Genomic DNA, 72,089 nt, shown 5'->3' on the forward strand with positions numbered 1-72,089 from the left:
ACAGGGAGAGATACAGGGGTAGAGACAGGGACAGAGAGAGACAGGGAGAGAGATAGAGACAGGGAGAGATACAGGGGTAGAGACAGGGACAGAGACAGAGATACAGAGACAGGGATTGGGAGAGAAACGGACAGAGATAAAGACAGAGAGAGACAGGAAGAGAGATAGAGACAGGGAGAGAGATAGAGACAGAGAGAGACAGGGAGAGAGATAGAGACAGGGAGAGAGACAGAGACAGAGAGAGACAGGGAGAGAGATAGAGACAGGGAGAGAGACAGAGACAGAGATAGAGACACAGAGAGAGACAGGTAGAGAGATAGAGACAGGGATAGAGACAGGGAGAGAGACAGAAACAGGGACAGAGACAGGGAGAGAGATAGAGACAGAGACAGGGAGAGAGATAGAGACAGAGACAAGGATAGAGACCGGGAGAGAGACCGGGAGAGAGACAGAAACAGGGACAGAGACAGGGAGAGAGATAGAGACAGAGACAGGGAGAGAGACAAGGATAGAGACCGGGAGAGAGACCGGGAGAGAGACAGAAACAGGGACAGAGACAGGGAGAGAGATAGAGACAGAGACAGGGAGCGAGACAGGGACACAAACGTTTACAAAGACTGACAAAGGCAGAAACAGAGGTAGACTCAGTGTTCTCTCGGACTATTGGCTAATCACCTCTCTCAGGACTGCAGCCAACCCCTCAAGGTGCTTGCACAGGGGACACACGGCGACACACTTTTCACCTGACAATTGAACGGAAACTGTGTGGTAAGGTGAAATAAGGTGAGGCTAGCAACATTTGAAATCAAGCAGAGAACCAGGGAGGTGGAAATAATTGGGAGTTTTTCACCCCAGCGTGCATCGGACCACATACTGTAACACGATTAGCGCCATGAAGATCAATGAGCTCATTGTTTTTGCCTGCAACGAGACAGTCTTTGCTTCAAGCCCATTTTCCACAGCATGTGGCCTCCCTAATCCATAACCGATGAATCCATACTGGAACTTTAAAGCGTCTTTTGAAAGAATGAAGCACTGACCTCTATGAGATCAGCCCCTCCTGTTGGATCCTTTAAAAGGCAGCGGTGCCACGCCACCCAGCCTGGCCTGTTTGTTGTGCTTCCCCAGTGGCTGGATGCAGATGGCTCTGTCTGTGTGCTGCAGAACAAGGGGTCGGGCCAGGCAGGGTCAGCACTCTGTTTAGGGTTTTCTACCACTGGATTACTCTCTGAGACAGGCCAGTAATAGCTTCTATGGACAATGAGTAAGCCCTACGCCATGCTCCTAGGGTGGCCCTAATCAGCAGCACTGTGAGAGGGAGGGAGGGAGGGAGGGAGGGAGGGAGGGAGGGAGGGAGGGAGGGAGGGAGGGAGGGAGGGAGGGAGGGAGGGAGGGAGGGAGGGAGGGAGGGAGGGAGGGAGGGAGGGAGGGAGGGAGGGAGGGAGGGAGGGAGGGAGGGAGGGAGGGAGGGAGGGAGGGAGGGAGGACCTGTGAGAGCGACACAGGGAGAGGAGAGGCAGAAAGGGTGGAACAGTCAAATGACAGAGCATAAGAGTGTGTGATGCAGAGAAGAGAAAAGAGAAGAAGAAGAGAGAGATAGAAATGGAAGATACAGTATATAGAGAGACAAATACATATATATATATATATATATATACAGATATATATATATATATATATATATAAATATATATATATATACATATATATATATATATATATATGTATATATACATAGAGAGGGGAGGGAGAGAAAGAGAGACGGAGAGAGGCACAGGGAGGGAGACACAGAGAGAGAGAGAGAGAGAGAGAGAGAGAGAGAGAGAGAGAGAGAGAGAGAGAGAGAGAGAGAGAGAGAGAGAGAGAGAGAGAGAGAGAGAGAGAGAGAGAGAGAGAGAGAGAGAGAGAGAGAGAGAGAGAGAGAGAGAGAGAGAGAGAGAAAGCATGCTACTGCAGAGGGCAGAGATGTACTGTTCTGCAGCTCCTGTCGTGAGACCTGGATTAGGCCCTGGACACTGGCTGTTGCTGTTTTCAGATTGCTCTAAATTCCCAGAGATTAAGAGGAATGAATGAATGAATGGATGTATGAATGAACGACACAGCTTCTTTTAACAACACAACATCCTTATACAGCACCAGACACTGTTTGATGATAGTCTGTTATAAAGCACACAAACAAAAATAACCAATGAAAATGTCAAAAAATCCTGTTTTGTCTAATCTCAAATCTCACCCAAACCTTATCCCACACATACTGTGGCTGAGACTGTGCAGATGGGTGTGTCAATCGATGTCCTAATAGCAGCTGAATGTATTGCTAATCATATTCCCCTGTTCCCATCTCTGGAACAGGCTGTTATTGATGGAGGTTTTTAATGTGCGACTGGGGCAGAACGAGGGAGGAGAAGCTGTGCAACCCTGGATCTCAGGCACTGTGTGAACTGTCACTCTGCGGCGTGGAACACATGAGGACCTGGATGCTCCACTGCTCTCTCCAGGGGGATGTGTCATGTCACTTCAAAGGGTGGGATGGTGTCTGTCCGACAGATATCTCCGCGCCGCTCCCACCCTCGGGTCATGCTCATCCGCTGGGCATCATCTCCGATGTGGTCCCCGCAAGCGTGTTCCATCACGTCCGCTTTCCCTGTGAGCCCAACCCCAGCAAGGCTTCAACGTACTGGGATACGATTCTAATCAGGACTTCAGTGACCTGAAGCAATTAGAGATCTGGCTCTGCAGTCAGTGTCTGCAGGAGATCCTCAAGACAACACGAGCCGCCATCCTCTGTGAGTTCTGCAATCAGAGCACCACTGAGGTGGCGGCGGCCAGGGCGCTTTCTCCTGTGAGGGTTTGACACTCATGTAGATCCTATGTGAGATGAGAGCAGGCTGAAGCAGCTGGATAGTGCACACCCCGCGGCACCAACGCCTCCTTAGGAGGCTGTTTGCCTTGCATGAAGCTCTCAAATGAGGTCAGTAAATATCACCCCTCACCCACCCCACAACTCACGATTCCTTTCCCGCTCACCACAGATCTCTATGTAATTCAATCTGACTCGTCCGAGATGGCTTCATGCTAAATAATCATATCTATTTCAACAGACGCAGCATGTTGGCGTGTAGTAATAATAATGGACCGTGTGCACTCCACCAAATCCAACTGAATACTAAGTGGTTAATAGTACACACTTATGATTTTACATAGTATGGTTTTGTTATGGAGTAGGTGGATACTACATTTAGTGTGTGGTGATGGAGTTGTCCTTGCTGTGGGTGGGGGGCTCAGATGAAGAGGCAGTGCAGCCATTGGGTGAGAGTGTTGTTCCTGTAAACAACACCACCAACTAGGAACAACCAGTGGCACCAGATTGTGTATCAGCTATCATGCCAGCTGAATACAGGAATACACGCATCCTCACTCCCAGTCTTAAAATATACTTTGTCACATGCCAAATAAGTGAAGATGTGAGGGGGGATCTGTCTACACTACAGATTCACAGGGTTTTATATTTGCAGCAAAAATGGCGCTTTACCAACTACAGCATCATGGGTGTTTTTCTTTTACTGCCTTACTGGAGTGTTTGCAGCTAAATTAAGGCATATTTTTCGGCATATATTTTATTTATTTAGTGTTTTTATACTGTTCCTTGCACACATGCAGGATAAAGTTTCCAGAAAAGTGAACAAAAGCATTTAGTTGATCTGTAATGTGTTCTATTAGATTGTTTTGCCTTCATTCAGCCTGTTTTCTCAATGGACCAGATGGAGGGTGATCTCCAACTGAAATAAAGAGGCAGATGTTTCAGTACACTGAGAGGACCTCTTTGTATTATACAGACATTTGCATTTGACATGGCCGGACTGTGGGCTCCTGTCAGCCCATAGAGATTAGTAGCTGGACATTTCATTGGGCATTTACAGACCGTTTGAATGGATCCATTGAGTAAATGCGAATACCCATTCAGAAAACGTTTGGCTAAATTAGAACCATAAAAATGATAGTTTGACTGAAAATACATCAACAGGAAAATCCCTAGGCAACGGGTTACATCGTGACTGTAGTTTCAGCACCATGGACAGGGCTGACGTTGTGTAGCCAGAGGAAGCTATCTGTTCATGTTTCCTAGCATCTTCCAAATACGAGATAGAAAGTGTGTAAGTTAGACCGTATGGAATCCTCCAAACTGTTCAGGCTCATTTAAAACGTTTAATACGTGTATTCGCTTACAGGTGAAACTAAAACCCTTCAGCGTACGCGAGGAAAATACACCTTTTAGAGATTGCGTTTCCGATTACACTGTAGAGTGTCTCCACACAGGGAATGAACCTTACCCGTGGCGGTAGAGACTAAGCCCTTGGGGAGCAACGTCACTCCCCCTGGCATATCAACCTCCGTCCTCTATTCGCGTCCAACACAATGACACGGTGAGAACGTCAAGATCGCATCCATCTTCAACCAGAAATGGTTTGCGAACTAAATCTGACCTGTGCAATCCTCCCCGATTCCGTCCGTTTCGGCGAGGAGTCATTTAAATGCTCCGGTACGCATGCCGGGTGAAGAGCACTTCGCTGAAGCTCGAAAGGTCATTTCAAGTGGAGAGAGTGCGTGCACCGAGTATGATTTGTGACAAAGGAATTATCACCAAGAGGCTGGCACAGTAACTTCAAGGTTTCATAGCTGAGGCGTTCTCATACCAAGAGCGCGGGATATATTCAATCATGCCTGTTCGAAGAGGTCACGTTGCGCCACAAAACACATTTCTTGGAATAATAATACGGAAATTCGAGGGACAGAGTAAGTAGAAAGATGTGAAACGTCAGAGTGATGTGAAAGTGTTATTGCAGTTATTGAACTGTTGTTTCCTCCAATGCAACCGCAAACTGCTGTGGGCATTACTGTGTGTCTTAAATTCACATATATATATATTCTGTACTATACCTAAAGTAGACAGAAAAAGCATGTTATTGTTTAAACAGAGAGCAACATGGTTTAAATCAACTGATATGTTAATACAAGATGGGAATCTAAACGTCTGCTGTAAACATACAGTTAGGCTACTCAGCACTTTATCAACTCAATCAATCTCAACTTAAATTCACATTCTTCTTCAAAACATTTGTAATAGCAACACCATCTCAATCTGACAAGACTTGCCTTACAAACAATGAGGACCTTAAGTGACAATTCGTGCTAAAATATTTGTAAAAAACATGTGACAGTCACCATACATTGTTTTGATTTGCAGACCGGAAATTCGTGATAGCCAACGCCCGTGTTGAAAACTGTGCGATCATTTACTGCAACGACGGTTTCTGTGAGATGACAGGCTTCTCCAGACCGGACATCATGCAGAAGCCGTGCACGTGTGACTTCCTCCACGGCGAGCAGACTGACTCACACGACATCGCCCAGGTGACCCAGGCTCTCCTGGGGTCAGACGAGCGCAAGGTGGAGATCACCTACCATCGCAAGGATGGTGAGTCACTGAGCCCACACACAGGTTCCTCTCTGGGACCGTGTGGTTCGCTACACAACCTGCAGTCCAGATCTCACAGTTTCTCTCTCTCAGTGACCACCAAGGCGTCCTGTAATAACAGCCTCAAAGCGGGGCTGTTTGGCTGTGATGTCATTTCCCCCCACTGATTGTTCAGAGGCAGTGGGGTTCCTCTATGCTGTGTTTCTTAGCTGACCATTGGCATCCATTTTCCCTTCTTTGGAGCCAGTCACAGTGATTCTGGATGATTTGTGCAGTGAACCGAAAGCCTAACTCTCTCCTGAGGGAGCATCTATATGTACTGAGTGTCAGACACTGTGATCCACAAGCTTGTCCTCTGTGTTGGCGGATTTTGGTAAACAACATCAGCGATCTGCCAACATCATGCCCATCTCCATTTCACCATGCAACAGCATAATCTACTTGAATTTCAGTGGGAAACAATCATTCAGTGTAATGAAATAAAACACCTTGAGTTGGCAGGTGCAGTACAGTACAAGTGTTAGTGATGGGCAGGTAGAGTTGGTTGTAAATAGTAGCCTTGCTACGGTCTTCTCTCAGAGATGACTGGCTTGCTAGAACAACCTCAAACAATGATTGCTGGCTCCATAATCAGATAGCCACTACATTATGGAAGAGCTGTAATCAGCGGCCTGACAGCTACAACAGCAGTGGCCTGAACGTGGCAATTTATTAAGTCCCTGATGTAACTCAATGATAGTGCTAGCTAGCAGGTATTGTGCTAGCAGCAGATGTATTGTAGAAGTATTGACGGCCGGGTGGTTGGCAGCTCCGGGCCTCATGATGGACATGGGACAGCAGATCCTGCTTGTCAGGTGCAGTAGGGGTTTGGAGAGAGACACGGCCCTCTGCTGTGACAGAGAGTGACATGTGCTGTGTCTCAGTTCACCAGATCCATCTCAGCTGCGTCAGTGAAGTCCCCACACACTTGGAAGGAGGATAACAGGAGCAGGAGTCTGCTTCCTGGTTAGGGGCACACACAGCATGTTCATCCATGTTCAGGTATAACACCATTCTGTGTGTGCCATGTTGTAGTATTGTAGCATTGGCACTCAAGTAGAATTACCCTAATAGCTCCAAGGGCCTTCATTTGCAAATACTAAACCAAAACATTTTAGACATGAAGTAATCAGTTTGTGTGTTTCCTCGAGCGGTCCCTGAGTCTGTCTGTGTCCCCACCAGCCTGCTGGTGGCTGTTGTGTTTAATAAGCACGCTGGATGAGAGGGTTTAGCACCCAACCCACTTTACTTCTAGACCAACAGAACTGACAATTTCAAACTTCCACAGCTGCATACCGCACATGCGCCTAAGGGTTAACAACATAACACAGAGTAATTAGTCCTGACGGACATAACAGTGGCCACAGTGATAACTGAGGTCATATGCAGAAGCAGCCCTTCTGCAGTGCTCTGTTGAATGAAACTGATGACTGTCAGACACACCCACAGATCCTGCCACCTCCTGCCATCATCAGACACAGCACAGGCTTTAGTCAGAAGAACTTAGAGCTCAGCGCACCTCAATGTCACTGCAAAGGCATCGGTTGGATTATTTGGATGTTCCTGACTGGATGTTCCTGGCTGGATGTTCCTGACTGAATGTGTCTGACTGGATGTTCCTGACTGGATGTGCCTGACTGGATGTTCCTGGCTGGATGTTCCTGACTGGATGTGTCTGACTGGATGTTCCTGACTGGATGTGCCTGACTGGATGTTCCTGGCTGGATGTTCCTGACTGGATGTGCCTGACTGGATGTGTCTGACTGGATATGTCTGACTGGATGTTCCTGACTGGATGTGCCTGACTGGATGTTCCTGGCTGGATGTTCCTGACTGGATGTGTCTGACTGGATGTGTCTGACTGGATGTTCCTGACTGGATGTGTCTGACTGGATGTGTCTGACTGGATGTGCCTGACTTGCCAGTAAAAGATGGGTAGTTTGAACTTGCTGGGATGTGTGTGTGTGTGTTTGTTTTCTTACTAAGCGGGGCCTACATGAGGTAAACATGGGGAGTTATTGTACAGTATGTAGCTTTTAAATTTGACTTATGACTTATTTGGAATATGATGCACACTAGGTTTTTTAATCAGCCCATAGCATGATGGGATAGGATGGGTGTAGCTCAGTGGTAGAGGACTGCAGATCAAGCAGCTGTTAGTTCAAAATCCCTTTGTACATTGCTTTGGATAAAAGTGCTGCTAAATTCATGAATATTTATTTATTTATCATCAGACTGGGCATATTGCTGCTCATCACCAGAAAATCAACTCCTCCAGATTCTTCTCTGGTGGAGTGGATTGTTTGAATACGCCGACAGGACAATCCCACAGAGTAGTCCCCAGAGAGAATGGTTCAGCCAAGCACTCGACAACGCAGCTTGCAGACAGTCAGTCTAATCTTTGTCTTTCTTTTCTCACCTGCAACGGTTTTTCTGACCATGGCATAGCGAGAAGGGAGGAAGGCCATGAGGAGAAACAGTGAGGAGGAACAGTGAGGAGGAACAGTGAGGAGAAACAGTGAGGAGGAGCAGTGAGGAGGAGCAGTGAGGAGAAACAGTGAGGAGGAGCAGTGAGGAGGAACAGTGAGGAGGAACTGTGAGGAGGAACAGTGAGGAGGAGCAGTGAGGAGGAACAGTGAGGAGGAACAGTGAGGAGGAACATTGAGGAGAAACAGTGAGGAGGAGCAGTGAGGAGGAACAGTGAGGAGGAACAGTGAGGAGGAACAGTTAGTCCTAATCGTTCGTCTCTCAGCTTCCCTCGTGAGTTTCGAGACATGCTTGTTAATACTCCTTAGCGAAGTCTCCCCTGCCAACCATGGCACTCATGAATAAAGATGGCACTGATGGCACTGTGCTGACTGGGATAGAGCAGTTTACATAGTAGATGCATTAAAGAGGCTTGGGATGGACAGCATCACATGCTTCTCCAGGTATAGGGAAATACAAGATTCATGACATCCTTAAAAGCAGTGGGCCTATTGATTCATGGTTGGTCTGTGTAAACACAAGCTGACAGGGTGGAAAGTGGCTGTGTTCCTTGTGTCTTCTGACCCCATTCAGAGTTATTAGTCCCCTTGTGAAGCAGGTAGAAACCTCTGCTAACCAGGTCAGTTTGCTAAAGCGGTTCACATTTTGCACATCTAATGTACGGCACTACACACATTCTACACACACGACTAACATAGAAATCACAGTTGCAAGTCGGGGTGATCTATCAGAGGAAAAATACCAGGCAAAACATATCTCCTGTGTTGCTACATCCTATGCTGGATGATGCATGGTTCTTTGAAATGTTAAATGATGTGTTCTCTATCTCTCACTGGATCTTTCTTCACCCTTTCTCATTCTCTGATCTCTTAATCGCTCCCCTTCTCAATCTCTCTGTAAAGTACAATAAATATTTTCTTTCTTTCTCCCTGTCTCTCTCTGTCGGACTCTCTCCATCATAAGCACTAGACATGTGGATTATAGTCGTCGACCGCACATGGAGATAGTCCTGAGGACAGACACTCCTTTCTGGTTGTTATCCTTCACCCCCCTAGTGGGTCTTGAAAAGCCCTGCGAGTGTGCGTGGGAGGGAGCTGGCTGGCACCAGAGCCAGCACATCTTTGGCTCTTTGCCCTGCAAAAGCTGAAAAGTTAAGCTGCTTATACGTATGCTTGGAAATTAAAGCAGAAGGACAATGCGGCCCAGAGGCGCACACAGAAACAGCCTTCATCACGGGGCCTCTCCGTTTCCCCTGGCTCCACGTCAGGTCTAATACAGGGAAAGAACGGCAAATGTGCCGTGTCTCTTTGCCGAAGACAATACATAACCAATGAGCTAAACGGTCCTAACTCGCTGGCTCTTGTAAAACGACCCTGTGCTGAGGGGTGTAATAATATTGTGTGGCTGAATGAGTGTGAACAATGGGAAAGTGACACCGCGCTGCCGTGGTGGAGCTAAATGGATAATGGCTGCAGAACGGCGGCAGCTTTACTCGCCGTGTTGAAGGATCGCGGCCATGTGGCGTGCGTGTTGGCGTGCGTGGGTGCCGGGTTTCAAAGGTGACTTCCCTCGAAGGAGCTGGAAGCCCCCCCCTGCCCCCTGCCCCCTGCCCCCTGCCCCCGCCCCTCCTCGGTCCCTGCCCCCCCCAGCCCCCCCAGAGCTCCTGGAATGGACCCCTGCTGCTGGATAGGTGCATGCTTAAAGAACGAAGCGCTCAAAGGTAGCTAAAGGACAGCTGTAAGACACATGCATATGTTGCTGTTTCTTCCAGTTCTGAGGTTAAGCTTGGTGTGTGGTAAAACACATCCAGTGTTTGGGAAGTCATCCAATCAGAGGTACTGTCTGGTGACGTGAAAAACAGCTGGTGTTTAATTTGAGATCAGGTGACAGGATGAGAAAACACCTTCCTATCTCCGACACACATGATCTTCTATCTCCGTCATCACATGACTGGCAACATGGATAATCACTTCTTAATGAGAACTGTTGGCTTATTTATTTAACTTTGGCGTTTGTCTCTAGAACAAAGCTAATCAATAGTGATTAGCTGATTAATCAATGCTAGCAGGCATAGCTGCAGCCAGCACAGGCATACATGCCTACTTAGAATAAGAATTCATGTGGAACGAAAGGGTCTGTTTCAATCTCATGGGATTCCTTTTGAACACCAGCCAACAGCCTGAAAACCATCTGTTTTAACTCCCAATGAGCTTTTCAGCTGATTAGGCATTTCCATCCATGGCATTTACTGCAGTCAGTGACAGCCTTTATGCTATTGGTCTGAAAGATCTCAGCTATCTATCCAGCATAAAGCGTTCATATCCGACACTGCAGAGGAGATGTACTTTGAACTGGAATTGGTAGTTATTCTTGATGACTTAGGAGATGCTGATTGAAGATGAATATGGGCCATGCTGGGTTGCTCGGAGCTGTCTTGGAGAAGGAAAGAGATGGCCATGTGGCCAAGACACTCCACACAGGGTCAGCCTCTCCGTACCCAGCCCTCCTATGATTGGTTATGCCTCAGTGAAGTTCTGGATTGGCTCCAGCAAAGCAGCCCCGAAACAACAAACATGTCAGATTTCATTAAAAAAATAACCACTGGGGAGCAGCCCATGTCTACTACACCCTCCCTTCACCAGAAGCTCTTTATTTCAAGAAAAGAATAGTTGTTATGTTAATCACAAGCTACATGAACCAAAGCTGCTATTATTTTAAATATCAAAAAACCCGGCTTCTCTATTCTTCACAACAATATAATTGTGGTAATGCTTGGAGGATAATGGAGTAATCCGGAGAATCCTTGTGTAGGAAGGCAACAAACAGTGTTGCTGTTGAGATGGGACCATACTTAACGATCCATTAAACTCATGGATTTGATGTGCTGTAAAATAATGACCTCATTTTTTGTCCTGTTCAAAGAAATGGTTGAGTGACAGTGTCAGGTTTTATTTATTTATTTTAACTATTGCTCATTAAACAGCTTTAACAGAAACTGTTTTCAGTTGACTCATTTCAAAGCCAAAACAGTCCAGTTATCTATTAAAGAGCTGTGGTTTCTGTCAAATGGTGTGTGGTTGTGGTGGACGTTTCTTTCAGGATCCAGATGAGCACCATCAGGAGAGAGAGGGAACCTCAGAGATGTGGACTGTCGTCAGAACGGATGAAGAATTGGCTTGATTAAGCAGCAATGTGTTCAATTATTAATGGTGGAAATAGAATCTAATGACATTTCCATCATCTTGAAATGGGAACTGCTCTCAATACAGTAATAAATTATGCTCAGAAGGGCAATACTTCTGTTCAGCTAGTAGGGCAAAACTCAACTGTGCGCTTGAGTTACAGTTGGTGTTACAGTGAAGGATGAGAGCTATCCGTGGTATAGGACGATATAATGTTAACCATTAAACATCAAATCCATAGATCACTGGGTTGAGAGATAGTTTAAATGTTGACTACCAACTGTGTGTCTGTGAATGGAATGCATTAGTCTGTTGATCTGAACTCTTAACCCTGTAGGACCCAGTTTAAAATGTCACTTTTAGCTCTCCAAAAAACACATTTGCAAATTTATTTATTTATTTGAACAACCAAATTAGCAATTAGAGAACTAAAAGTAAAGTTGTGATTTTACAACCAGGGGTCTTACAGGGTTAACTGAAAACAAACATCCTTTCCTCAATTTTTAAGTCAGTGCACAATCTTTTAAATGACACAACAACCGCTTTGGCTGAAGCGCTTACGCGTTCAGATGGTGAGCAGGATAAAAGCGTCCTTCATGATAGAGGCATTAAACTAAAAGGCCAGGCTGGAGCGAGGAGGGGGCGGAGGGGAAAGAGCATGTGAATTCAAGGAGAAATATCCTAAATCACTAAGACTGCATTCCCTGGTGGCCTGCAATGTGACATTCAATGAGACCATGGTAGAAAGAAGAGCACTAAACCTCACTGGACACTCTGTAGTGTGAGCAGAACACTGAATGGGGGTGTAAAGAGCACCTTCCAGAGGCTGGAAGAAATGTACATGTGTGTGTGTCTGTGTGTGTGTGTGTAAGCAGGGTGTGTGTGAGCAGGGTGTGTGTGTGTGTGTGTGTGTGTGTGTGTGTGTGTGAGCAGGGGGTGTGTATAGATATCTGAACCTACAGACCATTTATCTTTCCATGCTGCATATAAAGAGACAGTGGTGGAAACCCATACCCCGGTAATGGGACTCGTACAGGAAGACTCATTTTATACTGGAAATTAACTGGTGATTTCTGTACTTCAGGGCTTGTCTGCCATAACAGTCCATGCAGTTAACCCATCACACGGTCACACTCCAGCCCCTGACAGGCCACGCTAACGACCCTAGCATGCTAACGACCCTAGCATGCTAACGACCCTAGCATGCAAACGAAACTAGCATGCAGAGAATAACTCATCACACGGTCACACTCCAGCCCCTGACAGGCCATGCTAACGACCCTAGCATGCTAACGACCCTAGCATGCTAACGACCCTAGCATGCTAACGAAACTAGCATGCAGAGAATAACTCATCACACGGTCACACTCCAGCCCATGACAAGGGATGACTTATAGAGAACCATTTGTCCTTTTTACAATCCTAGTTTGTGGCCTTATTCAGAGGCTGACTGTGTTCCTGTTTTACAGGAGTAAAACAGGAACAGAGTTGCTGCATATCAACCATAGAGTTAGATATCAACATCATAATACATCCTGACATCACGTGGACATTAGCATAAAGATAATCCTCGCTAATCCCGATTTTTGCTGCTGTCGTTTTTTTCTGCACCGCTGCGTCTTTCCAAAGACAACGTTTTGATCTCCAAACCTCAGCAGAGGTGACTTTCAGCAGGAGACGGAAGAAGAGACCCCCAGTACTCGTTCACCCTGGCATTGTTTCACCATCTGCTCAGGTCGATTCTCTCCCAACAAGCCTTCCGCTAAACTGACCATTCTAGCTTTCAACAGCCAAAGTCGTGGTTGACTCAGAACTACAATTTTATCTGATTTTTCCTCAGTCGTGGTGGTTTACGGTCTATAGAAACTAAAATAAGCAAATGTTAGAGCATCTGTTTGGGTTTTTTTATGATCCGAACAATCTCCCCCTGCTGTCCTATGCGGCAGACAGTATAGATGTAATGATACATGCACCAGGATGGCCACCCAGAGAGACATCAGATCCTTGTATGAACTGAATAATTCAGAGCTGGAAAAGATGTCACTGAAGATGAATAGGGGTCATTTCTTCATGTAATTGCAGGGAATCTTAAATGCTCTTAACTAAAAGCCATTCACATTTAATGGATGTGTGCCCCCCCCCCCCCCCGCCAGCCTTTCTGTGGGGACTGTAAGAAGTGGAGCAGGGAGCCGGATCATTATCAGGGGAGATGCGAGAAGAGTTCTCCTCAATCACTTCCACCACCTAAACAACTGTTGGACCAGGACATCACATGACCAGTGTAAACATTCCAAACTGTTCACCCCCAAAGTTAGAAGGAAGACACATCAGTTGCTTGATAGGCTTCAGCCTTTACTTTAGAGTTTTCTCAAAACCATCAGTCTTTCTTTTAAAAATAGTTTATAAAGAAAATGGTTGCTTTATGTGGGGGGGGTCATCCAACAGTGTGTCTTATTAAAAGCCTGACATGTTCGAACAGCCCAAGTAAGGATTGTTATATTTAGTCAAGACAGCCAGTCTGCTGCTAATGAACACTACTGGCAGGGTGTTTGAGAGAAGCAGCCCTGAGGACATTACTGTGAACACTGGTAATGTGTATCCTGTGAGAACATGGACCACGAGCTGGAAAGGCCAGACAGATAGACAGGCAAATTGACAGGCAGACAGACAGACAGACAGACAGACAGACAGGCAGGCAGGCAGGCAGGCAGGCAGGCAGGCAGGCAGGCAGGCAGGCAGGCAGGCAGGCAGGCAGGCAGGCAGGCAGGCAGGCAGGCAGGCAGGCAGGCAGAATTACCCCAGATGTGTCAGATGGCTGAGCGGTTAGGGAATCGGGCTATTAATCAAAAGGTTGCCGGTCTGATTCCCAGCCTCGCAAAACAACGTTTTGTCCATGGGCAAGGCACTTCACCCTACTTGCCTCGGGGGGAATGTCCCTGTACTTCCTGTAAGTCGCTCTGGATAAGAGCGTCTGCTAAATGACTACATGTAGTGTGATGTGATGTAATGTGATGTGTCCCATTCAGTGTTAAAAGCAAAGTAGACCCAGAGTTATTTTGTCGAAAGGCTGATGACATCACAGAATTACATCACAGAAGCAGGAATTCTGTGTTTCATTCATACTGAAGTCCTGCTGGTGATATCTGAGCATGACCCATCTGCACATGCATCTGAACGCAGATTACAGCTGTGGTGGTGGCAGATGAAGAGATTAGGGCTGGTAAATCAGCATTTGATCTAATAAGTGGGTAGATTTAGCAGCCAGATCAAGTATGCATGATCAGTGATGTGGGGGTTGGGTGGCAGAGGCAGGTGAAGCTGCAGGCGACCAGCGAGACTCCCAACATCTGGCCTCGCCTTTCCACGACTCGTTTTCATATTGTAGCACTGCGCTGGCTTTTGTTAGAAATGGCATTCTGAAGAAGCCTGCCTGGTAGACTTTTAGAATACAATTCCACTGACAGTGATGTAGTACCCTAGCCTTAGTTAGCTCCTCCAACATTACTCCACTGTCTCTAAACAGATTTGAGGACCCTGAGGGGGAAGAAACCGTGTTTCCTTGTGTCATCACTATTGTTGTGCGCTATGATGTTAGCACCCTAGTTGTAAACAGACTAAGGTCATTTAGAGGGAGCTGCAAAAGCCCAGACAAGCTATTTTAAAAGATGCAGTTCTTCAGAGATTATAATTGTAGGATATCCCTATAACGCTGTTGTATTTTCACTGTGTCGGCATCTCCCTAAGCTTTCTGAAGAACAAATGTTCTGGAAGTTAGAAAAATTCCCCTACCCAAGCCCGTCAGTGCATCACAGATAGGGCATTAGCCATGAACCAGGAACAACGGTGCGAGGTGAATGTGTTTTAAGCCTGCCGCCGCCTGCTTCTGTGGTTGTCCTCCCGTGCCGTGGTTAGAGCAGAACGCCCCCAGCACGCGCTCCAAACGTCTGCATGCTGGGACCTTTTCACACACACACAAACGCGCACACACACAATTACACTCACACATTATCACGCACACACACTCACACCTCCTCACACACACACACACACACACACACAGTGTATGGCCCCTGAGCCTGCTCCTTGTTTCATCATTCATGGAGTATTTAGCAGGTTCCATCTTAGCCAGGCAGTCACCCGGTCATAACAGCAACTCTCTAAAAAAAAAATCGCTCTGGATAAGAGTGTCTGCTAAATGACTAAATGTAAAAAGCACAATCCCAACAAAGAATCCACGCAGGGTGCAAATGTCTCCTGTGGTACTGCAGTGTCCTCACTACAGTAATAGAGGTTACGGTGATAACCATTCATTCAGAAGGACTTTGGTTAGCCAGTTGAAGCTTGCTAGTGGATTGAAGCTTCCGTAGCCAGGAGGACAGGGATTGGAAGCAGACTGGCCGGCTGACATCTCTCCCTTCCTTCCAGGGTCGGACTTCCAGTGCAACATGCACATCATCCCGGTCAAGAACGAGGAGGGTCTTGTGATGATGTTCATCCTCAACTTCGACTACGTCCTTGATGAGGAAAGCGGGGACTCCACAGAGAAGCTCAACAACACGTCACCCACAAAGTCTGATCAGAGTGAGTGCTTCTTTACATGTGTGTGTGTATCTGTGTGTGTGTGTGTGTGTTTCTGTGTGTGTGTGTGAGAGTGTGTGTGTGTGTCTGTGTGTGTGTTTCTGTGTGTGAGAGTGTGTGTGTGTGTCTGTGTGTGTGTGTGCACCGCGTGTGTTACTGTATGTTTGTGTGATGTTCCAATGTTCTCGCTCTGCACAAACGAGTGTGTTCTCTCCTGGCAGAGTGAGTCTTATACTGGAGCGGCCTCTCGTTGGGGAAGACCCCCTCCCCCCTCCCCCCTCCCTCTCAATACACGGCCAATTACATAAGTGGATGGGACTAATTGAGATTATTCATGCACAACCTCATCTACATCTGGTGGAGGCTAATTAAGCAAGTCAGAGAGATTCTTCTAAAAATCCTACTAATGACTTCAGCCTAACTTCGGAAAAAAAGATGATCAGATTATAATTTCCTCATAAAAGAGAGGAAGACTGAAACAATAATGTTTTTTTTAATTTTTGGGGGGCACAATTGTTGTTGACCTTATTATTTAATGTACAGCTAAAATTGTCAACCCAAATAAATAGTAAAAGCCAGAAGCCAAAACGTGAGCCAGACGTTATAGTCCCTATCAGACGTTATATTCCCTAGCAGACGTTATAGTCCCTAGCTGACGTTATAGTCCCTATCAGACGTTATATTCCCTAGCAGACGTTATAGTCCCTAGCTGACGTTATAGTCCCTATCAGACGTTATATTCCCTAGCAGACGTTATAGTCCCTAGCTGACGTTATAGTCCCTAGCAGCTCTTTCTTTGTTTGGTTTTTGATTCAGCTCACTTATCTCCTCACTCGAATCCATCCAGGGTTATTTTTAGAATGGAAATACGGGAGCAGCAGCAGTGTTTGAACTGTGGCCAGTGTTACCTCAGCCTCCTCAGCACGGCTGTGTGTCAGGAGGTGTACACGTCTGAGAGGCTTCCACGCTGGCTCCTGATTGGAGGTGCAGAGCATCTTCTGTCACAGAGCCAGGAACAGCCATCCCCCCTGCTCAGCACCAAGCTCCACACATTGAGCTCTGTGGGGGGGTGCTGGGTGTGTCTTTTGCTTGGTGTCTATGTGTGTTGTGTGGATGCGTTTGTGTGTGTGGATGTGTGTGTGCATACGTGTGTCTTTGTATGTGTGTGTGTGTGCATGCCGCTGGCCCTGTGCACTTGTGCTTCCATGCATGGGGGATTTTTGGGGAGGTTGGGGGGGGGAGCAATAGGGGACTCATTATTATCCCAAACAGGCCATGTGTGTCTCCGCAGGTATCATAGCAACAAGCACAATAGACAGGGCTGAGAGGGGAATAATGGCTGTTTCCTGACAGCCCAGAACTCAGCACTTTCCAGACGGAGGCCTGAGCAGGTGGAACGGTTCTAGATTGTTCTGTGGACACGGCTGCTTCTTCCCGCTACGTTATTTACAGCTGCTGTAGCTTTTCTTCCCATACAACACAATCAATTACTTGAATTTTGCTTTTTCTTTTGTCAGTTCAATGCCTCTGTGTGCGACCGCAAAGCACCCCTACTCCATTATGGTTCCGGCCATTTCCTTCTAATTTCATACTGAGTTATTCCTATGGATTAGTAGTTGCGGTATGAGATGGAAAATGAACGTATTTGAGGTAAATGACCCCTGCAAGGCTTAATAGTATTACGCAGAGAGGAGATATTTGCTTCAGACTGGATATTAATGGACAGGACTGGTGAAAGGCTCGGCCTTCTCCTCGCTTTCTAGCTCCACATCCTGTTAACTTTCTTTCTCTCATAACAAACACTTGACCTTATTATTCAAGACAATTGCATATTCAACCCACCACATTCCTCCTACCTCCCCATAGATATATAGTGAGAAGTGATTATCTGGGCCATGTCTAAATGATGCATCTGTTTCTAACAACAACAGGACACGTCTTTGGTGATCCGCACACAGATTAAGACCAATCCTTGTTAGCGAGCACGCACGTGTCCATGGTTTCAGCAGGATATACAGTATGTAATCTACAGTACAGCAGGATGTACAGTATGTCATCTACAGTACAGCAGGATGTACAGTATGTCATCTACATTAATACAGCAGGATGTACAGTATGTCATCTACAGTACAGCAGGATATACAGTATGTCATCTACAGTAATACAGCAGGATGTACAGTATGTCATCTACAGTAATACAGCAGGATGTACAGTATGTCATCTACAGTACAGCAGGATATACAGTATGTCATCTACAGTACAGCAGGATGTACAGTATGTCATCTACAGTAATACAGCAGGATGTACAGTATGTCATCTACAGTAATACAGCAGGATATATCGTATGTCATCTACAGTAATACAGCAGGATGTACAGTATGTCATCTACAGTACAGCAGGATATAGAGTATGTCATCTACAGTACAGCAGGATATACAGTATGTCATCTACAGTAATACAGCAGGATGTACAGTATGTCATCTACAGTACAGCAGGATGTACAGTATGTCATCTACAGTAATACAGCAGGATGTACAGTATGTCATCTACAGTACAGCAGGATGTACAGTATGTTATCTACAGTAATACAGCAGGATGTACAGTATGTCATCTACGGTAATACAGTAGTAATCAACACTTCCCACATCTGCTAACTCTGGGAGTCTCTCCCTCACTACTGCATGCAGAGGTCGTCCGAGGGTCTCCTGTGATGTAAAGTGAGACCCAGAGATGTCCAGCGGCGTGGAGCTCTCTAGCCTGGGAGACAGGGCAGAGCTGGGGGAGGCCTGTCCAGACCCCCACAGGAAGCCTGTCCTGACCCCCACAGGAGGCCTATCCTGACCCCCACAGGAAGCCTGTCTTGACCCCCACAGGAAGCCTGTCCTGACCCCCACAGGAAGCCTGTCCTGACCCCCACAGGAGGCCTGTCCTGACCCCCACAGGAAGCCTGTCCTGACCCCCACAGGAGGCCTGTCCTGACCCCCACAGGAAGCCTGTCCTGACCCCCACAGGAGGCCTGTCCTGACCCCCACAGGAAGCCTGTCTTGACCCCCACAGGAGGCCTGTCCTGACCCCCACAGGAGGCCTGTCCTGACCCCCACAGGAAGCCTGTCCTGACCCCCACAGGAGGCCTGTCCTGACCCCCACAGGAAGCCTGTCTTGACCCCCACAGGAGGCCTGTCCTGACCCCCACAGTAGGCCTGTCCTGACCCCCACAGTAGGCCTGTCCTGACCCCCACAGGAGGCCTGTCCTGACCCCCACAGGAGGCCTGTCCTGAACCCCACAGGAGGCCGGTCCGAGGGGCCTGGAGGAGAGTGATGGCCGCATTGTGGGTGGGGTTGTTGCAACATGGGTGTGTGTGGCAGGGATGGAAACAGATGGTAGGGACATGATGTCTGGAGGGTGCTGAGAGATGCTGGGCAGGGCTCCCTTTCACCCTGCCTCCATTGTTAATGAGACAAAAGACCAGCTGCTCCCCAAGAGACCTGCTACCTACAATATGTGAGGGTGTGTGTTGTACTGTATGTACTGTATATGTGAGGGTGTGTGTTTGTACTGTATGTACTGTATATGTGAGGGTGTGTGTTGTGTGTGCCTAAAGTGTCATTGTGTGGATAACTGTTGTGAACTAAAACCAGTTTAAGTGCACAGTCACAGGTGGAGGAAAGGTTACTTATATATCATATACTTATATAGTAAAGGTAGCTGAGCTTCATTCACAGGTATAAAGGACGTCATCTCTGCTCTCAATGTTGATTGACAGAATATGAATGGGCTTCATACTCACAGCACATCTGACTGAACAGCCAAGACTGACTGAATGATATATGATGATATACAATGATAGAAAAATATGATGTTCTTTTTTGCCTTTTTATTCCTCGAAAATGTCCTCTGCCTGAGCACAGTCTGTTTGAACTCTGTTCCGTCTTTTCATTTAGACTAAACAAAGTTAAATTAAACAGATTCATAATTTCTATTCTCACTTGGCTCGCTCCCATTGTCATGCATCGAATTTCGAAACTTCCCCATATTTTCGCCACTGTTTAGGAAAGAGCAGATTCTCCCGATTCCGCCAGGCAGCTTTCAGCCTCATGGGGACCAGCAAACAGTCGCTTCCCCAAGAGGACCCTGACGGCGTCATGGTGGACTCCCCCAAACCTCCCGAGGCCTCGCTGGCCCTGACCAGCCTGCCCTCGCCCTCCAAGGACAGCCCGACCGATGCCAACGACACGCATGCCCTCATCAGCCCCAGTCACCACTCGTCGCAGGTCAGCGTGACAACACCACTGGACCATTCCTCGCCCAAACACCCCTGGGACCGGCTGTACCAAACGGAGCAGCACCAGTCCACGACCTGCCTGGCCACTACCAACGCCTACCCCCAGGGGAGCATCAGCACCATGAGACGAGCCTCGTCCGTCCATGACATGGAGGGTTTCAGCTCCAACACCAAAGCCGTCTTCCGGGACCGGCATCAGAGTGAAGGTAGGAGGGAGCCTCATACTCACAGGTCTGCTTTGTCAATGGCTGCCTTTCTTTTCTCTCTCTATACACTGGGAAGGCCCTTTCTACACTGTTCCTTTGATGCTCACTTGTTTTAAATCATTCTCCCGTTTGTGACAGAAGTGTGTGTGTGCGGGGGGGGGGGGGGGGGGGGGGGTTAGTGTGAGGGGGTGTGGGGGGGGGGGTGAGGGTTTTCTCTCGTTACTTACAAGTTGTCCACAGCATAATATCTGTCCTTTCTCTTCTACTCACCATCACGACCATAATGCTGCTTTTAGACCACGGTCGGCACATCAGAGGTAGGGCAGTTTTGTCTGTCAACGCTCCCTGGACTGCACTGCTCTGAAGCATGTTTTTCAAGCAAAGCAATCAGCATAACTTATCATTATTTTCATCAGACCTCCATTGACACGGTTCAAAGTGAGGGCACCCCTTTCCTGATTGTGTTCTGTGTCAATACTCGCTACCACAGTGTTGTGAAGGTGACGCCCTTGTCATGCCAGTATGTTCAGCGTTCCTGGACGACTCTGAATGTCTGCTTGCTCCCTGCACGGACTGCTAATGAATTTGAACTGCTGTTCTTAAAGATAAACCTGCATGAAGCACCACGCGCCATCAAGGCCTACTGCCATGGAACACAAGCCTGTGTCCTTTTCTATCCCATGTCTCTCCCTGATCACAGATAGCCAGTGACCCTCAGAAGGTGCATGGTGATTTGACTCATTGCTACAGAGCTCCCATCAGCTGCATTCTTAAACACAGTGAACAGTGTATCCCCACTGGGATCTGCTTTGTATCGTGTGCAGGGTCTGCTTACCGACTACAGTGGTGTCTGGATATGAACACAGGACCAAGTAAAGACCATGCTAGAACAATATCAACAAACAAAATAATAGCTGAATATGCTATTAAAGTCACTTAACATGCTGGAATATGTGTTGCCCCTTCTGTAGTTCCTAGTTCTGGGTTTAGCTCAGTGGTAAAGCAATTAACTACACAGCAAGACATCCCAGATTCAAATCTCCCTCTATTAGTTCCTTTGGATAATCTACTAAATGAGTACATTAAACATTTTGTCATAAATGGTTCCTGCTTCAGCAGATGGTTCTGAACCAACAACATCTTATTTTTGCTTTCCATGTTCAAGGCAAATCGGTCTTTTTTTAGATATTATTTTTGGCATTTGTACTTTATTGTGATAGTGACACAGGGTGACACAGGGTATTGTGATAGTGACACAGGGTGACACAGGATAGTGTGATAGTGACACAGAGTGACACAGGGTATTGTGATAGTGACACAGGGTGACACAGGGTGACACAGGGTAGTGTGATAGTGACACAGGGTGACACAGGGTATTGTGATAGTGACACAGGGTAGTGTGATAGTGACACAGGGTGACACAGGGTATTGTGATAGTGACACAGGGTGACTCAGGGTAGTGTGATAGTGACACAGGGTGAGACAGGGTATTGTGATAGTGACACAGGGTGACACAGGGTGACACAGGATGACACAGGGTGACACAGGGTAGTGTCTGTCTGTCTGTCTGACAGTAGGGGAGGGACAGGAAAAGCAGGGAAGATTGTGATAGTGACACAGGGTGACACAGGGTATTGTGATAGTGACACAGGGTGACACAGGGTAGTGTGATAGTGACACAGAGTGACACAGGGTATTGTGATAGTGACACAGGGTGACACAGGGTGACACAGGGTAGTGTGATGGTGACACAGGGTATTGTGATAGTGACACAGGGTGACACAGGGTGACACAGGGTAGTGTGATGGTGACACAGGGTATTGTGATAGTGACACAGGGTATTGTGATAGTGACACAGGGTGACACAGGGTATTGTGATAGTGACACTGGGTGACACAGGGTGGTATGATAGTGACAGGGTGACACAGGGTAGTGTGATAGTGACACAGGGTGACATAGGGTGACACAGGGTATTGTGATAGTGACACAGGGTGACACAGGGTATTGTGATAGTGACACTGGGTGACACAGGGTAGTATGATAGTGACAGGGTGACACAGGGTAGTGTGATAGTGACACAGGGTGACATAGGGTGACACAGGGTAGTGTGATAGTGACAGGGTGACACAGGGCAGTGTGATAATGACACTGAGTGACACAGGGTAGTATGATAGTGACAGGGTGACACAGGGTAATGTGATAGTGACACAGGGTGACACAGGTTGACACAGGGTAGTGTGATAGTGACACAGAGTGACACAGGGTAGTGTGATAGTGACACAGGGTGACATAGGGTGACACAGGATAGTGTCTGTCTGTCTGACAGTAGGGGAGGGACAGGAAAAGCAGGGGAGAGATTCAAGTTGGGATCAAGCAGCACATGTCCAGAGCTGGAATCCAACCCGGTCGCTGCAGCAAGGTCACAGCCTACATGGTAGGTGCTCTGAGGTGAGCCACCTGGGTCTGCCTCTCTAACAGAAGCCTGCTCTGCATGTGTCCACCATCCCTCCAGGTCCATTCAACCACCTGAAGTCCAGTCTGCTGGGCTCCACCTCCGACTCCCACATCAACAAATACAGCACCATCAACAAGATCCCTCTCATCGCCCTCAACTTCTCAGAGGGGAACGAGAGGAAGGCCCACTCTCCCCCTGCATCTGAGAAAACCATCATCGCTCCAAAGGTCAAAGACAGGACACACAACGTCACTGACAAAGTCACACAGGTGAGGAAAACAAACAAAAAAATATTTTGATTGCAACCGTTGTGGAATTGTCCATTGAAAGTTTGAAAAAGCATGTTAAAATCTGAAAATACTTTGTGAATTTGGTTTGAATTTGAGCTACAATTGAGTTGTTTTGTCTGTCTGAGAGCTGGAGATGTGAGGCAACCTTCAGGATCTTCTGGTCTCCACTGGTTCTGTTCCTGCCTGAGTCTGACTCATGAGAACACTCAAACACAGCAAAGGACACAAGTATCTCTCAGATAAGAACGCAGAATGGTCATCGTCCAATTACAGTCCATTTCCCCCACGGATGACAGCGCTCTTCCAGGGCCAAGCCACGACACCAGACAGACCTGTGTGCACGACCGGTGGAATCCAGTCTGGGGAACAGTGCTGAAGCAGCTTAAACCAAACCCCTTTTGCCCTCTCTTCCACCTGCATCATTCACCAGCAGGACCGAGGCTTGTCTTTGGCCACTGTCAGAGTTTATTAAGACAGAGATGAAGAAATTGCTAGCTAAGTGTTAACGCCGCAACCTTCATTTTAATTAGCTACTTACTTAAAGGCATCTAAGGAGAAAATACAATGGGTATACGACTCAGGCAAGATGCATAATTACCCCAACCCATATGCATATTCTAAAATCCATATGCATATTCTATATTCCTTATGCATATTATACATTTCATATGCATATAATTTTATATACCATATGCATATTTTATATTCCATAAATGGGTTTAGTGGTGAAAATATTTTTACATAATTTCACGTTTATTTTACATTTCACATCCAAAAAGGTTCCTTTTATAATGTACAACATACATTCCATGTGTAATTTATATATTCTTATGTGTCTGTTCTACACTGTATGTGGTTTAACAATGGCCACAGAGTGGAACGCAGAACGAAGAATGTGCAACCATGTGGGGAGTGTACTGTTTTTAGACGTTCCAGTGGAACAGTCTGTTATGGTAGATCCGATTATTCATATGCATGGTCAGAAGCAATCTTCCAGCCTGTCGGGTATGGGGACAAGACTAGTCCTAATAGAGATTGACTGCAAAGCACTTACTCGCAGGTTTGCTAAATCATGTCTTCTGTCAAGTCGTCGAGCAGGGTACTTCACCTGGATTGCCCTGCCAGCTACCGGCCACTGAGTTAAGTGGAACTGAAGCAGTCTTGGATAAAACTCTTTACACTAGGAGTACTGGAAGTGTCAATGATAAAGGGCGGTAAATGTCATTGTAACTTCAAATGGTCTGAGGTACCTTGAGACTGAAAGTGCTTTGGAAACCTAGAATTTTCTTTCATGGTCCTAACTCAAAAATATTCACTCCAGAAAAAGATGAGAGGAATGTAGAGACTGATCAACAACCATCAAACTCAACACCCTCCTCCTCTCCCTCCTCTTCTCCCTCCTCTCTCTCCTCCTCCTCCTCCTCCTCCTCCTCCTCCTCCTCCTCCTCCTCCTCCTCCTCCTCCTCCTCCTCCCCCTCCTCCTCCTCCTCCCCCTCCTCCTCCTCTCCCTCCTCCTCCTCCTCTCCCTCCTCTTCTCCCTCCTCTCTCTCCTCCTCCTCCTCCTCCTCCTCCTCCTCCTCCTCCTCCTCCTCCTCCTCCTCCTCTTCTCCCTCCTCCTCCTCACCTCCTCTCCCTCCTCCTCTCCCTCCTCCTCTCCCTCTCCCTCCTCCTCCCCCTCCTCCTCCTCTCCCTCCTCCTCCTCTCCCTCTCCCTCCTCCTCTCCCTCCTCCTCTCCCTCTCCCTCCTCCTCTCCCTCATCCTCCTCTCCCTCCTCCTCTCCCTCCTCCTCCTCCTCTCCCCCCTCCTCCTCCTCCTCTCCCTCCTCCTCCTCCTCTCCCTCCTCTCCCTCCTCTCCCTCCTCTCCCTCCTCCTGTCTCCCTCCTCCTCTCCCTCCTCCTCTCCCTCCTCCTCCTCTCCCTCCTCCTGTCTCCCTCCTCCTCTCCCTCCTCCTCTCCCTCCTCCTCCTCCTCCTCCTCTCCCTCCTCCTCCTCCTCCCCCTCCTCCTCTTCTCCCTCCTCCTCCTCACCTCCTCTCCCTCCTCCTCTCCCTCCTCCTCTCCCTCCTCCTCCTCCTCCCCCTCCTCCTCTCCCTCCTCCTCTCCCTCCTCCTCCTCACCTCCTCTCCCTCCTCCTCTCCCTCTCCCTCCTCCTCTCCCTCCTCCTCCTCTCCCTCCTCTCCCTCTCCCTCCTCCTCTCCCTCCTCCTCTCCCTCTCCCTCCTCCTCTCCCTCCTCCTCTCCCTCTCCCTCCTCCTCTCCCTCCTCCTCTCCCTCTCCCTCCTCCTCTCCCTCCTCCTCTCCCTCCTCCTCCTCTCCCTCTCCCTCCTCCTCTCCCTCCTCCTCTCCCTCCTCCTCTCCCTCCTCCTCTCCCTCCTCCTCCTCTCCCTCATCCTCCTCTCCCTCCTCCTCTCCCTCCTCCTCCTCTCCCTCCTCCTCTCCCTCCCATAGGTGTTGTCTCTGGGAGCTGATGTCCTACCAGAGTACAAGCTCCAGACGCCACGCATGGACCGCTTCACCATCCTCCACTACAGCCCCTTCAAGGCAGTGTGGGACTGGCTCATCCTGCTGCTGGTCATCTACACGGCCATCCTGACGCCTTACTCCGCCGCCTTCCTCCTCAACGACCGCGAGGAGCATAAACGGCGCGAGTGTGGCTACTCCTGCTCCCCGCTCAACGTGGTGGACCTCATGGTGGACATCATGTTCATCATCGACATCCTCATCAACTTCAGGACCACCTACGTCAACGTGAACGAGGAAGTGGTCAGCCACCCTGCAAAGATTGCCATTCACTACTTCAAGGGCTGGTTCCTCATCGACATGGTGGCCGCCATCCCCTTTGACCTGCTGATCTTCGGCTCCGGGTCAGACGAGGTGAGTTTCCAATGCATGTGTGTTTTACACGTGTTCCTCACTGGGATCATTCTGGCATATCACTGCAATCTAGCGTCCACTATGTACTAAGCTCATACTTCTAGCCGTGGGGTATTGCTTAAAGCCTGAATCTTTCTGTCTCAGCTCTGAACGGATTACTGTATTAAATTGCATGTTGTTGTGTGTGTTTTTGTGTGCATCTTTTTTTTCCTTTTTTTCCTTTTTTTTTTTTTGAATGGTCGCCATTCTAGAATCCATTTACGTGGATTAATGGCTTACCAAATGGCAATCAATGATGCATTTATATGAGGAGAGCCAGCCAAGGGGTCTGTGTGAACAGCTTATCTGTGCCGATGTGAAAGGGCCTCTGGCAAGCAGGCAGGGAGGCTTGTAGGCTCGTTTGTTTGGGTGGGAAAGCCTCTTCAGGCTGTGAAGCCTGCTCACTGCTTCATCATGTCCTGTTGGCACACTGCAACACCAGAGAAAGCTTCAGATCAGAACACGTTATCACCTAGTCCACTGCTACTGCTGCACAGTCAGGAAGAGGAATGACAGCAGGGGTGACATCATCATAATTTCACACGCAAAAAAAAAGGCTGCAGACCAAATCTTAATGTTATGCTCAGCCTTTCTGTGTAATGTACTGTGCAGTATCCCAGCTAATGCATAGCCACTGTTTACAGTGAGTCCCGAATTCATTCAGTTTTTTCCCCACAAAAGTGCAGAGTTAGTAAGCCATTGGTAGATGCTATTCTAAGGAATTCATTTAATTTACAGGCTTTGAGGCTTATTAGGAGGGCTTTAGTCTTCAAGTGCTCCAGGTAACCATTTAATCTAGTATGCAAAATCTTTCAATCAATGTGTTGCTGCTTTCAAGGTCTTCTTCAGCTGGCGGGTACAAGCAGTTCCAGCCTCATGCTACTACTCAACAGTACCCTGTGGTGCTGTGCTAGCAATATCATTTTGTTCCTTATTATTGGATTCATCATGGTGCTTTTACTTAGGGGAAACAGTGAACCACAGAACAGTGCTCTTTCCTGGTTGTAACCTCAGCGGAGTGATTAGACAGAGCAGAAACACTGGAACCTTCTAATTATAGAGCCAAGTAGGAAGCCCTTCTTTGTGATGCTCCAGGATCTCTAGGACTACGAGCTTGTGATTGTTTCAACGGGGACTTAAAGTACAGGACGGTATATTCCCTCAGAGGAGGTCTGAGGTAAACATGAAGCGGAGCTGAGTAGAGGATAACACGTCCAGACTGAGGGGCTCATCGGCTGTCTCTGTCCCTCTGCGTCCGCCTCGCTGCAGCGAGAGCGTCCGCCGACCGCACGCCAGCCAGCGTCCTCTCTGCCACACACAGCCCGATCCATACATTAGAATCAATGTCACTTTCAACCGTGAGAATGCACTCGGAGCAACAAACAGCGGTGACTAACCTCTCTTCCCTGCTCCATGCTCTTAATTGTCAGGCAAACAAATGATCTCCCTAACGGGGACAGTCGTAAGTGTTTCTGTTCCAGCCCTTGCTGCTGAGACGAAGCAAAGTGAGTCTCCCAGGGCCTGGGGAGCAGGGTTAGCTCAGACTTCAGACTTCAGTAAAGGAGGATGTATCTGCTGGATGCGTGTTCCTGTAGACGCGTGTTCATTTGGCCTAAAACACAAAGCCGTGGAGAGTTGCCAGCGTCAAGAGTCTTTGAATTACGTAGTTTAAAGGGACAGTGCAGAAAACTCATTACTGTTGTTGATTAAGGGAAGTTTGTACTTTTTTTTAAGGTGAAGTTAATTAGGAAGGAACTCTGAGAGAAAAAAATACTGGTTTACATAGCTGAGCCTAGATTTTTATGTAGCGTGGGCATAATATTGTAGTAAGGATCCACCGTCTTAGAGATACTCAGAAGGAATCACATTTTGTACAAAAGGTAACTCGCTATTTTCTTCTCAGTGTCTGACATTGTTCCTATGGTTACAGTTGTCTTAAAGCTGAACAGCCAGCAGCAGCTTAACATCATGTGACTCCCACATCTTGTATCTTCAGACCACAACTCTGATTGGCCTGCTGAAGACCGCCAGGCTGCTGCGATTGGTTCGCGTGGCCAGGAAGCTGGACCGCTACTCTGAGTACGGTGCTGCAGTCCTCATGCTGCTCATGTGCATCTTTGCCCTCATCGCCCATTGGCTGGCCTGCATCTGGTATGCCATCGGGAACGTGGAGAAGCCGTACCTGGAGCACAAGATTGGCTGGCTGGACAATCTGGGCGTGTCCATCGGGAAGCGATACAACTACAGCGACCCCAACTCCGGTCCGTCCATCAAGGACAAGTACGTGACGGCTCTGTACTTCACCTTCAGCAGCCTGACCAGCGTGGGCTTCGGGAACGTCTCCCCCAACACCAACTCTGAGAAGATCTTCTCCATCTGTGTCATGCTCATTGGCTGTGAGTCCTTTCACGTGTTTTGAGTGTTTACCAACGCCTTCTTTCCTACACTGGTGCGTTTGAAAATACCTGGGGTCAAAAGATGCGCAATAACTGTACCTTTATGGTCAGTGTGACTCTGGGCCATCGGATTTTAGAACACAATACATGTCATTCAGTATGAAGCACATTCAATAAGAACGTTCCCATCACTGCATCTCTCCTCCTCTTCCACCCTGACTCCCTCTCTCCTCCTCCACCCTGACTCCCTCTCTCCTCCTCCTCCACCCTGACTCCCTCTCTCCTCCTCTTCCACCCTGACTCCCTCTCTCCTCCTCCTCCACCCTGACTCCCTCTCTCCTCCTCTTCCACCCTGACTCCCTCTCTCCTCCTCTTCCACCCTGACTCCCTCTCTCCTCCTCCTCCACCCTGACTCCCTCTCTCCTCCTCCACCCTGACTCCCTCTCTCCTCCTCCTCCACCCTGACTCCCTCTCTCCTCCTCTTCCACCCTGACTCCCTCTCTCCTCCTCCTCCACCCTGACTCCCTCTCTCCTCCTCTTCCACCCTGACTCCCTCTCTCCTCCTCCTCCACCCTGACTCCCTCTCTCCTCCTCTTCCACCCTGACTCCCTCTCTCCTCCTCCACCCTGACTCCCTCTCTCCTCCTCCACCCTGACTCCCTCTCTCCTCCTCCTCCACCCTGACTCCCTCTCTCCTCCTCTTCCACCCTGACTCCCTCTCTCCTCCTCCTCCACCCTGACTCCCTCTCTCCTCCTCTTCCACCCTGACTCCCTCTCTCCTCCTCCTCCACCCTGACTCCCTCTCTCCTCCTCCTCCACCCTGACTCCCTCTGTCCTCCTCCTCCACCCTGACTCCCTCTCTCCTCCTCCTCCACCCTGACTCCCTCTCTCCTCCTCCTCCACCCTGACTCCCTCTCTCCTCCTCCTCCACCCTGACTCCCTCTCTCCTCCTCCTCCACCCTGACTCCCTCTCTCCTCCTCCACCCTGACTCCCTCTCTCCTCCTCCTCCACCCTGACTCCCTCTCTCCTCCTCCTCCACCCTGACTCCCTCTCTCCTCCTCCTCCACCCTGACTCCCTCTCTACTCCTCCACCAGCCCTCATGTATGCCAGCATCTTCGGGAACGTGTCGGCCATCATTCAGCGCCTGTACTCTGGCACGGCCCGCTACCACACCCAGATGCTGCGGGTGCGAGAGTTCATCCGCTTCCACCAGATCCCCAACCCCCTCAGGCAGCGCCTGGAAGAGTACTTCCAGCACTCCTGGACGTACACCAACGGCATCGACATGAACACGGTGAGCAGAGGGCAACAGGGTCCTCCATCAACCTCTCTTTGAGCTTTGAGTCTAAAGAGTGACACTGTTTAGTGTATATCGTACGTCAATCAAGAAGTTCTACGATTGATCTGACATTGTGGTACGGTAGAGCGGCATGTGGAACGTCAAAAGAACGCACTGTACTCACAAACCTTCTCTCTCCCTCCTGCTTCTCTGGTGGGTTACAACATCACATCCTTGGTAAGAGCAGGAGGTACATATTCATTTTGACATTATTTGTATCTGTTGGACTATTTCTCCACAGTTTGGGATTTAAAGATAGTTCTGGTCAAAAAAATTATCGTTAATGTTGGTCCAAGCTGTTTCAACCCCAACCCCATTCCAACCTCCTCTATTTCTTGCACCCTCTATGTTTCCTGCATGTTTAGTTTGTTTTCTTACTGCATGTGTCATTGTGTGACGTTGATGTACATATAATAATGGGCAAAGTGCTTAAGCTTTCATGTAATTTCCTGTTTGCCGTGTGTCAATGTTGACCTGCAAATTGCATGCCAGCTTTTTGTTAAAAAGAGTGCTTGTAGCTTAAGGGCATGAGCATATGTGATTCACAGGCGTGCATGGAGTGGCACGAGTTTGCACACAAGCAAAATTTGAGTAGTAAACTCAATGGACAGGCATGGACAGTATTTTACTTCACTATATATATTATTATTATTTTTTTACACCAATTAAAAAATAATGTTACACTGTGACACTTCGTTGTGCTTTTATCTCTATTGTATGTGTTGAATTGAGGTGTTTTTGTTTGAAGAGGTAAGTCAATTCTGTTCCTGAATTCTTGTGGAGATAAACTACACCCTGGTTCCTACTCTAGTGTAAAAGCAGCACAGGGCATCCTCCATCACCCCAACTTCTCCACTTCCTGTGTTGTGATTCCTGTGCTTGTCCGTGCTGCAGGTCCTAAAAGGCTTCCCAGAGTGTCTCCAGGCTGACATCTGCCTCCACCTGAACAAGAACCTGCTGGAGGACTGCAGGGCCTTCCAGGGGGCCACCAAGGGCTGTCTGCGGGCGCTGGCCATGCGCTTCCAGACCACCCACGCCCCCCCCGGGGACACCCTGGTCCACAGCGGGGACGTGCTCACGGCCCTCTACTTCCTGTCGCGCGGCTCCATCGAGATCCTGAAGGACGACATCGTGGTGGCCATCTTAGGTAAGCACCCCTGGGTGGGAGTGACCTGGGGAGATGGTATGTTCACTGTATGTTCTCTGTGTGTTCACTGTATGTTCTCTGTGTGTTCACTGTATGTTCACTGTGTTTTCACTGTATGTTCACTGTGTGTTCACTGTATGTTCACTGTATGTTCTCTGTGTGTTCACTGTATGTTCACTGTGTGTTCACTGTGTTTTCACTGTATGTTCACTGTGTGTTCACTGTATGTTCACTGTATGTTCTCTGTGTGTTCACTGTGTGTTCACTGTGTTTTCACTGTGTGTTCTCTGTATGTTCTCTTGGTGTTCCACGGTATGGATGGTCACGTAGACACAGAGAGCTATCGACTCCAGTGAGACTCTGGAGATACATCTTCACTATTCAATGATCGCTCATCGCATGCTTATAAGACCATCATTTTATGAGGCATGATTTAACAAATATTTCCTGTCAGCTCAGTAACAAACACGCCTGCTCACTGGTCTTGGTAATACACAGATCTTACTCAGACGTTTTTATAACAAGGGTTAGGGGAGCACTTACACTGATGCTGTCGTTAATATTTAATTTCCTATCCTCTTTGTTTATACATACATGGTTAGACATTTAATTAAATCTGTATCTTTTCAAAACGTCGTTGGACGGATAATGTGAATTAATGATTCATGGTACTTTATCTCCAGTGTCGGATTCCCAGGCGCTTGGCTGTGTGCAGACAGGTTAGCTGTCACAGGCTGAGGTAGTTAGTCCAGCTCCCACAGAGGGAAGCCCAAAAGGAAAGCAGGGTCTTTTGTTCTGGTCCCACCTCCCTCCCCCCTGTGGAGATCACTAGTCCACATCGTCTGTAACAACTCTGTGTCTTCTCTTCAGACTGACAAGAACGTAACAAGTTCTTCAGTGGTGTATTCTGAACAGGGCTAGTCCATAAATTTCACACATTTTGACAAGGACAGCTTGGTAAGTCTCAAACCATGATGGGCTGTCTTGTTTAATGCCTAAGTAGTGTTTATATTACTGTGAGATAGAGAGCCTGACATTTCTATTATGCGGCGCCGTATGAGTCTGTCTGGTAACTTCAAAGAGCACAGTGACATAGCTCTCGTGCGCACAGCGCTGCGGAACGCTTTTCTGCCAGGGCTGAAACAGCAGGAGAGAAAGGTACCTCATGTGAGGGGAAAGGAAAATGCTGCTGTTCATCTTCCTGCTGCGTCTAATATCAATGCCAAACATTCATAATGGCTCTAGGCTACGGTGCAACAGACTGCAACAGTGGAAAACAAGAAGAAGAAAAAACTTCTTCCACAAAACGTCCTACCTGTGAATCTCTTACAGGTGTAACAGGCCATGCCAGGACTATTTTTCATGAAATGAAAGCTCACCGGAGCCACACGTGACATATTGGGTCTGAGCTCTGCACAAGCAGGAGCCTTGCAGAAGAACCCATTAGTACATCCCACAGAAGATGTGAGGAGGCCTCACAGGGTCCTGCATCCTGCTCAAGCCCAACTACAGTACAGTAGCACTGTTCAGCAGCACAGCCTCCAGAGGATCTTGTTCCACGCAGAGCGTGTTTCTGAGGACCACGTAAGCTCTGACTCAGTGTTGATTTCAGTGTGAATCCTTGAAACGAGACCCGATGGCAAGCCTGCCGGTCAGGGTAGGGTCTGTGCTGAATGCCGGTCAGGGTAGGGTCTGTGCTGAATACGTTTCCTTGAAGTCCGGTGGTTGCGGCTCACTCGCTCTCTGCTGACGAGGTGCAGAGCCGCCTCAGGACACTGGTCTTTTACACCACACTCTGCTCGCAGCACTGACATTTAGTCACACCCTGCACCCGCGACAGGCCCTTTCAACTTGCCCTTTGTGCTACCGTCCCCTTTCGGTCCTATCGTGGCACAATAACTTCATTATCCACCTGCTGCCATAAATTATATCCATAATTACCATAAAGTAATTGATAATGACCTCATTGTTCGAGAGAGAAAAAAATCACAATGCATGTATTCCGTCTGAAGTGAGGTTAATAAAGAAAAAAGTAAGTCATTCTCAAATCCTCCACTCCCTGCATCAAAGTTGGTTTGAGTTGGCAGTCGGCATTGCTTTGTTTTAATTATGGATCAGAAGATCTGAAACCAAGACCACTGGAACAGAAGAGCAGAGAACGTACAGCTTCCACAGGCAGGAGAACCAGATGTTCGTAATCCTCAAAGGAAAACTCTGACAGGTTTGTCTTTCTTCTCATACTGGAGAAGCCGACCAGTTCACTTCGTCAACCAAATCCACATAATCTCCTGAGATTCTTAGAGAACTACTTTGAGTAGCGCCTGGGGAATTAAGAAAGCTTCTATCATACTGTACCTTCCAATGTAACACGGTCCTACCTCCACTTATACTGTGAATACAACAGCTACTTTGCACCCCAAAGACAAAGCCTCACCAAATGATATGACCGTTTGGGTTGCACAAACACAGCATCCATCCATTCAGCAAGCTTAAAAATATGTCTTAATCATATGTCAAATCTCTCGTTCGTCAAAAAACTATTCTCATATCACCCCTACTGCACATGTCACGTGTCTCCCCCAGGGAAGAACGACATCTTTGGTGAGATGATCCACCTGTACGCCAAGCCCGGGAAGGCCAATGCGGACGTGCGAGCGCTGAGTTACTGCGACCTGCACACCATCCAGAGAGAGGAGATCCTGGAGGTGCTGGACATGTACCCTGAGTTCGCTGACCTCTTCCTAACTAACCTTGAGTTGACCTTCAACCTCAGGGACGACAACGTGAAAGTAGAGGTGGTGCATCCATACTGTACACAAATCAGACTGATGTCAAATACACAGAAAGATAAAAATCAGATTTATTGTTTTTCTCAAAATTGAAATGAAAAATTTTATGAAGGCTCAGGTGGCACAGTACCACAAGTGTTTGGTGCGATTTGTGTGGTTTCTAAATGGAACATGGATAGTTGGATAGAGTCCCACATAAATCAATTGCAGTAGGATCATTTCAGAACAGTTCTTCAACAGTTCTTCTAAAATGCAGTGGTCATCTTTCCAGGGTATTCTTTTTAATCATGTGATGCCCATCTTCCCACAGCCCATGTATTCTCACGGCAGTGACTCCGACGGAGAGGAGAGCAAGAGAAGGAGGCGTATGTCCTTCACTCCACATCCGTCGAAAGGTAAACTTGCAAAGAGAAGCAGCAGCATCACATCCTCCTCTCCTGAACTCTGAAGACATGAGGCGGTTCCTTGTTTTTCCCCTGTGAGCAGCTCCCTCTGAGGACGAGGCCTCCTCTCGGGGCCAGAGAACGGTGTGTTCCTCTAACTCTGCTTCATTACCGTTCCACAGAGGGAAGCATCAAGGAAGTGGAGCAGGACTCGGGGAGGCAGAGGGATGCGTTCTCGGGCCTGAAGAGGGGTTCGGAGGACATGAAAGACTCGGAGAAGGAGGAGCTGTTGTCTCTGGGAAAACGGGGGAAGGGTTGCTCGTTTGTGGAGGCAGCTACTCAGGGGCCGGACGCACACCACACAGGAGGAGAGCCCCTGCCCAGGGACAACATGGACAAGAGCCCCTTGTTTGAAGGTAGCTCAGTGTTGTGTGTAAGATTGCAGGGGGCGGAAGCAAACATGCAGGGAACATGTTAAGACGGTGGCCTCATTAGAAGGTGGCCTCATTAGAAGGTGACCACAGTACGTTGAGTCAGTGAGATCAAAAAGAACATCCATGGTCATGCATCCTGTAAGGGTACGATCATCCTAGCCTCATCTGCATTTCAGATGGGGTGGAGAGTCATTCACCCAGCAGGCTTTAGGCCAGGACTGGCCGTCCCCTCCGCCTCTCCAGAACTGAATTCATGGCAACGCAAGGAAATGAAAAAGCCACACTAATAAACAACTCCCTTAAGAGGATCACAGGAAACATCATCCAATTACTCCAGCATCATGGAACAGGAGGTCAAGTGTCTGCAGAGCAGGGCGTCAGAACCTCCTGCTGACTCTCTGCACCTGCGCAGGAGCAAAACTAACTCCAAAATAGCATATCAATCAAATCTTCTCCGGTGTTAAGTCCCTGCCTAAAGCTCCACGCCCGGTGTCTGTGGTCCTCACATCCCTGCCATGGAATAAGCACTAAGGAAAATCTCAGTGGAGCCTGTTCTTTCAAAGGCTTAGTCATACTCGATCCTTTTTTCGAGGCTTTAGGAAAATCTGCTTTTGCCTCCGACATGGCTCTTGCGATGTGCAGGCATACTGTGTCCTAGTTCCCTTTCAGCCATCGCCATTCTTACCTTAAAGCTGTGCGCTCAGAGACAACACCAACGTCAGGTCTCCATGCTCCTCACCTTGACCCCTTTTGTTGAAGAAAACCGCACGCTTCACGGTATTTTAAGATTAGTCACGCCAATTCTTCACTTGGTTCAGTGTTCTGGAAACAGACCGATTTACAGATTTAGAAGAAGGGTTTACTTGAAAACAGCTGTTTATCGGGCTACAGCATAGTAGGGTGGTCTGGGGGGGAGGGTTCCAGTTACATATGACTCGAATAGGATCAAGAAACAGTATGGAGCAGCATTCTGTGTTATCTTGTGTACACAACAGTGAGGAAGGGAAAGGTCTGGTGCAACGACACCCAGGTTAACAAGCCTTTCTGAATGCCACTGAGGAGCCTGCTATGCTGATAATGTCATCAAAGACAGGAGTAGCCATTACTGCCTGTGGCAAACACAAAAGCAACATCTCTGAGGCACCAGAGGGACAGATAGCTCGACCCAGCAGGTGCCCACCAAAGATAACAATGAGTTAGCACAGATAGCTGCTCTCAGCTGCGCGGAAATGCCGTTGTACTAACAGGTCTCCTGCAACACGCAGGCTAATAAATTACAAGCAAAGCCACGACACAGCTTCCTGCGAAAGATTAATAGCATGCTATATTCAGCGGGTGGTTGGTTTAGTGATTCCAGGGGGATGACCCACATGTGAGGTGTAAGGTATGCTGTTTGTGCCTCGCTCACCAGATCTGTCTGATGATAAATGGGCTTGTGAAAAGCCCACAGACTACCTGGATGAGTCAGCACAACCGCAAGAAGAGCAAGGAGAGCAAGGAGAGGACGACTCTGCGAGTGAGATCACGTATGGCGAGGTGGAGCAACGTCTGGATCAGCTGCAGGAACACCTGAACAGGTGGAGTATTTTCACCCCAATCTGAGCACTGTAGCAGGCAGTATAATGCAGAGAACAATAATGATAAATGGCTGAAAAATCTTTCAGCAAATTAGTTTTAATATAATTTTTCTATTGAGGCCTCTCCTTTGCTATCACAGATAGCCATTCTTGTTCTAGTCCTGCTCTGTGTGTTTGTGTTCCTGTGTGAATGTTTGCGTGTGCTGAAAGCTGAATCCTCCCTATCGCACCAATACATCAATGAATCCCCAAACTGACAGCAGGGCTGAGACAGGTAGGGCTGAGACAGGCAGGCTGAGACAGATAGGCTGAGACAGGTAGGCTGAGACAGGCAGGCCTTTTCCAGGTCCAGAGGGAGGCTGGCGAAACTCTGTCACCAGCTAGATCTGAGGTGTGCATCACAACATGCAAATGAGCTACTTGGCACCTCGCTTTAATACATTGGAATCCCCATCACCTCCTGAGGCAGGCAGGCAGGTTGAGTGGGGAGTTAACAGCTCACCTGCAGCCTGCAGACCTTCCAGAGAGGTAGACAGGCACACGAGAGCAGCAGGTGGTATTTTTAGCAGGAATTATCACAGAAGAAGAGGCGCCAGCTCAGCGGCAGGGCTGCTGGATCTCTGGGTCCCATCTCAAATAAGACACATATTATCCAGCGCACTATCGCTGACCCTGCTTTTACCAGACGGCAGATGCTACAGGGTTGGCTCTGCTGCACGCCGCTGCCTTTCAGAGAGTCTCGTAATGGGCTGCCAGCAGCCAGGAAGAGCCCACTGAAATCATTACTAGCTGGACTTACTGTGGAGCCAAGGAAAACATCTCTCTCCTGTTTGTTGTTAGCACATAAGAGGTGTATGACTCCTTTTTATAAGCCGTGAGTCTCTCATTAGTGAAGACGCCGTGCATGCACCCTGTTACCGGTACCTGAGTTTTTTGTCTAGCCATGAAGATTTGTCTAGCCATGAAGCCAAGAGTGTCCAATATTCTGATAGGGATTATAAGAGATTCCACAATTATTCAGCATGAGCACATAGAGGCTAATATAAGAATCCAAATGTAGCTTTTATGACGATAAAGAATGTGAATGAATGGAAGCTAATTATTCCTCCCAAACGCACTGATCACACCTCCACTGCATATTCATTATCACCCTCAAAGACAGCTTCATCACTGGCCAACTAAGGGAAAAAACAGCTGACAGAATGTGCTCTCAAGCCTCGTGATTTGGCGTCGACCGTACTACTGCCAAGGGCTGGAAGCCAAAGCAGAACCTAAGCTCCCCCTAGTGAACGTAACCCTCCACCACAACGCCCACACCAACCCAAGCTCCCCCTAGTGAACGTAACCCTCCACCACAGCGCCCACACCGAGGCTGCTGTGGCTGTACAGACTGGCTTCTCTTTGCCTGACAACCTTTTCCATACCTTACCCAGTCAGCAACATTCACTCTCCAAACCCCCCATCTCCTGTCCACTGGTTCCAGACTGGAGTCCCAGATGACGACAGACATCCAGACCATCCTGCAGCTGCTGCAGAGGCAGTCCACCCTGGGTCCTCCAGCCTACAGCACAGTGACCGGCAGCCCAGACTACCTGAGACCCTCGGTGAGGATCCAGCCCATCGCTGCCCTGATGCCCAGCCATTTCTTCAGCCATGCATCCACACAGGTACGTATGGGTCTGTCTTGGTACCCTGGAGACAGTGGATGTTTGGGAATAGGAGGGAAATCTGACAACCTGCTTTTCCTATTTGTTCATGCCAGGCTGATTTTAAATATTCACTGGGTCTGTTTTGTCACACGGTTTTTGGAGCTGAAGAGCCTGTGCGTACTCTCACGTGACAAAACATGATGTCATATTACAGAGACGTGTGCTAATGTGACTGTGTGTGTCTGTGTGTGTCTGTCTGTGTGTGTGTCTCTGTGTCTGTCTGTGTGTGTGTATGTGTGTGTGTGCGTGTGTGTGTGTCCGTCCTCAGGGTCCTGAACTCAGTCTCGAGAGGACTCTTCCAGACCCCAGAGCTTCGTTGTCAGTCTTGTCCCAGGTGGTTCCCCCCCTAGGGGAGAACCTGACAGCTCTCTTTGTACAAAGACACACAATACCACTACCACCACAACAACAGCAACAACCAACCACAACCCATCAACACACTAAATCCATCCTTCTTCCAGTCGACACCTGCTCACCTTCAGTCCTGTCCCCCGACAACATGTGTGTGCGACCAGCCTCGGACCCCGGGCCGCCCAGGCTGTAGGTCTTACAGGGAGCTTCAGGACTACTGGCTCTTACCTGCATAGTGACACTGTCATTACTTTCAGAACAACAACACTGGGATTCAAATCTACTGTATCTCTATGATACAGTTTAATGAAACATGAAATATCTAGAATACAGTTTTCAACAGTAACACAGACATTTCTATAATGCAATTTTCTTAAGCTGTCATCGAAGTAATTACAGAATTACTATTCAACTGTGGGATCAAACTAATGTAAAGTGTTGCCACTCGTATAACTGAAGTATGACTCAGGGTTTCCTGGACTGTTGCATTGCAATATGTGAGGTGCAGTATGCTGTCGTTATCTTCCTTAAACCATGTGCATTATTCCACATGTACATGCAGTCATGCACCCTAGATGTTCCACTGCCAGCAGCACAGACACCATACGTGCTTGTCCAGGTAGATAAGCTAACGTGCATGTTTGAGAGGGTTTTCTGTTGCATGTTATCTCTGAGTCACACCACTGACAAGCAAGTGTGATGTTGGCATGACTACAAGGCAGTACATTTATGTATGGTTTAAGTTTTTGCTTATTTGAACCAAATGTAGCATATAATATACTGTACTGTACAATCCATGTCCAAACGTTTCAGTTTTGTTTTAATATTACACTTGCTTTTACTCTCTTATGTGTGTAGTGTTTGAAACACATGACAAAATGAAAACTAGCAGATTAATAGTCTAAAGGGATAGATGGGGTGTCGTGCCTATAACTAAGTCCAAAAATCAAATAAGTCAACTAGTGTAGCCTACATTATATTCATGAACAAAATCAGCAAAATCACATTGTTTTCCATTGTTATTGTTAGTCAAAATGCACATTCATGTTAAAGAACATATTGTGTGAATTACAGATGTCCAACAAAAAGAAGAAAAAAGAATTATTACTATTATTACTTATATATCCTAAGAAATCTATGATGGGATTTGGTTGTGAATGAAATATTAGATGTAGCACTTCAGTAGCTTCTCTCAATGTGGGAGATGTCAAATTATAAACACAAACATTGACTTTTTGAACTTCCAAATAGCTATTTTCCTACAATGCGTTCAAGTGGAACTACCTTTATCACCTGAACAAGTATTTGCACTACAGAGTTTGAACACTCAGCAATGCAGTTCCCGTTCATATTTCATTTAATTTGGTACTGTCATAGAATGCATAAAGCACGCGTAATTAAAGAAAAATCTACTCTAGAAGTCATTTTGATTGTATAGAAGTATCTATACAATTATATTGTTGATATTATAATACTGCATTGCATGTTAGTAGGATGAAGTACAACAGGAGGATGTAGGAACAGACCTGCCCACAGAGCATGAAGTCTCAGAGAGACTCTGAGAGACTCAGAGAGACTCAGAGAGACTCAGAGAGACTCAGAGAGACTCAGAGAGACTCAGAGAGACTCAGAGAGACTCAGAGAGACTCAGAGAGACTCAGAGAGACTCTGAGAGACTCTGAGAGACTCTGAGAGACTCCACTTCCAGATCGCTACAGGGGACAGGCAAGAGACATGAAATCACAAAACCTTGTTTTATGTGTCACTGTCACTCATTTAAAAAAGACCCGGAAAAACCTGTTCAATGACTAAAGCAAGAATACATGGCAATACAAGATCAGGCCAGTGTTTATGTTTCAGCTGAAGATTGAATCATTTTGGTCCTAAAACATAAGTTACAATTTGCAGTATATATACACTTTGATTTTGTGCATTTTAAAAGTCTGTCACTGACACACCTGCAGCACCAGATATTCTGAATGTCTCAACTCTGAAAAATAACTACCTTCATTATGTCAAACATTGTTGGTTTAGGAAATTATCGTACCTATTTTAAGAAATAAAAATATACAAAGAATACAAAATATTGCTGTGTAATCTGTTTTCAAAGCAAAATCCTCATTCATTGTAGATTGATTGTGCTCACTTTCACGTTACAATAGCGAACCATAGAGCCGTTACCACAGAGGTCACCATTTCTGACGGCCGTCAGAATGTGTGACCCACAATAAAAGAAAAAAGCTGTTTTAAGAATGTGTGTTCCCACCGTATCTGCTTCCTAATGGTATTAACATTTCAAAAGATCGTTTTGGGTAGTTATTTCATCAATTCACATTAATCTGGAGCCGTTGTTTCTGATTTAGAATCGTCATAGAGCCACAGGTCACCATTTCTGACGGCCGTCAGAATATGTTTTAATAATGAGTGTTCCCACCATAACTGCTTCCCAAAGGTATTAAAACTTCGAAATATTCTTTTTTTGTAGTTATTTAATCGATTCACACTCATCTGGAGAAATTGTTCTTACTTAGAGTCATCATAGAGCCAAAACCACCGAGGTCACCATTTCTGACGGCAGTCAGAATGTGTGACCCACAAAAAAAAAATGCTTTAAGAATGTGTGTTTCCACTGTAACTGCTTCCCAAAGGTATTAACATTTTCAAAGATGGTTTGGGGTAGTTATTTAATCGATTCACACTAATCTTGAGCCGTTGTTTCTGATTTAGAATCGTCATAGAGCCATTAACACACAGGTCACCATTTCTGACGGCCGTCAGAATGTGTGACCCACAAAAAAAAAATGCTTTAAGAATGTGTGTTTCCACTGTAACTGCTTCCCAAAGGTATTAAAATTTTCAAAGATGGTTTGGGGTAGTTATTTAATCGATTCACACTAATCTTGAGCCGTTGTTTCTGATTTAGAATCGTCATAGAGCCATTAACACACAGGTCACCATTTCTGACGGCCGTCAGAATGTGTGACCCACAAAAAAAAAATGCTTCAAGAATGTGTGTTCCCATCTTAACTGCTTCCTAAAGGCATCACAATTTCGAAAGATCGTTTTGGGTAATTATTTAATCGATTCACATTAATCTGGAGCTGTAGTTTTTTATTTCGAGTTGTCTTAGAGCCATTACCACACAGGTCACCATTTCTGACGGCCGTCAGAATATGTGACCCACAATTAAAAAAAAAAATGTTTTAAGAATGTGTGTTCCCACCGCATCTGCTTCCTAAAGGTATTAAAACTTTCAAAGATGGTTTGGGGTAGTTATTTCATCGATTCACACTAATCCTGAGCCGTTGTTTCTGATTTAGAGTCGTCATAGAGCCATTACTACACAGGTCACCATTTCTGACGGCCGTCAGAATGTGTGACCCACAAAAAAAATATGTTGAAAGAATGTGTGTTCCCACCGTATCTGCTTCCTAATGGTATTAACATTTCAAAAGATCGTTTTGGGTAGTTATTTCATCAATTCACATTAATCTGGAGCCGTTGTTTCTGATTTAGAATCGTCATTGAGCCACAGGTCACCATTTCTGACGGCCGTCAGAATATGTTTTAATAATGAGTGTTCCCACCATAACTGCTTCCCAAAGGTATTAAAACTTCGAAATATTCTTTTTTTTTAGTTATTTAATCGATTCACACTCATCTGGAGAAATTGTTCTGATTTAGAATCGTCATAGAGCCATTAACACACAGGTCACCATTTCTGACGGCCGTCAGAATGTGTGACCCACAAAAAAAAAATGCTTTAAGAATTTGTGTTCCCACTGTAACTGCTTCCCAAAAAAATTACAACTTTCAAAAATGGTTTGGGTTGTTGTTTAATCGATTCATACTAATCTGGAGACATTTTTCTTACTTAGATTCATCATAGAGCCATAACCACCGAGATCACCATATCTGACGGCCGTCAGAATGTGTGACCCACAAAAAATATATATTTTAAGAATGTGTGTTCCCTCTGTAACTGCTTCCCAAAGGTAATACAACTTTCAAAGATGGTTTGGGGTAGTTATTTCATCGATTCACACTAATCCTGAGCCGTTGTTTCTGATTTAGAGTCATCAGAGCCATTAACACACAGGTCACAATTTCTGACAGCCGTCAGAATGTGTGACCCACAAAAAAAAAATGCTTCAATAATGTGTGTTCCTATCTTAACTGCTTCCTAAAGGCATCACAATTTCGAAAGATCATTTTGGGTAATTATTTAATCGATTCACATTAATCTGGAGCCGTTGTTTTTTATTTCGAGTCGTCTTAGAGCCATTACCACACAGGTCACCATTTCTGACGGCCGTCAGAATATGTGACCCACGATAAAAAAAAACATGCTTTAAGAATGTGTGTTTCCACTGTAACTGCTTCCCAAAGGTATTAAAACTTTCGAAAGATCGTTTGGGGTAGTTATTTCATCGATTAACATTAATCTGGAGCCGTTGTTTCTGATTTAGAATCGTCATAGAGCCATTAACACACAGGTCACCATTTCTGACGGCCGTCAGAATGTGTGACCCACAAAAAAAAAACATGCTTTAAGAATGTGTGTTTCCACTGTTACTGCTTCCCAAAGGTATTAAAACTTTCAAAGATAGTTTGGGGTAGTTATTTAATCGATTCACACTAATCTTGAGCCGTTGTTTCTGATTTAGAATCGTCATAGAGCCATTAACACACATGTCACCATTTCTGACGGCCGTCAGAATGTGTGACCCACACAAAAAAAAATGCTTCAAGAATGTGTGTTCCCATCTTAACTGCTTCCTAAAGGCATCACAATTTCGAAAGATCGTTTTGGGTAATTATTTAATCGATTCACACTAATCGTCATAGAGCCATTAACACACAGGTCACCATTTCTGACGGCCGTCAGAATGTGTGACCCACAAAAAAAAAAAATGCTTTAAGAGTGTGTTACCACTGTAAGTGCTTCCCAAAGGTATTACAACTTTCAAAAATGGTTTGGGTTGTTGTTTAATCGATTCATACTAATCTGGAGACATTTTTCTTACTTAGAGTCATCATAGAGCCATAACCACCGAGATCACCATATCTGACGGCCGTCAGAATATGTGACCCACAATAAAAAAAAAAAATGTTTTAAGAATGTGTGTTCCCTCTGTAACTGCTTCCCAAAGGTAATACAACTTTCAAAGATGGTTTGGGGTAGTTATTTCATCGATTCACACTAGTCCTGAGCCGTTGTTTCTGATTTAGAGTCATCAGAGCCATTAACACACAGGTCACAATTTCTGACAGCCGTCAGAATGTGTGACCCACAAAAAAAAAATGCTTCAAGAATGTGTGTTCCTATCTTAACTGCTTCCTAAAGGCATCACAATTTCGAAAGATCATTTTGGGTAATTATTTAATCGATTCACATTAATCTGGAGCCGTTGTTTTTTATTTCGAGTCGTCTTAGAGCCATTACCACACAGGTCACCATTTCTGACGGCCGTCAGAATATGTGACCCACGATAAAAAAAACATGCTTTAAGAATGTGTGTTTCCACTGTAACTGCTTCCCAAAGGTATTAAAACTTTCGAAAGATCGTTTGGGGTAGTTATTTCATCGATTAACATTAATCTGGAGCCGTTGTTTCTGATTTAGAATCGTCATAGAGCCATTAACACACAGGTCACCATTTCTGACGGCCGTCAGAATGTGTGACCCAAAAAAAAAAAACATGCTTTAAGAATGTGTGTTTCCACTGTTACTGCTTCCCAAAGGTATTAAAACTTTCAAAGATAGTTTGGGGTAGTTATTTAATCGATTCACACTAATCTTGAGCCGTTGTTTCTGATTTAGAATCGTCATAGAGCCATTAACACACAGGTCACCATTTCTGACGGCCGTCAGAATGTGTGACCCACACAAAAAAAAATGCTTGAAGAATGTGTGTTCCCATCTTAACTGCTTCCTAAAGGCATCACAATTTCGAAAGATCGTTTTGGGTAATTATTTAATCGATTCACACTAATCTTGAGCCGTTGTTTCTGATTTAGAATCGTCATAGAGCCATTAACACACAGGTCACCATTTCTGACGGCCGTCAGAATGTGTGACCCACAAAAAAAAAAAATGCTTTAAGAGTGTGTTACCACTGTAACTGCTTCCCAAAGGTATTACAACTTTCAAAAATGGTTTGGGTTGTTGTTTAATCGATTCATACTAATCTGGAGACATTTTTCTTACTTAGAGTCATCATAGAGCCATAACCACCGAGATCACCATTTCTGACGGCCGTCAGAATGTGTGACCCACAATTAAAAAAAAAAATGTTTTAAGAATGTGTGTTCCCACCGCATCTGCTTCCTAAAGGTATTAAAACTTTCAAAGATGGTTTGGGGTAGTTATTTCATCGATTCACACTAATCATGAGCCGTTGTTTCTGATTTAGAGTCGTCATAGAGCCATTACTACACAGGTCACCATTTCTGACGGCCGTCAGAATGTGTGACCCACAAAAAAAATATGTTGAAAGAATGTGTGTTCCCACCGTATCTGCTTCCTAATGGTATTAACATTTCAAAAGATCGTTTTGGGTAGTTATTTCATCAATTCACATTAATCTGGAGCCGTTGTTTCTGATTTAGAATCGTCATAGAGCCACAGGTCACCATTTCTGACGGCCGTCAGAATATGTTTTAATAATGAGTGTTCCCACCATAACTGCTTCCCAAAGGTATTAAAACTTCGAAATATTCTTTTTTTGTAGTTATTTAATCGATTCACACTCATCTGGAAAAATTGTTCTTACTTAGAGTCATCATAGAGCCAAAACCACCGAGGTCACCATTTCTGACGGCCGTCAGAATGTGTGACCCACAAAAAAAAAATGCTTTAAGAATGTGTGTTTCCACTGTAACTGCTTCCCAAAGGTATTAAAACTTTCAAAGATGGTTTGGGGTAGTTATTTAATCGATTCACACTAATCTTGAGCCGTTGTTTCTGATTTAGAATCCTCACAGAGCCATTAACACACAGGTCACCATTTCTGACGGCCGTCAGAATGTGTGACCCACAAAAAAAAAATGCTTCAAGAATGTGTGTTCCCATCTTAACTGCTTCCTAAAGGCATCACAATTTCGAAAGATCGTTTTGGGTAATTATTTAATCGATTCACATTAATCTGGAGCTGTAGTTTTTTATTTCGAGTTGTCTTAGAGCCATTACCACACAGGTCACCATTTCTGACGGCCGTCAGAATGTGTGACCCACAATTTAAAAAAAAAATGTTTTAAGAATGTGTGTTCCCACCGCATCTGCTTCCTAAAGGTATTAAAACTTTCAAAGATGGTTTGGGGTAGTTATTTCATCGATTCACACTAATCATGAGCCGTTGTTTCTGATTTAGAGTCGTCATAGAGCCATTACTACACAGGTCACCATTTCTGACGGCCGTCAGAATGTGTGACCCACAAAAAAAATATGTTGAAAGAATGTGTGTTCCCACCGTATCTGCTTCCTAATGGTATTAACATTTCAAAAGATCGTTTTGGGTAGTTATTTCATCAATTCACATTAATCTGGAGCCGTTGTTTCTGATTTAGAATCGTCATAGAGCCACAGGTCACCATTTCTGACGGCCGTCAGAATATGTTTTAATAATGAGTGTTCCCACCATAACTGCTTCCCAAAGGTATTAAAACTTCGAAATATTCTTTTTTTGTAGTTATTTAATCGATTCACACTCATCTGGAGAAATTGTTCTTACTTAGAGTCATATAGAGCCAAAACCACCGAGGTCACCATTTCTGACGGCAGTCAGAATGTGTGACCCACAAAAAAAAAATGCTTTAAGAATGTGTGTTTCCACTGTAACTGCTTCCCAAAGGTATTAAAATTTTCAAAGATGGTTTGGGGTAGTTATTTAATCGATTCACACTAATCTTGAGCCGTTGTTTCTGATTTAGAATCGTCATAGAGCCATTAACACACAGGTCACCATTTCTGACGGCCGTCAGAATGTGTGACCCACAAAAAAAAAATGCTTTAAGAATTTGTGTTCCCACTGTAACTGCTTCCCAAAGGTATTACAACTTTCAAAAATGGTTTGGGTTGTTGTTTAATCGATTCATACTAATCTGGAGACATTTTTCTTACTTAGAGTCATCATAGAGCCATAACCACCGAGATCACCATATCTGACGGCCGTCAGAATGTGTGACCCACAAAAAAAAAATGCTTCAAGAATGTGTGTTCCTATCTTAACTGCTTCCTAAAGGCATCACAATTTCGAAAGATCGTTTTGGGTAATTATTTAATCGATTCACATTAATCTGGAGCCGTTGTTTTTGATTTCGAGCGTCTTAGAGCCATTACCACACAGGTCACCATTTCTGACGGCCGTCAGAATATGTGACCCACGATAAAAAAACATGCTTTAAGAATGTGTGTTTCCACAGTAACTGCTTCCCAAAGGTATTAAAACTTTCGAAAGATCGTTTGGGGTAGTTATTTCATCGATTAACATTAATCTGGAGCCGTTGTTTCTGATTTAGAATCGTCATAGAGCCATTAACACACAGGTCACCATTTCTGACGGCCGTCAGAATGTGTGACCCACAAAAAAAATATGTTGAAAGAATGTGTGTTCCCACCGTATCTGCTTCCTAATGGTATTAACATTTCAAAAGATCGTTTTGGGTAGTTATTTCATCAATTCACATTAATCTGGAGCCGTTGTTTCTGATTTAGAATCGTCATAGAGCCACAGGTCACCATTTCTGACGGCCGTCAGAATATGTTTTAATAATGAGTGTTCCCACCATAACTGCTTCCCAAAGGTATTAAAACTTAGAAACATTCTTTTTTTGTAGTTATTTAATCGATTCACACTCATCTGGAGAAATTGTTCTTACTTAGAGTCATCAAAGAGCCAAAACCACCGAGGTCACCATTTCTGACGGCAGTCAGAATGTGTGACCCACAAAAAAAAAATGCTTTAAGAATGTGTGTTTCCACTGTAACTGCTTCCCAAAGGTATTAAAACTTTCAAAGATGGTTTGGGGTAGTTATTTAATCGATTCACACTAATCTTGAGCCGTTGTTTCTGATTTAGAATCGTCATAGAGCCATTAACACACAGGTCACCATTTCTGACGGCCGTCAGAATGTGTGACCCACAAAAAAAAAATGCTTTAAGAATTTGTGTTCCCACTGTAACTGCTTCCCAAAGGTATTACAACTTTCAAAAATGGTTTGGGTTGTTGTTTAATCGATTCATACTAATCTGGAGACATTTTTCTTACTTAGATTCATCATAGAGCCATAACCACCGAGATCACCATATCTGACGGCCGTCAGAATGTGTGACCCACAAAAAAAAAAATTTTTAAGAATGTGTGTTCCCTCTGTAACTGCTTCCCAAAGGTAATAAAACTTTCAAAGATGGTTTGGGGTAGTTATTTCATCGATTCACACTAATCCTGAGCCGTTGTTTCTGATTTAGAGTCATCATAGAGCCATTAACACACAGGTCACCATTTCTGACAGCCGTCAGAATGTTTGACCCACAAAAAAAAAATGCTTCAAGAATGTGTGTTCCTATCTTAACTGCTTCCTAAAGGCATCACAATTTCGAAAGATCATTTTGGGTAATTATTTAATCGATTCACATTAATCTGGAGCCGTTGTTTTTTATTTCGAGTCGTCTTAGAGCCATTACCACACAGGTCACCATTTCTGACGGCCGTCAGAATATGTGACCCACGATAAAAAAAACATGCTTTAAGAATGTGTGTTTCCACTGTAACTGCTTCCCAAAGGTATTAAAACTTTCGAAAGATCGTTTGGGGTAGTTATTTCATCGATTAACATTAATCTGGAGCCGTTGTTTCTGATTTAGAATCGTCATAGAGCCATTAACACACAGGTCACCATTTCTGACGGCCGTCAGAAAGTGTGACCCACAAAAAAAAAACATGCTTTAAGAATGTGTGTTCCCTCTGTAACTGCTTCCCAAAGGTAATAAAACTTTCAAAGATGGTTTGGGGTAGTTATTTCATCGATTCACACTAATCCTGAGCCGTTGTTTCTGATTTAGAGTCATCATAGAGCCATTAACACACAGGTCACCATTTCTGACAGCCGTCAGAATGTGTGACCCACAAAAAAAAAATGCTTCAAGAATGTGTGTTCCTATCTTAACTGCTTCCTAAAGGCATCACAATTTCGAAAGATCATTTGGGGTAATTATTTAATCGATTCACATTAATCTGGAGCCGTTGTTTTTTATTTCGAGTCGTCTTAGAGCCATTACCACACAGGTCACCATTTCTGACGGCCGTCAGAATATGTGACCCACGATAAAAAAAACATGCTTTAAGAATGTGTGTTTCCACTGTAACTGCTTCCCAAAGGTATTAAAACTTTCAAAGATGGTTTGGGGTAGTTATTGAATCGATTCACACTAATCTGGAGACATTTTTCTTACTTAGAGTCATCATAGAGCCATAACCACCGAGATCACCATATCTGACGGCCGTCAGAATGTGTGACCCACAAAAAAATATATATTTTAAGAATGTGTGTTCCCTCTGTAACTGCTTCCCAAAGGTATTAAAACTTTCAAAGATGGTTTGGGGTAGTTATTTAATCGATTCACACTAATCTTGAGCCGTTGTTTCTGATTTAGAATCGTCATAGAGCCATTAACACACAGGTCACCATTTCTGACGGCCGTCAGAATGTGTGACCCACAAAAAAAACATGCTTTAAGAATTTGTGTTCCCACTGTAACTGCTTCCCAAAGGTATTACAACTTTCAAAAATGGTTTGGGTTGTTGTTTAATCGATTCATACTAATCTGGAGACATTTTTCTTACTTAGATTCATCATAGAGCCATAACCACCGAGATCACCATATCTGACGGCCGTCAGAATGTGTGACCCACGATAAAAAAACATGCTTTAAGAATGTGTGTTTCCACAGTAACTGCTTCCCAAAGGTATTAAAACTTTCGAAAGATCGTTTGGGGTAGTTATTTCATCGATTAACATTAATCTGGAGCCGTTGTTTCTGATTTAGAATCGTCATAGAGCCATTAACACACAGGTCACCATTTCTGACGGCCGTCAGAATGTGTGACCCACAAAAAAAATATGTTGAAAGAATGTGTGTTCCCACCGTATCTGCTTCCTAATGGTATTAACATTTCAAAAGATCGTTTTGGGTAGTTATTTCATCAATTCACATTAATCTGGAGCCGTTGTTTCTGATTTAGAATCGTCATAGAGCCACAGGTCACCATTTCTGACGGCCGTCAGAATATGTTTTAATAATGAGTGTTCCCACCACAACTGCTTCCCAAAGGTATTAAAACTTCGAAACATTCTTTTTTTGTAGTTATTTAATCGATTCACACTCATCTGGAGAAATTGTTCTTACTTAGAGTCATCAAAGAGCCAAAACCACCGAGGTCACCATTTCTGACGGCAGTCAGAATGTGTGACCCACAAAAAAAAAATGCTTTAAGAATGTGTGTTTCCACTGTAACTGCTTCCCAAAGGTATTAAAACTTTCAAAGATGGTTTGGGGTAGTTATTTAATCGATTCACACTAATCTTGAGCCGTTGTTTCTGATTTAGAATCGTCATAGAGCCATTAACACACAGGTCACCATTTCTGACGGCCGTCAGAATGTGTGACCCACAAAAAAAAAATGCTTTAAGAATTTGTGTTCCCACTGTAACTGCTTCCCAAAGGTATTACAACTTTCAAAAATGGTTTGGGTTGTTGTTTAATCGATTCATACTAATCTGGAGACATTTTTCTTACTTAGATTCATCATAGAGCCATAACCACCGAGATCACCATATCTGACGGCCGTCAGAATGTGTGACCCACAAAAAAAAAATATTTTAAGAATGTGTGTTCCCTCTGTAACTGCTTCCCAAAGGTAATACAACTTTCAAAGATGGTTTGGGGTAGTTATTTCATCGATTCACACTAATCCTGAGCCGTTGTTTCTGATTTAGAGTCATCATAGAGCCATTAACACACAGGTCACCATTTCTGACAGCCGTCAGAATGTGTGACCCACAAAAAAAAAATGCTTCAAGAATGTGTGTTCCTATCTTAACTGCTTCCTAAAGGCATCACAATTTCGAAAGATCATTTTGGGTAATTATTTAATCGATTCACATTAATCTGGAGCCGTTGTTTTTTATTTCGAGTCGTCTTAGAGCCATTACCACACAGGTCACCATTTCTGACGGCCGTCAGAATATGTGACCCACGATAAAAAAAACATGCTTTAAGAATGTGTGTTTCCACTGTAACTGCTTCCCAAAGGTATTAAAACTTTCGAAAGATCGTTTGGGGTAGTTATTTCATCGATTAACATTAATCTGGAGCCGTTGTTTCTGATTTAGAATCGTCATAGAGCCATTAACACACAGGTCACCATTTCTGACGGCCGTCAGAATGTGTGACCCACAAAAAAAAAACATGCTTTAAGAATGTGTGTTCCCTCTGTAACTGCTTCCCAAAGGTAATAAAACTTTCAAAGATGGTTTGGGGTAGTTATTTCATCGATTCACACTAATCCTGAGCCGTTGTTTCTGATTTAGAGTCATCATAGAGCCATTAACACACAGGTCACCATTTCTGACAGCCGTCAGAATGTGTGACCCACAAAAAAAAAATGCTTCAAGAATGTGTGTTCCTATCTTAACTGCTTCCTAAAGGCATCACAATTTCGAAAGATCATTTGGGGTAATTATTTAATCGATTCACATTAATCTGGAGCCGTTGTTTTTTATTTCGAGTCGTCTTAGAGCCATTACCACACAGGTCACCATTTCTGACGGCCGTCAGAATATGTGACCCACGATAAAAAAAAAACATGCTTTAAGAATGTGTGTTTCCACTGTAACTGCTTCCCAAAGGTATTAAAACTTTCGAAAGATCGTTTGGGGTAGTTATTTCATCGATTCACACTAATCCTGAGCCGTTGTTTCTGATTTAGAGTCATCATAGAGCCATTAACACACAGGTCACCATTTCTGACAGCCGTCAGAATGTGTGACCCACAAAAAAAAAATGCTTCAAGAATGTGTGTTCCTATCTTAACTGCTTCCTAAAGGCATCACAATTTCGAAAGATCATTTTGGGTAATTATTTAATCGATTCACATTAATCTGGAGCCGTTGTTTTTTATTTCGAGTCGTCTTAGAGCCATTACCACACAGGTCACCATTTCTGACGGCCGTCAGAATGTGTGACCCACAAAAAAAAAAACATGCTTTAAGAATGTGTGTTTCCACTGTTACTGCTTCCCAAAGGTATTAAAACTTTCAAAGATAGTTTGGGGTAGTTATTTAATCGATTCACACTAATCTTGAGCCGTTGTTTCTGATTTAGAATCGTCATAGAGCCATTAACACACAGGTCACCATTTCTGACGGCCGTCAGAATGTGTGACCCACAAAAAAAAAAAAAAATGTTTTAAGAATGTGTGTTCCCACCGCATCTGCTTCCTAAAGGCATCACAATTTCGAAAGATCGTTTTGGGTAATTATTTAATCGATTCACATTAATCTGGAGCTGTAGTTTTTTATTTCGAGTTGTCTTAGAGCCATTACCACACAGGTCACCATTTCTGACGGCCGTCAGAATATATGACCCACAATAAAAAAAAAAAATGTTTTAAGAATGTGTGTTCCCACCGCATCTGCTTCCTAAAGGTATTAAAACTTTCAAAGATGGTTTGGGGTAGTTATTTCATCGATTCACACTAATCATGAGCCGTTGTTTCTGATTTAGAGTCGTCATAGAGCCATTACTACACAGGTCACCATTTCTGACGGCCGTCAGAATGTGTGACCCACAAAAAAAATATGTTGAAAGAATGTGTGTTCCCACCGTATCTGCTTCCTAATGGTATTAACATTTCAAAAGATCGTTTTGGGTAGTTATTTCATCAATTCACATTAATCTGGAGCCGTTGTTTCTGATTTAGAATCGTCATAGAGCCACAGGTCACCATTTCTGACGGCCGTCAGAATATGTTTTAATAATGAGTGTTCCCACCATAACTGCTTCCCAAAGGTATTAAAACTTCGAAATATTCTTTTTTTGTAGTTATTTAATCGATTCACACTCATCTGGAGAAATTGTTCTTACTTAGAGTCATCATAGAGCCAAAACCACCGAGGTCACCATTTCTGACGGCAGTCAGAATGTGTGACCCACAAAAAAAAAATGCTTTAAGAATGTGTGTTTCCACTGTAACTGCTCCCTAATGGTATTAACATTTCAAAAGATCGTTTTGGGTAGTTATTTCATCGATTCACACTAATCCTGAGCCGTTGTTTCTGATTTAGAGTCATCATAGAGCCATTAACACACAGGTCACCATTTCTGACGGCCGTCAGAATGTGTGACCCACAAAAAAAAAATGCTTCAAGAATGTGTGTTCCCATCTTAACTGCTTCCTAAAGGCATCACAATTTCGAAAGATCGTTTTGGGTAATTATTTAATCGATTCACATTAATCTGGAGCTGTAGTTTTTTATTTCGAGTTGTCTTAGAGCCATTACCACACAGGTCACCATTTCTGACGGCCGTCAGAATATGTGACCCACAATAAAAAAAAAAAATGTTTTAAGTGTAACCTACACCCTACTGGCTCTTCACCAAGAGCCAGCGGTAAGCTAGAACAGTAGTTATCACGAAGGTGTGTTCAATTAAATGAAAAGGGGAGGAGGCGGCGTACAAAAATAATGCACTTTATTTATGGTACAGTTGGTGTTCCCTCGAGCCACTAGCACAACAAGCTGCACCAAGGCTGCGATCTTATTACGTTGCCTGTTACATAAAGTCAAATCAAACTAATATAATTAAATCAATCCAAACACAAGGGGGGCACTCTCACTGCAAAGAAACAAAAGGACAGAATAACGCCCGTCCAATAAAATAAATGACACACAAAACTTGGAGGTGGTTTACGTAACAAAGGCACTCAACGGCAAACTGCAAGCCCTGAACTGCTGTCTTGTAATAGGCATTAGGCTGGGGAACAGCGAATGTTTTAACTAGTTGAAATTCTACGGTGGGAAAAACAGTGGCTACTAATGATCCCTGAAAATAGCAGACATTATTTTAGCCACTTGTGTATCAAAACATACAGGTTTTACATAATATTACACTGGTCAATTAATACCTTTACGTCTGTGCTGAGGTCCGATTTCAGATGGGAACCATGCGTTTCTAGCACAGGACACTACAACAACAATCAATGCATAATCAATACAACAGTATAAACATTACTCATTTACTCCCACAATTTACTCTGTTTAATTCACCTCACATTTACTGTCTTAAAATCTCAATTAAAACACAAACATTTGTAAACATGGCTTACGTGGTGACGCTTGTCCTTACCCGCTTCCAATTTATCACCGCCGGCCAGCTCTGATTGAAAACAACACTAGCTGTGGTATGCCATCTACCTGCATTTAATTGAAATTAAGGTGGTCATGTGACAGAACCAGGTGAACCAAATGGCTCCCTGGTTTATCCCCCTCCCACCTGTCACATAAGAATGTGTGTTCCCACCGCATCTGCTTCCTAAAGGTATTAAAACTTTCAAAGATGGTTTGGGGTAGTTATTTCATCGATTCACACTAATCATGAGCCGTTGTTTCTGATTTAGAGTCGTCATAGAGCCATTACTACACAGGTCACCATTTCTGACGGCCGTCAGAATGTGTGACCCACAAAAAAAATATGTTGAAAGAATGTGTGTTCCCACCGTATCTGCTTCCTAATGGTATTAACATTTCAAAAGATCGTTTTGGGTAGTTATTTCATCAATTCACATTAATCTGGAGCCGTTGTTTCTGATTTAGAATCGTCATAGAGCCACAGGTCACCATTTCTGACGGCCGTCAGAATATGTTTTAATAATGAGTGTTCCCACCATAACTGCTTCCCAAAGGTATTAAAACTTCGAAATATTCTTTTTTTGTAGTTATTTAATCGATTCACACTCGTCTGGAGAAATTGTTCTTACTTAGAGTCATCATAGAGCCAAAACCACCGAGGTCACCATTTCTGACGGCAGTCAGAATGTGTGACCCACAAAAAAAAAATGCTTTAAGAATTTGTGTTCCCACTGTAACTGCTTCCCAAAGGTATTACAACTTTCAAAAATGGTTTGGGTTGTTGTTTAATCGATTCCTACTAATCTGGAGACATTTTTCTTACTTAGAGTCATCATAGAGCCATAACCACCGAGATCACCATATCTGACGGCCGTCAGAATGTGTGACCCACAAAAAAAAATATTTTAAGAATGTGTGTTCCCTCTGTAACTGCTTCCCAAAGGTAATAAAACTTTCAAAGATGGTTTGGGGTAGTTATTTCATCGATTCACACTAATCCTGAGCCGTTGTTTCTGATTTAGAGTCATCATAGAGCCATTAACACACAGGTCACCATTTCTGACAGCCGTCAGAATGTGTGACCCACAAAAAAAAAATGCTTCAAGAATGTGTGTTCCTATCTTAACTGCTTCCTAAAGGCATCACAATTTCGAAAGATCGTTTTGGGTAATTATTTAATCGATTCACATTAATCTGGAGCCGTTGTTTTTTATTTCGAGTCGTCTTAGAGCCATTACCACACAAGTCACCATTTCTGACGGCCGTCAGAATATGTGACCCACGATAAAAAAACAAGTTTTAAGAATGTGTGTTTCCACTGTAACTGCTTCCCAAAGGTATTAAAACTTTCGAAAGATCGTTTGGGGTAGTTATTTCATCGATTAACATTAATCTGGAGCCGTTGTTTCTGATTTAGAATCGTCATAGAGCCATTAACACACAGGTCACCATTTCTGACGGCCGTCAGAATGTGTGACCCACAAAAAAAAAACATGCTTTAAGAATGTGTGTTTCCACTGTTACTGCTTCCCAAAGGTATTAAAACTTTCAAAGATAGTTTGGGGTAGTTATTTAATCGATTCACACTAATCTTGAGCCGTTGTTTCTGATTTAGAATCGTCATAGAGCCATTAACACACAGGTCACCATTTCTGACGGCCGTCAGAATGTGTGACCCACAAAAAAAAAAATGCTTCAAGAATGTGTGTTCCCATCTTAACTGCTTCCTAAAGGCATCACAATTTCGAAAGATCGTTTTGGGTAATTATTTAATCGATTCACACTAATCTTGAGCCGTTGTTTCTGATTTAGAATCGTCAGAGAGCCATTAACACACAGGTCACCATTTCTGACGGCCGTCAGAATGTGTGACCCACAAAAAAAAATGCTTTAAGAGTGTGTTACCACTGTAACTGCTTCCCAAAGGTATTACAACATTCAAAAATGGTTTGGGTTGTTGTTTAATCGATTCATACTAATCTGGAGACATTTTTCTTACTTAGATTCATCATAGAGCCATAACCACCGAGATCACCATATCTGACGGCCGTCAGAATGTGTGACCCACAAAAAAAATATATTTTAAGAATGTGTGTTCCCTCTGTAACTGCTTCCCAAAGGTAATAAAACTTTCAAAGATGGTTTGGGGTAGTTATTTCATCCATTCACACTAATCCTGAGCCGTTGTTTCTGATTTAGAGTCATCATAGAGCCATTAACACACAGGTCACCATTTCTGACAGCCGTCAGAATGTGTGACCCACAAAAAAAAAATGCTTCAAGAATGTGTGTTCCTATCTTAACTGCTTCCTAAAGGCATCACAATTTCGAAAGATCATTTTGGGTAATTATTTAATCGATTCACATTAATCTGGAGCCGTTGTTTTTTATTTCGAGTCGTCTTAGAGCCATTACCACACAGGTCACCATTTCTGACGGCCGTCAGAATATGTGACCCACGATAAAAAAACATGCTTTAAGAATGTGTGTTTCCACTGTAACTGCTTCCCAAAGGTATTAAAACTTTCGAAAGATCGTTTGGGGTAGTTATTTCATCGATTAACATTAATCTGGAGCCGTTGTTTCTGATTTAGAATCGTCATAGAGCCATTAACACACAGGTCACCATTTCTGACGGCCGTCAGAATGTGTGACCCACAAAAAAATAACATGCTTTAAGAATGTGTGTTTCCACTGTTACTGCTTCCCAAAGGTATTAAAACTTTCAAAGATAGTTTGGGGTAGTTATTTAATCGATTCACACTAATATTGAGCCGTTGTTTCTGATTTAGAATCGTCATAGAGCCATTAACACACAGGTCACCATTTCTGACGGCCGTCAGAATGTGTGACCCACAAAAAAAAAATGCTTCCAGAATGTGTGTTCCCATCTTAACTGCTTCCTAAAGGCATCACAATTTCGAAAGATCGTTTTGGGTAATTATTTAATCGATTCACACTAATCTTGAGCCGTTGTTTCTGATTTAGAATCGTCAGAGAGCCATTAACACACAGGTCACCATTTCTGACGGCTGTCAGAAAGTGTGAACCACAAAAAAAAATGCTTTAAGAGTGTGTTACCACTGTAACTGCTTCCCAAAGGTATTACAACTTTCAAAAATGGTTTGGGTTGTTGTTTAATCGATTCATACTAATCTGGAGACATTTTTCTTACTTAGAGTCATCATAGAGCCATAACCACCGAGATCACCATATCTGACGGCCGTCAGAATGTGTGACCCACAAAAAAATATATATTTTAAGAATGTGTGTTCCCTCTGTAACTGCTTCCCAAAGGTAATAAAACTTTCAAAGATGGTTTGGGGTAGTTATTTCATCGATTCACACTAATCTTGAGCCGTTGTTTCTGATTTAGAATCGTCATAGAGCCATTAACACACAGGTCACCATTTCTGACGGCCGTCAGAATGTGTGACCCACAAAAAAAAAAATGCTTCAAGAATGTGTGTTCCCATCTTAACTGCTTCCTAAAGGCATCACAATTTCGAAAGATCGTTTTGGGTAATTATTTAATCGATTCACACTAATCTTGAGCCGTTGTTTCTGATTTAGAATCGTCATAGAGCCATTAACACACAGGTCACCATTTCTGACGGCCGTCAGAATGTGTGACCCACAAAAAAATATATATTTTAAGAATGTGTGTTCCCTCTGTAACTGCTTCCCAAAGGTAATAAAACTTTCAAAGATGGTTTGGGGTAGTTATTTCATCGATTCACACTAATCCTGAGCCGTTGTTTCTGATTTAGAGTCATCATAGAGCCATTAACACACAGGTCACCATTTCTGACGGCCGTCAGAATGTGTGACCCACAAAAAAAAAATGCTTCAAGAATGTGTGTTCCTATCTTAACTGCTTCCTAAAGGCATCACAATTTCGAAAGATCATTTTGGGTAATTATTTAATCGATTCACATTAATCTGGAGCCGTTGTTTTTTATTTCGAGTCGTCTTAGAGCCATTACCACACAGGTCACCATTTCTGACGGCCGTCAGAATATGTGACCCACGATAAAAAAAACATTCTTTAAGAATGTGTGTTTCCACTGTAACTGCTTCCCAAAGGTATTAAAACTTTCGAAAGATCGTTTGGGGTAGTTATTTCATCGATTAACATTAATCTGGAGCCGTTGTTTCTGATTTAGAATCGTCATAGAGCCATTAACACACAGGTCACCATTTCTGACGGCCGTCAGAATGTGTGACCCACAAAAAAATAACATGCTTTAAGAATGTGTGTTTCCACTGTTACTGCTTCCCAAAGGTATTAAAACTTTCAAAGATAGTTTGGGCTAGTTATTTAATCGATTCACACTAATCTTGAGCCGTTGTTTCTGATTTAGAATCGTCATAGAGCCATTAACACACAGGTCACCATTTCTGACGGCCGTCAGAATGTGTGACCCACAAAAAAAAAATGCTTCAAGAATGTGTGTTCCCATCTTAACTGCTTCCTAAAGGCATCACAATTTCGAAAGATCGTTTTGGGTAATTATTTAATCGATTCACACTAATCTTGAGCCATTGTTTCTGATTTAGAATCGTCAGAGAGCCATTAACACACAGGTCACCATTTCTGACGGCCGTCAGAATGTGTGACCCACAAAAAAAAATGCTTTAAGAGTGTGTTACCACTGTAACTGCTTCCCAAAGGTATTACAACTTTCAAAAATGGTTTGGGTTGTTGTTTAATCGATTCATACTAATCTGGAGACATTTTTCTTACTTAGAGTCATCATAGAGCCATAACCACCGAGATCACCATATCTGACGGCCGTCAGAATGTGTGACCCACAAAAAAATATATATTTTAAGAATGTGTGTTCCCTCTGTAACTGCTTCCCAAAGGTAATAAAACTTTCAAAGATGGTTTGGGGTAGTTATTTCATCGATTCACACTAATCCTGAGCCGTTGCTTCTGATTTAGAGTCGTCATAGAGCCATTAACACACAGGTCACCATTTCTGACGGCCGTCAGAATGTGTGACCCACAAAAAAAAAACATGCTTTAAGAATGTGTGTTTCCACTGTTACTGCTTCCCAAAGGTATTAAAACTTTCAAAGATAGTTTGGGGTAGTTATTTAATCGATTCACACTAATCTTGAGCCGTTGTTTCTGATTTAGAATCGTCATAGAGCCATTAACACACAGGTCACCATTTCTGACGGCCGTCAGAATGTGTGACCCACAAAAAAAAAATGCTTCAAGAATGTGTGTTCCCATCTTAACTGCTTCCTAAAGGCATCACAATTTCGAAAGATCGTTTTGGGTAATTATTTAATCGATTCACACTAATCTTGAGCCGTTGTTTCTGATTTAGAATCGTCATAGAGCCATTAACACACAGGTCACCATTTCTGACGGCCGTCAGAATGTGTGACCCACAAAAAAATATATATTTTAAGAATGTGTGTTCCCTCTGTAACTGCTTCCCAAAGGTAATAAAACTTTCAAAGATGGTTTGGGGTAGTTATTTCATCCATTCACACTAATCCTGAGCCGTTGTTTCTGATTTAGAGTCATCATAGAGCCATTAACACACAGGTCACCATTTCTGACGGCCGTCAGAATGTGTGACCCACAAAAAAAAAATGCTTCAAGAATGTGTGTTCCTATCTTAACTGCTTCCTAAAGGCATCAAAATTTCGAAAGATCATTTTGGGTAATTATTTAATCGATTCACATTAATCTGGAGCCGTTGTTTTTTATTTCGAGTCGTCTTAGAGCCATTACCACACAGGTCACCATTTCTGACGGCCGTCAGAATATGTGACCCACGATAAAAAAACATGCTTTAAGAATGTGTGTTTCCACTGTAACTGCTTCCCAAAGGTATTAAAACTTTCGAAAGATCGTTTGGGGTAGTTATTTCATCGATTAACATTAATCTGGAGCCGTTGTTTCTGATTTAGAATCGTCATAGAGCCATTAACACACAGGTCACCATTTCTGACGGCCGTCAGAATGTGTGACCCACAAAAAAATAACATGCTTTAAGAATGTGTGTTTCCACTGTTACTGCTTCCCAAAGGTATTAAAACTTTCAAAGATAGTTTGGGGTAGTTATTTAATCGATTCACACTAATCTTGAGCCGTTGTTTCTGATTTAGAATCGTCATAGAGCCATTAACACACAGGTCACCATTTCTGACGGCCGTCAGAATGTGTGACCCACAAAAAAAAAATGCTTCAAGAATGTGTGTTCCCATCTTAACTGCTTCCTAAAGGCATCACAATTTCGAAAGATCGTTTTGGGTAATTATTTAATCGATTCACACTAATCTTGAGCCGTTGTTTCTGATTTAGAATCGTCAGAGAGCCATTAACACACAGGTCACCATTTCTGACGGCCGTCAGAATGTGTGACCCACAAAAAAAAATGCTTTAAGAGTGTGTTACCACTGTAACTGCTTCCCAAAGGTATTACAACTTTCAAAAATGGTTTGGGTTGTTGTTTAATCGATTCATACTAATCTGGAGACATTTTTCTTACTTAGAGTCATCATAGAGCCATAACCACCGAGATCACCATATCTGACGGCCGTCAGAATGTGTGACCCACAAAAAAATTTATATTTTAAGAATGTGTGTTCCCTCTGTAACTGCTTCCCAAAGGTAATAAAACTTTCAAAGATGGTTTGGGGTAGTTATTTCATCGATTCACACTAATCCTGAGCCGTTGTTTCTGATTTAGAGTCGTCATAGAGCCATTAACACACAGGTCACCATTTCTGACGGCCGTCAGAATGTGTGACCCACAAAAAAAAAACATGCTTTAAGAATGTGTGTTTCCACTGTTACTGCTTCCCAAAGGTATTAAAACTTTCAAAGATAGTTTGGGGTAGTTATTTAATCGATTCACACTAATCTTGAGCCGTTGTTTCTGATTTAGAATCGTCATAGAGCCATTAACACACAGGTCACCATTTCTGACGGCCGTCAGAATGTGTGACCCACAAAAAAAAAATGCTTCAAGAATGTGTGTTCCCATCTTAACTGCTTCCTAAAGGCATCACAATTTCGAAAGATCGTTTTGGGTAATCATTTAATCGATTCACACTAATCTTGAGCCGTTGTTTCTGATTTAGAATCGTCATAGAGCCATTAACACACAGGTCACCATTTCTGACGGCCGTCAGAATGTGTGACCCACAAAAAAATATATATTTTAAGAATGTGTGTTCCCTCTGTAACTGCTTCCCAAAGGTAATAAAACTTTCAAAGATGGTTTGGGGTAGTTATTTCATCGATTCACACTAATCCTGAGCCGTTGTTTCTGATTTAGAGTCATCATAGAGCCATTAACACACAGGTCACCATTTCTGACGGCCGTCAGAATGTGTGACCCACAAAAAAAAAATGCTTCAAGAATGTGTGTTCCCATCTTAACTGCTTCCTAAAGGCATCACAATTTCGAAAGATCGTTTTGGGTAATTATTTAATCGATTCACATTAATTTGGAGCTGTAGTTTTTTATTTCGAGTTGTCTTAGAGCCATTACCACACAGGTCACCATTTCTGACGGCCGTTAGAATATGTGACCCACAATAAAAAAAAAAATGTTTTAAGAATGTGTGTTCCCACCGCATCTGCTTCCTAAAGGTATTAAAACTTTCAAAGATGGTTTGGGGTAGTTATTTCATCGATTCACACTAATCATGAGCCGTTGTTTCTGATTTAGAGTCGTCATAGAGCCATTACTACACAGGTCACCATTTCTGACGGCCGTCAGAATGTGTGACCCACAAAAAAAATATGTTGAAAGAATGTGTGTTCCCACCGTATCTGCTTCCTAATGGTATTAACATTTCAAAAGATCGTTTTGGGTAGTTATTTCATCAATTCACATTAATCTGGAGCCGTTGTTTCTGATTTAGAATCGTCATAGAGCCACAGGTCACCATTTCTGACGGCCGTCAGAATATGTTTTAATAATGAGTGTTCCCACCATAACTGCTTCCCAAAGGTATTAAAACTTCGAAATATTCTTTTTTTGTAGTTATTTAATCGATTCACACTCATCTGGAGAAATTGTTCTTACTTAGAGTCATCATAGAGCCAAAACCACCGAGGTCACCATTTCTGACAGCCGTCAGAATGTGTGACCCACAAAAAAAAAAATGCTTCAAGAATGTGTGTTCCTATCTTAACTGCTTCCTAAAGGCATCACAATTTCGAAAGATCGTTTTGGGTAATTATTTAATCGATTCACATTAATCTGGAGCCGTTGTTTTTTATTTCGAGTCGTCTTAGAGCCATTAACACACAGGTCACCATTTCTGACGGCCGTCAGAATGTGTGACCCACAAAAAAAAAACATGCTTTAAGAATGTGTGTTTCCACTGTTACTGCTTCCCAAAGGTATTAAAACTTTCAAAGATAGTTTGGGGTAGTTATTTAATCGATTCACACTAATCTTGAGCGGTTGTTTCTGATTTAGAATCGTCATAGAGCCATTAACACACAGGTCACCATTTCTGACGGCCGTCAGAATGTGTGACCCACAAAAAAAAAAATGCTTCAAGAATGTGTGTTCCCATCTTAACTGCTTCCTAAAGGCATCACAATTTCGAAAGATCGTTTTGGGTAATTATTTAATCGATTCACACTAATCTTGAGCCGTTGTTTCTGATTTAGAATCGTCAGAGAGCCATTAACACACAGGTCACCATTTCTGACGGCCGTCAGAATGTGTGACCCACAAAAAAAAATGCTTTAAGAGTGTGTTACCACTGTAACTGCTTCCCAAAGGTATTACAACTTTCAAAAATGGTTTGGGTTGTTGTTTAATCGATTCATACTAATCTGGAGACATTTTTCTTACTTAGATTCATCATAGAGCCATAACCACCGAGATCACCATATCTGACGGCCGTCAGAATGTGTGACCCACAAAAAATATATATTTTAAGAATGTGTGTTCCCTCTGTAACTGCTTCCCAAAGGTAATGAAACTTTCAAAGATGTTTTGGGGTAGTTATTTCATCGATTCACACTAATCTTGAGCCGTTGTTTCTGATTTAGAATCGTCATAGAGCCATTAACACACAGGTCACCATTTCTGACGGCCGTCAGAATGTGTGACCCACAAAAAAAAAATGCTTCAAGAATGTGTGTTCCCATCTTAACTGCTTCCTAAAGGCATCACAATTTCGAAAGATCGTTTTGGGTAATTATTTAATCGATTCACACTAATCTTGAGCCGTTGTTTCTGATTTAGAATCGTCAGAGAGCCATTAACACACAGGTCACCATTTCTGACGGCCGTCAGAATGTGTGACCCACAAAAAAAAATGCTTTAAGAGTGTGTTACCACTGTAACTGCTTCCCAAAGGTATTACAACTTTCAAAAATGGTTTGGGTTGTTGTTTAATCGATTCATACTAATCTGGAGACATTTTTCTTACTTAGAGTCATCATAGAGCCATAACCACCGAGATCACCATATCTGACGGCCGTCAGAATGTGTGACCCACAAAAAAATATATATTTTAAGAATGTGTGTTCCCTCTGTAACTGCTTCCCAAAGGTAATACAACTTTCAAAGATGGTTTGGGGTAGTTATTTCATCGATTCACACTAATCCTGAGCCGTTGTTTCTGATTTAGAGTCATCATAGAGCCATTAACACACAGGTCACCATTTCTGACGGCCGTCAGAATGTGTGACCCACAAAAAAAAAATGCTTCAAGAATGTGTGTTCCCATCTTAACTGCTTCTTAAAGGCATCACAATTTCGAAAGATCGTTTTGGGTAATTATTTAATCGATTCACATTAATCTGGAGCCGTTGTTTTTTATTTCGAGTCGTCTTAGAGCCATTACCACACAGGTCACCATTTCTGACGGCCGTCAGAATATGTGACCCACGATAAAAAAACATGCTTTAAGAATGTGTGTTTCCACTGTAACTGCTTCCCAAAGGTATTAAAACTTTCGAAAGATCGTTTGGGGTAGTTATTTCATCGATTAACATTAATCTGGAGCCGTTGTTTCTGATTTAGAATCGTCATAGAGCCATTAACACACAGGTCACCATTTCTGACGGCCGTCAGAATGTGTGACCCACAAAAAAAAAACATGCTTTAAGAATGTGTGTTTCCACTGTTACTGCTTCCCAAAGGTATTAAAACTTTCAAAGATAGTTTGGGGTAGTTATTTAATCGATTCACACTAATCTTGAGCCGTTGTTTCTGATTTAGAATCGTCATAGAGCCATTAACACACAGGTCACCATTTCTGACGGCCGTCAGAATGTGTGACCCACAAAAAAAAATGCTTTAAGAGTGTGTTACCACTGTAACTGCTTCCCAAAGGTATTACAACTTTCAAAAATGGTTTGGGTTGTTGTTTAATCGATTCATACTAATCTGGAGACATTTTTCTTACTTAGATTCATCATAGAGCCATAACCACCGAGATCACCATATCTGACGGCCGTCAGAATGTGTGACCCACAAAAAATATATATTTTAAGAATGTGTGTTCCCTCTGTAACTGCTTCCCAAAGGTAATAAAACTTTCAAAGATGTTTTGGGGTAGTTATTTCATCGATTCACACTAATCTTGAGCCGTTGTTTCTGATTTAGAATCGTCATAGAGCCATTAACACACAGGTCACCATTTCTGACGGCCGTCAGAATGTGTGACCCACAAAAAAAAAATGCTTCAAAAATGTGTGTTCCCATCTTAACTGCTTCCTAAAGGCATCACAATTTCGAAAGATCGTTTTGGGTAATTATTTAATCGATTCACACTAATCTTGAGCCGTTGTTTCTGATTTAGAATCGTCAGAGAGCCATTAACACACAGGTCACCATTTCTGACGGCCGTCAGAATGTGTGACCCACAAAAAAAAATGCTTTAAGAGTGTGTTACCACTGTAACTGCTTCCCAAAGGTATTACAACTTTCAAAAATGGTTTGGGTTGTTGTTTAATCGATTCATACTAATCTGGAGACATTTTTCTTACTTAGAGTCATCATAGAGCCATAACCACCGAGATCACCATATCTGACGGCCGTCAGAATGTGTGACCCACAAAAATATATATATTTTAAGAATGTGTGTTCCCTCTGTAACTGCTTCCCAAAGGTAATACAACTTTCAAAGATGGTTTGGGGTAGTTATTTCATCGATTCACACTAATCCTGAGCCGTTGTTTCTGATTTAGAGTCATCATAGAGCCATTAACACACAGGTCACCATTTCTGACGGCCGTCAGAATGTGTGACCCACAAAAAAAAATGCTTCAAGAATGTGTGTTCCCATCTTAACTGCTTCTTAAAGGCATCACAATTTCGAAAGATCGTTTTGGGTAATTATTTAATCGATTCACATTAATCTGGAGCCGTTGTTTTTTATTTCGAGTCGTTTTAGAGCCATTACCACACAGGTCACCATTTCTGACGGCCGTCAGAATATGTGACCCACGATAAAAAAACATGCTTTAAGAATGTGTGTTTCCACTGTAACTGCTTCCCAAAGGTATTAAAACTTTCGAAAGATCGTTTGGGGTAGTTATTTCATCGATTAACATTAATCTGGAGCCGTTGTTTCTGATTTAGAATCGTCATAGAGCCATTAACACACAGGTCACCATTTCTGACGGCCGTCAGAATGTGTGACCCACAAAAAAATAACATGCTTTAAGAATGTGTGTTTCCACTGTTACTGCTTCCCAAAGGTATTAAAACTTTCAAAGATAGTTTGGGGTAGTTATTTAATCGATTCACACTAATCTTGAGCCGTTGTTTCTGATTTAGAATCGTCATAGAGCCATTAACACACAGGTCACCATTTCTGACGGCCGTCAGAATGTGTGACCCACAAAAAAAAATGCTTTAAGAGTGTGTTACCACTGTAACTGCTTCCCAAAGGTATTACAACTTTCAAAAATGGTTTGGGTTGTTGTTTAATCGATTCATACTAATCTGGAGACATTTTTCTTACTTAGATTCATCATAGAGCCATAACCACCGAGATCACCATATCTGACGGCCGTCAGAATGTGTGACCCACAAAAAATATATATTTTAAGAATGTGTGTTCCCTCTGTAACTGCTTCCCAAAGGTAATAAAACTTTCAAAGATGTTTTGGGGTAGTTATTTCATCGATTCACACTAATCTTGAGCCGTTGTTTCTGATTTAGAATCGTCATAGAGCCATTAACACACAGGTCACCATTTCTGACGGCCGTCAGAATGTGTGACCCACAAAAAAAAAATGGTTCAAGAATGTGTGTTCCCATCTTAACTGCTTCCTAAAGGCATCACAATTTCGAAAGATCGTTTTGGGTAATTATTTAATCGATTCACACTAATCTTGAGCCGTTGTTTCTGATTTAGAATCGTCAGAGAGCCATTAACACACAGGTCACCATTTCTGACGGCCGTCAGAATGTGTGACCCACAAAAAAAAATGCTTTAAGAGTGTGTTACCACTGTAACTGCTTCCCAAAGGTATTACAACTTTCAAAAATGGTTTGGGTTGTTGTTTAATCGATTCATACTAATCTGGAGACATTTTTCTTACTTAGAGTCATCATAGAGCCATAACCACCGAGATCACCATATCTGACGGCCGTCAGAATGTGTGACCCACAAAAATATATATATTTTAAGAATGTGTGTTCCCTCTGTAACTGCTTCCCAAAGGTAATACAACTTTCAAAGATGGTTTGGGGTAGTTATTTCATCGATTCACACTAATCCTGAGCCGTTGTTTCTGATTTAGAGTCATCATAGAGCCATTAACACACAGGTCACCATTTCTGACGGCCGTCAGAATGTGTGACCCACAAAAAAAAAATGCTTCAAGAATGTGTGTTCCCATCTTAACTGCTTCTTAAAGGCATCACAATTTCGAAAGATCGTTTTGGGTAATTATTTAATCGATTCACATTAATCTGGAGCCGTTGTTTTTTATTTCGAGTCGTCTTAGAGCCATTACCACACAGGTCACCATTTCTGACGGCCGTCAGAATATGTGACCCACGATAAAAAAACATGCTTTAAGAATGTGTGTTTCCACTGTAACTGCTTCCCAAAGGTATTAAAACTTTCGAAAGATCGTTTGGGGTAGTTATTTCATCGATTAACATTAATCTGGAGCCGTTGTTTCTGATTTAGAATCGTCATAGAGCCATTAACACACAGGTCACCATTTCTGACGGCCGTCAGAATGTGTGACCCACAAAAAAATAACATGCTTTAAGAATGTGTGTTTCCACTGTTACTGCTTCCCAAAGGTATTAAAACTTTCAAAGATAGTTTGGGGTAGTTATTTAATCGATTCACACTAATCTTGAGCCGTTGTTTCTGATTTAGAATCGTCATAGAGCCATTAACACACAGGTCACCATTTCTGACGGCCGTCAGAATGTGTGACCCACAAAAAAAAAATGCTTCAAGAATGTTTGTTCCCATCTTAACTGCTTCCTAAAGGCATCACAATTTCGAAAGATCGTTTTGGGTAATTATTTAATCGATTCACACTAATCTTGAGCCGTTGTTTCTGATTTAGAATCGTCAGAGAGCCATTAACACACAGGTCACCATTTCTGACGGCCGTCAGAATGTGTGACCCACAAAAAAAAATGCTTTAAGAGTGTGTTACCACTGTAACTGCTTCCCAAAGGTATTACAACTTTCAAAAATGGTTTGGGTTGTTGTTTAATCGATTCATACTAATCTGGAGACATTTTTCTTACTTAGATTCATCATAGAGCCATAACCACCGAGATCACCATATCTGACGGCCGTCAGAATGTGTGACCCACAAAAAATATATATTTTAAGAATGTGTGTTCCCTCTGTAACTGCTTCCCAAAGGTAATAAAACTTTCAAAGATGTTTTGGGGTAGTTATTTCATCGATTCACACTAATCTTGAGCCGTTGTTTCTGATTTAGAATCGTCATAGAGCCATTAACACACAGGTCACCATTTCTGACGGCCGTCAGAATGTGTGACCCACAAAAAAAAAATGCTTCAAGAATGTGTGTTCCCATCTTAACTGCTTCCTAAAGGCATCACAATTTCGAAAGATCGTTTTGGGTAATTATTTAATCGATTCACACTAATCTTGAGCCGTTGTTTCTGATTTAGAATCGTCAGAGAGCCATTAACACACAGGTCACCATTTCTGACGGCCGTCAGAATGTGTGACCCACAAAAAAAAATGCTTTAAGAGTGTGTTACCACTGTAACTGCTTCCCAAAGGTATTACAACTTTCAAAAATGGTTTGGGTTGTTGTTTAATCGATTCATACTAATCTGGAGACATTTTTCTTACTTAGAGTCATCATAGAGCCATAACCACCGAGATCACCATATCTGACGGCCGTCAGAATGTGTGACCCACAAAAAAATATATATTTTAAGAATGTGTGTTCCCTCTGTAACTGCTTCCCAAAGGTAATACAACTTTCAAAGATGGTTTGGGGTAGTAATTTAATCGATTCACATTAATCTGGAGCCGTTGTTTTTTATTTCGAGTCGTCTTAGAGCCATTACCACACAGGTCACCATTTCTGACGGCCGTCAGAATATGTGACCCACGATAAAAAAACATGCTTTAAGAATGTGTGTTTCCACTGTAACTGCTTCCCAAAGGTATTAAAACTTTCGAAAGATCGTTTGGGGTAGTTATTTCATCGATTAACATTAATCTGGAGCCGTTGTTTCTGATTTAGAATCGTCATAGAGCCATTAACACACAGGTCACCATTTCTGACGGCCGTCAGAATGTGTGACCCACAAAAAAAAAACATGCTTTAAGAATGTGTGTTTCCACTGTTACTGCTTCCCAAAGGTATTAAAACTTTCAAAGATAGTTTGGGGTAGTTATTTAATCGATTCACACTAATCTTGAGCCGTTGTTTCTGATTTAGAATCGTCATAGAGCCATTAACACACAGGTCACCATTTCTGACGGCCGTCAGAATGTGTGACCCACAAAAAAAAAAATGCTTCAAGAATGTGTGTTCCCATCTTAACTGCTTCCTAAAGGCATCACAATTTCGAAAGATCGTTTTGGGTAATTATTTAATCGATTCACACTAATCTTGAGCCGTTGTTTCTGATTTAGAATCGTCAGAGAGCCATTAACACACAGGTCACCATTTCTGACGGCCGTCAGAATGTGTGACCCACAAAAAAAAATGCTTTAAGAGTGTGTTACCACTGTAACTGCTTCCCAAAGGTATTACAACTTTCAAAAATGGTTTGGGTTGTTGTTTAATCGATTCATACTAATCTGGAGACATTTTTCTTACTTAGATTCATCATAGAGCCATAACCACCGAGATCACCATATCTGACGGCCGTCAGAATGTGTGACCCACAAAAAAAAAATATTTTAAGAATGTGTGTTCCCTCTGTAACTGCTTCCCAAAGGTAATAAAACTTTCAAAGATGTTTTGGGGTAGTTATTTCATCGATTCACACTAATCCTGAGCCGTTGTTTCTGATTTAGAGTCATCATAGAGCCATTAACACACAGGTCACCATTTCTGACAGCCGTCAGAATGTGTGACCCACAAAAAAAAAATGCTTCAAGAATGTGTGTTCCTATCTTAAATGCTTCCTAAAGGCATCACAATTTCGAAAGATCATTTTGGGTAATTATTTAATCGATTCACATTAATCTGGAGCCGTTGTTTTTTATTTCGAGTCGTCTTAGAGCCATTACCACACAGGTCACCATTTCTGACGGCCGTCAGAATATGTGACCCACGATAAAAAAACATGCTTTAAGAATGTGTGTTTCCACTGTAACTGCTTCCCAAAGGTATTAAAACTTTCGAAAGATCGTTTGGGGTAGTTATTTCATCGATTAACATTAATCTGGAGCCGTTGTTTCTGATTTAGAATCGTCATAGAGCCATTAACACACAGGTCACCATTTCTGACGGCCGTCAGAATGTGTGACCCACAAAAAAAAAACATGCTTTAAGAATGTGTGTTTCCACTGTTACTGCTTCCCAAAGGTATTAAAACTTTCAAAGATAGTTTGGGGTAGTTATTTAATCGATTCACACTAATCTTGAGCCGTTGTTTCTGATTTAGAATCGTCATAGAGCCATTAACACACAGGTCACCATTTCTGACGGCCGTCAGAATGTGTGACCCACAAAAAAAAAATGCTTCAAGAATGTGTGTTCCCATCTTAACTGCTTCCTAAAGGCATCACAATTTCGAAAGATCGTTTTGGGTAATTATTTAATCGATTCACACTAATCTTGAGCCGTTGTTTCTGATTTAGAATCGTCAGAGAGCCATTAACACACAGGTCACCATTTCTGACGGCCGTCAGAATGTGTGACCCACAAAAAAAAATGCTTTAAGAGTGTGTTACCACTGTAACTGCTTCCCAAAGGTATTACAACTTTCAAAAATGGTTTGGGTTGTTGTTTAATCGATTCATACTAATCTGGAGACATTTTTCTTACTTAGAGTCATCATAGAGCCATAACCACCGAGATCACCATATCTGACGGCCGTCAGAATGTGTGACCCACAAAAAAATATATATTTTAAGAATGTGTGTTCCCTCTGTAACTGCTTCCCAAAGGTAATAAAACTTTCAAAGATGGTTTGGGGTAGTTATTTCATCGATTCACACTAATCCTGAGCCGTTGTTTCTGATTTAGAGTCGTCATAGAGCCATTAACACACAGGTCACCATTTCTGACGGCCGTCAGAATGTGTGACCCACAAAAAAAAATGCTTTAAGAGTGTGTTACCACTGTAACTGCTTCCCAAAGGTATTACAACTTTCAAAAATGGTTTGGGTTGTTGTTTAATCGATTCATACTAATCTGGAGACATTTTTCTTACTTAGAGTCATCATAGAGCCATAACCACCGAGATCACCATATCTGACGGCCGTCAGAATGTGTGACCCACAAAAATATATATATTTTAAGAATGTGTGTTCCCTCTGTAACTGCTTCCCAAAGGTAATACAACTTTCAAAGATGGTTTGGGGTAGTTATTTCATCGATTCACACTAATCCTGAGCCGTTGTTTCTGATTTAGAGTCATCATAGAGCCATTAACACACAGGTCACCATTTCTGACGGCCGTCAGAATGTGTGACCCACAAAAAAAAAATGCTTCAAGAATGTGTGTTCCCATCTTAACTGCTTCTTAAAGGCATCACAATTTCGAAAGATCGTTTTGGGTAATTATTTAATCGATTCACATTAATCTGGAGCCGTTGTTTTTTATTTCGAGTCGTCTTAGAGCCATTACCACACAGGTCACCATTTCTGACGGCCGTCAGAATATGTGACCCACGATAAAAAAACATGCTTTAAGAATGTGTGTTTCCACTGTAACTGCTTCCCAAAGGTATTAAAACTTTCGAAAGATCGTTTGGGGTAGTTATTTCATCGATTAACATTAATCTGGAGCCGTTGTTTCTGATTTAGAATCGTCATAGAGCCATTAACACACAGGTCACCATTTCTGACGGCCGTCAGAATGTGTGACCCACAAAAAAAAAATGCTTCAAGAATGTGTGTTCCCATCTTAACTGCTTCTTAAAGGCATCACAATTTCGAAAGATCGTTTTGGGTAATTATTTAATCGATTCACATTAATCTGGAGCCGTTGTTTTTTATTTCGAGTCGTCTTAGAGCCATTACCACACAGGTCACCATTTCTGACGGCCGTCAGAATATGTGACCCACGATAAAAAAACATGCTTTAAGAATGTGTGTTTCCACTGTAACTGCTTCCCAAAGGTATTAAAACTTTCGAAAGATCGTTTGGGGTAGTTATTTCATCGATTAACATTAATCTGGAGCCGTTGTTTCTGATTTAGAATCGTCATAGAGCCATTAACACACAGGTCACCATTTCTGACGGCCGTCAGAATGTGTGACCCACAAAAAAATAACATGCTTTAAGAATGTGTGTTTCCACTGTTACTGCTTCCCAAAGGTATTAAAACTTTCAAAGATAGTTTGGGGTAGTTATTTAATCGATTCACACTAATCTTGAGCCGTTGTTTCTGATTTAGAATCGTCATAGAGCCATTAACACACAGGTCACCATTTCTGACGGCCGTCAGAATGTGTGACCCACAAAAAAAAAATGCTTCAAGAATGTGTGTTCCCATCTTAACTGCTTCCTAAAGGCATCACAATTTCGAAAGATCGTTTTGGGTAATTATTTAATCGATTCACACTAATCTTGAGCCGTTGTTTCTGATTTAGAATCGTCAGAGAGCCATTAACACACAGGTCACCATTTCTGACGGCCGTCAGAATGTGTGACCCACAAAAAAAAATGCTTTAAGAGTGTGTTACCACTGTAACTGCTTCCCAAAGGTATTACAACTTTCAAAAATGGTTTGGGTTGTTGTTTAATCGATTCATACTAATCTGGAGACATTTTTCTTACTTAGAGTCATCATAGAGCCATAACCACCGAGATCACCATATCTGACGGCCGTCAGAATGTGTGACCCACAAAAAAATATATATTTTAAGAATGTGTGTTCCCTCTGTAACTGCTTCCCAAAGGTAATAAAACTTTCAAAGATGGTTTGGGGTAGTTATTTCATCGATTCACACTAATCCTGAGCCGTTGTTTCTGATTTAGAGTCGTCATAGAG

At 43.5% G+C, this 72,089-nt stretch overlaps 1 protein-coding gene across 1 annotated transcript; it reads left to right on the top strand.

The window, feature by feature from the left end:
- The first annotated feature begins 4,718 nt into the window (after positions 1-4,718).
- kcnh7b (potassium channel, voltage gated eag related subfamily H, member 7b) lies at positions 4,719-38,825 on the top strand. Its single transcript, XM_084689368.1, has 16 exons — positions 4,719-4,794; positions 5,246-5,476; positions 15,610-15,765; positions 19,814-20,251; positions 20,548-20,568; positions 22,764-22,975; positions 25,442-25,867; positions 27,903-28,302; positions 29,398-29,597; positions 30,537-30,789; positions 33,373-33,578; positions 33,889-33,973; positions 34,144-34,377; positions 35,807-35,972; positions 37,456-37,639; positions 37,950-38,825. The coding sequence occupies exons 1-16, from the start codon at positions 4,719-4,721 to the stop codon at positions 38,223-38,225; spliced, it is 3,564 nt and encodes a 1,187-aa protein (XP_084545494.1). The 3' UTR covers positions 38,226-38,825.
- Positions 38,826-72,089: the final 33,264 nt, after the last annotated feature.

Source organism: Hypomesus nipponensis, chromosome 23 (assembly GCF_054491055.1).
Source record: "Hypomesus nipponensis isolate SF chromosome 23, ASM5449105v1, whole genome shotgun sequence".
NCBI classification, from domain to species: Eukaryota; Metazoa; Chordata; class Actinopteri; order Osmeriformes; family Osmeridae; genus Hypomesus; species Hypomesus nipponensis.

Coding starts and splice junctions, on each gene's coding strand:
- kcnh7b (XM_084689368.1), top strand. CDS start 4,719: ATGCCTGTTCGAAGAGGTCACGTTGCGCCACAAAACACATTTCTTGGA. Junction 20,252..20,547: donor GGACCGGCATCAGAGTGAAG/GTAGGAGGGAGC, acceptor TGCTGCTTTTAG/ACCACGGTCGGCACATCAGA. Junction 28,303..29,397: donor CTGTGTCATGCTCATTGGCT/GTGAGTCCTTTC, acceptor CTCCTCCACCAG/CCCTCATGTATGCCAGCATC.